This window comes from Lontra canadensis, unplaced genomic scaffold, assembly GCF_010015895.1.
Source record: "Lontra canadensis isolate GAN:19392208 unplaced genomic scaffold, GSC_riverotter_1.0 scaffold31, whole genome shotgun sequence".
NCBI classification, from domain to species: Eukaryota; Metazoa; Chordata; class Mammalia; order Carnivora; family Mustelidae; genus Lontra; species Lontra canadensis.
Window position 1 is genome coordinate 8,394,104 of NW_022631025.1, and position 71,612 is coordinate 8,465,715.

General features: G+C 46.5%; 1 protein-coding gene and 1 long non-coding RNA gene across 4 annotated transcripts; both read right to left on the reverse strand.

Annotated features, from left to right (window-relative positions):
* Window positions 1-12,261: 12,261 nt before the first annotated feature.
* Window positions 12,262-29,069, reverse strand: LOC116872984. The gene is made up of 3 exons (XR_004383723.1): window positions 29,059-29,069; window positions 19,952-19,954; window positions 12,262-12,470 (listed from the first exon to the last, which is right to left on the reverse strand). It is a non-coding gene; the product is annotated as an uncharacterized LOC116872984 (long non-coding RNA).
* On the reverse strand, window positions 12,477-22,588 carry DMRT2 (doublesex and mab-3 related transcription factor 2). 3 transcript variants are annotated; one of them, XM_032866550.1, is made up of 5 exons: window positions 22,511-22,588; window positions 18,719-19,403; window positions 17,372-17,943; window positions 15,703-15,805; window positions 12,477-13,606 (listed from the first exon to the last, which is right to left on the reverse strand). In XM_032866550.1, the coding sequence occupies exons 3-5, from the start codon at window positions 17,894-17,896 to the stop codon at window positions 12,549-12,551; spliced, it is 1,686 nt and encodes a 561-aa protein (XP_032722441.1). In that variant the 5' UTR covers window positions 17,897-17,943; window positions 18,719-19,403; window positions 22,511-22,588; the 3' UTR covers window positions 12,477-12,548. The 3 variants fall into 3 exon arrangements, with proteins under 3 accessions (XP_032722441.1, XP_032722442.1, XP_032722443.1); XM_032866551.1 differs by lacking the exon at window positions 22,511-22,588 and having other exon boundaries at window positions 17,372-17,936; window positions 18,719-19,580; XM_032866552.1 differs by lacking the exon at window positions 22,511-22,588 and having other exon boundaries at window positions 13,567-14,079; window positions 18,719-19,599.
* Window positions 29,070-71,612: the final 42,543 nt, after the last annotated feature.

Genomic DNA, 71,612 nt, shown 5'->3' on the forward strand with positions numbered 1-71,612 from the left:
CCTCCTGTCTCTTCAAAGCAGATACCATGCCCCCAGTCCTAAGGCCAGTTCATGCTTGTTGTAACACCTAAACGCCCTCTTAAAGAGAGGCCACCAGTCACTCTCGGCTTTGTAAAGCTGTTGGACAGTGTCTTCCATACAAGAGGCAGGATATCTGTGGCAGTAAATTAAGAACCAGCCTGACACTTATAATACAGAAGCGAAGTGCAATGATGTTTTCCCCAAATCAGGGCTGCCCCAGAGTGAGGATGGCTCAGATGACATTGTCCGCCAACCCCCAGGAATGAAGCCCGTCCCTGGGGAAAGGGGAGAGGATTCATGACAGGCTGAGAAGCCACAATGAAACTGGGTGGCATGTTCTTCGGTTTAAAAGAGTAAACCCATTGGCAGGTTGGTTCTTATGGAAATGAAGTCAGTTAGCCGTGTCGCCTCGAGAACACCTATGTCCCTGGGCTTGCACCACAGAGCTAGAATAGTCTGCCACACCTGTGGCTTTGAACCATCTCTCCTAGGGACTAACTTTCCAGCCACTCTTGCACAACACAACATAATGTGCCCTTCCATCAAGACTCAACAAAGTCATTTCTTTTTTTTTTTTTTTAAGATTTTATTTATTTATTTGACAGAGAGAGATCACAAGTAGACAGAGAGGCAGGCAGAGAGAGAGAGAGAGAGAGAGAGACAGGCTCCCCGCTGAGCAGAGAGCCCGACGCGGGACTCGATCCCAGGACCCTGAGATCATGACCTGAGCCGAAGGCAGCAGTCTAACCCACTGAGCCACCCAGGCGCCCCCAAAGTCATTTCTTTAATTGAAAGTACTTTATGTCTAATCAAAACCTATTCACTTTCCACAGCAACGACCCAGCCAAGAGCGAGAGAGAAAGTAGTGGGCAGTACATGAGGGTATGGGTTTTAGAGTCAAAGAAAAGCAAAATCCTTGGGCAAGTTCTTGAACCACTCAAGCCGCACTCTCCTCATTTGTGTTTGTAACTCTTAGGACTTTAAAATGACTTAGCACGTCATGAGTAAATAAATAAATGTTAGCTAACTCACTGGCCCTTGTGCCCACACACATGTCTGCACACATTTACATTCCTACACATCCTGCTAACACAGATCACTTGCTGGAATAAAAATCGAGAGATCTGCAAACTTGAACGATTCACACCCCATCTGTGGGCCACAGTGCCCTCGTCAGCACAGTGAAATGTTGTACCAGGTCACCTCCAAGAACCTGTCCAAGATGGGAAGCCCAACAGTCTCAGTTGAATTCAAGGTTCACCTCTCTATGAACAGGCATGGAACGTTCTCCACGACAAAGCACTGAGTGAAGAGGACAGGATGCAAAGCTGTGCATGTGACGTCTCCCATCCATGCCCTGTGGTCATTGACTATCTCAGCAAAGACAGATAAGGAACTGGCCGTGGTAGGTGCCTCTAGAGAGGGGATACAGAAGGCAGGAAGGACACTTAGCCTTGTTCTGTATAACCTTTGTGGTCTTGAGCCACAAAGCCATGTGCATTCTTTACCTATTTTTTTTTAATAATTTAAAACCTAGAAAAGAGGTTCAGTTACGAGTAGATACAAAACCTCCACTATTTATTATAGGGCATTTCTACCCACCTGTAGCTTGCTTTTTTTTTTTTTTTTTTAAAGATTTTATTTTTTATTTGACAGAGAGAGATATCACAGTAGACAGAGGCAGGCAGAGAGAGAGAGAGAGAGGGAAGCAGGCTCCCTGCTGAGCAGAGAGCCGGATGCGGGACTCGATCCAGGACCCTGAGATCATGACCTGAGCCGAAGGCAGCGGCCCAACCCACTGAGCCACCCAGGCGTTCCCTGTAGCTTGCTTTTTAAAATAACGTCAGGGGTGCCTGGGTGGCTCAGTGGGTTAAGCCTCTGGCTTCAGCTCAGGTCATGATCTCAGGGTCCTGGGATCGAGCCCCGCATCAGGTTCTCTGCTCGGCAGGGAGCCTGCTTCCCCCTCTCTCTCTGCCTGCCTCTCTGCCTGCTTGTGATTTCTGTCAAATAAATAAATAAAATCTTTGAAAAAAAAAAAAAAAAAAAAGAGAGAGAGAGACTGGCCAGAGCCACCACAACCCGGATGGCTCCAAGGGTCTTGCTGCCACGTGACACACATGTGGCCCAGGCAGGACTTAAACTCGGGCCTCGGGATGCCTACGTGGCTCAGGTGGTTGGGCGTCTGCCTTCAGCTCAGGTCATGATCCCACAGGTCTGGGATCTAGGCCAGGGTTTCCTGCTCGGTGGGGAGACTGCTTCTCCCTCTCCCTCCGCCAGTCCCTCCAAGCTTGTGCGCTCGCTCTCTCTCTCTCTCTCTCTCTATCAAATAAACAAATAAAATAAAAATAAATTTTAAAAAACCTCAGGCCTTTTGACTACCAAGTCCTTATGGCCCACTTCATCTACTCCCCTTGTCTTACAGATGGAAAAAGATCTGAGGTCCAGAGAAGCAAAAGGACGGAGAGGAAGCACTGGGTCAGAACTGAGATCTCCCACCTCTCCGTCCGGTATCCTTCCTCCTACACCAAGATGCTGCCGTGAACATGAGCCATATTTCGTATCTGGGAGATGGCATAAGACACTAGTTCCACGGCTCTGGCATTCTGCTCTACTCAGGCACTTCCCAGATGTATGGTACCTGGCCAAGAGCTTCACTTCTCTAAGCCTGTGTCCTTATGTGGAAAGTGAGGGAACAATTACACCCACTTCACAAGGTGAATTTTGTGTGGATTATGTGGACTAACACATGCAAAATGCAAACAAACACCAAGGAACCACAGTAAATGTTAGCATCTTTACTGCTGTTATTGTCTAACTTAGAGAGGGGAAAAGATCTTGCAAAAAAACATGAAGCATAGAGATGCTTCTCCTGAAGTAGGCGCTGAGCTCGTGGAGTGCAGGGAGCATGTCCTGCTCCTCTATGAATTAATGTGGGAGAAGGATTTATTGTATTCTAAGAGCCCGCTACACCCAGGATTCCAGTGAGGGGGTTCACAGGTGGTTTATACCACGGGACTCCTCACAGAGACCAGATGCGGGCTTCTTAACCTATAAGGCCTGGCTGAAAGAAGACAGCAGGAATTGGCCAAATTCATCAGATCCCATTCCTAGGTTTGAATGAAAGGCTTACAGTAGGAGGTGACAACAGATGGTAAAGAAAAAAGCCAAAAGAGGCGCATGGAGATCTTAGTAAAGAGAAGCCGCGACGGGGAGGCCCCTGGGTGGCATGCCAGGCATCCCAGTCGGTCGAGCGTCCGACTCTAGGTTTCAGCTCGGATCTCGATTTCATGGCTCATGGGACCCAGCCCTCAGCTGGGCTCCCCACTCAGAGGGAGTCTACTTGGATGTTCTCTGCCTCAGTCCCTCCCCCACTCGTGCTTGTGTACTCTCTTTCTGTCAAATGAATAAATAAATCTTAAACTCGGGGGGGGGGGGTGCTGGCGCCTGAGTGGTTCAGCCAGTTAAATGCTGACTCTTGATTTTGGCTTTGGTCACTATCTCAGAGTCATGAGATCGAGTCCCATACCCGGCTCCGTACTTGGCAGGTGTCTGCTTCCCTCCCTCTTCCTCTCCCTCTGTCCCTCCACAACCCCACCCCTACCCCCACTCCCGCTTGCAAGCACGCATGCTCTCTCTCTCTCTCTGAGATAAATAAATAAATCTTTAAAAGAGAAAGAAGCCATGATGGGAAGGAAAATAGAGAAAATGCAGTGAGAACCAGAGGAAAAGCAGATGCAGACAAGAGACACTTCATGGGAATAGAAGCGCCCTCCCTCATCAGGAGAAATCACACTCAGCTGTTCGTGACCCAGAGCCAAGGACAAGAGCTGATTCTCATAAACGGTTACCATCTCCCACACTAGATGCTCGGACAGAGTTAAAGCTCAGTCAGTTAAGCATCTGCCTTTGGCTCAGGTCATGATCCCGGGGTCCTGGGATCAAGCCCCGCATCGGGCTCCCTGCTCAGTGGGGAGCCTGCTTCCCCCTTTCCCTGCTGCTCCCCCTGCTTGGGCTCCCTCTCTTCCTCTGACCATGAATGAATAAAATCTTTAAAAAAATAAAAGTTTAAAAAAAAAAAGAGAGAGACACTCTGACCAAAATAAAAAATAGAGGGAGAATAAGATAGAGCTGAGTCACATCCAAACAACCCAGGCCTGAAATGACAGGAAATAACCAAGGACTCTCTCCAAGGAGGGGACAGAGGAAGTGGGAAGTAAAAGGGCTGCCAGCATTCACAAGGAACAGTGGACAGAGAATTAGCGAGTGTAATCTAAATTCATCTCAAGATCACCCGTTTTTGAAAGGCCTTATCTCAGTTGTCTCATATCTCAGAGCTCAATACCCCCAGCCCACTGTAGGTCCTAGTAAATGTTGAATTAAATAAAATAGTACTCAAGGGTAAGAATAGGATTTATAGACTGATCCACAGAACAGCAAGCAGAACTTCTACTTCACCATGCTTGAACAGACTCCGACTTTATCTAAATCAGTAATCTCAAGCCCCTTTTGGTCTTTTTAACCATATTGAACAAAATTTTCAGTCAAAATTGACCAGCTATTAAAGTAGCTGAAGCAGAGAAGACACTTTTGAAATTCATTATTTGTTATCATTTAGACAATAATCTTAATCCAATTAAATCCCAAAAATTAATATATAAAATTAATTTCATTCAAAACAAACCAATTACTTATATTTGTAATAAGACTTTCCATGTCATAAAACCTCAAAGACCCTCAATAAACTCATATTCCAATAAATGCTTTTTGGAATAAAAGAAAAGACTCAAAACAGATCACATGGGGAAAAAAATCAACCAAGGGAATTTACCCAGTCTAGACTTTTTTAAAAATTTCACTACTCAAATTGGGATTATACAAAATAAAGGTGCAATGTTCTTATTCACAATGATGTTAGGTGTAAGGTATTCATGAGTTACTTCTTTGTGCCATCTTTTAAATTAAAAGAAGAAATTGGTGGTGGGATATTCTAAAGAGTTTGCCTGGGACAAAAAAATACCACAGGTTATATGTCATAAAATGAGTAATTATTGGAATTGAAAAATACTCTCCTCATTCAGCTAACACTTCTTGACTCCATTGTGTGGTAGGATGTGAGACACAAAGATAAACGAAGCCGATTCCAGGCTGGCTAATTCAACGTCATGCTCAATTCAAGGTTTCTTCCTGTGCCCCACATGAAGGCCTCCACATGCATTCAACTCAAGGCAGACCAGTCTATTCATGGACAACTCAGACTGCAAGATGGTATCCCTTTTATTGAGCTGTATTTCACTTCTCGGGACATACTCTTAGCTCTGCTTACTTCTTCTGGAGACTCCCAGTGGACCTGAATTAAGGAATGCATTAATATGAAGACACAAATCAAGTGCTTTTTCCTTAAGACATCTCTTCTCCAGGTCATCATCCCCAGTGTCCTTACTGTCTGTAGTTAGACAAGATGTCAAGGTCTTTTGCCATCCTCATCCTTGGTTCCACTCCTTCTATGGAACCGAGTCCATCGATGTCCCTTTTAAAAATATAATGCCCAAGGGTGCCTGGGTGGCTCAGTCAGTTGAGTGTCTGACTTTGGCTCAGGTCATGATTTCGGGTTCCTGGGATGGAGCCCTGCATTGTGCTCCATGCTTAGTGGGGAGTCTCTATTTCCCACTCCCTCTGCCCTTCTCCCCCTGCTCATAATCTCTCAAAAAAAAAAAAAATTTTTTTTTTTTTTAAATACGTAATGCCCAGACCCGGACATAAATTCCCAGATGTGATGTGACCAAGGGCAGTGGAGGAGTGGAGAGGAATAATAGTTAGCATTCCCCTTGATCTGGAGACTCTATTAATGAATCCAACTTTGCATTAGTAATTCCTTATAGCCATGACTCATTCTTGGTTCCTTTTGAGCTCTGTGATCCCCTATGACTCCCAAATCATTTTCACATAAACTAATGTCAAGTCAAATCTCCCTCGACATATAGTTTCATAATTGGATGACGGTTGTTTTCAAAAGTCAGATATAAGATTTTCCATTTGATGTACAGTCCCAGTATAAGTCCAATTCTGCTATCAACATAGTGATCCGACTTCCCAACTTAAATGTTTTCTACATATTGATAATATACCTTTTATGTTTTCATTTACTAACCAGGATCCAAAACAAGAAGACCCATGGGTCATAAGACTAAAAGCTTTGCTCAAAATTGGCATTGATCTGTTACTCAATGCTTTTTGAAAGTAGCTATTCAGTTACAAATCCATCTGACATCACTGTTTTCCATCCACAATTCCTTACCATGAAAGATTTTGTTAAATGCCTTGCTAAAATGAGATACATTTGGTTTATGGCATTCCTTTGATACCTCTCTAGCAACCCTGTCAAAAAAAGGAAATGCTATTAGTTCAGCTTGACAACTTCCCAACATCTCAGGTACCTTCCTATGATAACTTTTTAAGATGATGCGCCATGAAAACAATGTGGTGACGGCTGATGGGAGGAGAAATCCTCTGGGTCATGCTACTTACCAATATCAAATGATGTTCTCGTTGGTGAAATGAAACTTTGGTGCTTGCCAGCGTGTTATACATACTGCTCTCGGTCTCATCTGGGGTAAATTAAGTCATTTCTCCTGTTTTCTTTTTTATTCTTAAAAAAATGCATGTAGTTTTTAGTCTAGTTGCACATATGAAGTAATCACACCATTTCCCATCCCCTAGCTGGCATCTTCAACAGTGACTTTGGAGGGAGAAAAAGTCACCTGATCGGCGAGTTTGGGACCGGGAGAGGAGAATGGGTAGCTCTGACTACTCCTCTGCCCTTACTTTTAAGAGCCACCTTGTGTGCAGGGAACAGAATCAGTCTATCACGCTCCGCATGCGGGAGAAGTGTGGGGACCACTGCTGACTATTTCCAGGCAGGTAAATCTACTTAATCCTGGAGCTTAATAGTAGAGATCCATCCCAGAGATCAATTCGGGAAGTCTCCTTGCAAGTCCTTCTTACTGTAATCATAATCGGCCATAAAGGTAGCTAAGGTATATTCTAATCTCCAAATGCCAACTCTTTTGTCTTATTTCTGGATCAAACTCCAGGCAAATAATAGAGGTGCTAGTTTTTAGGCTCTTCAAATATCCATAAGGAAATATTTGGATAGGGAGTCCCCAGCCAAGGATGCCTGTTAGAGGGGTCCCGTATCAGGGCAGAAACTGTTCCATTCTAGCAACCCCGCTCTACTGTCACTCATTGGAAGCAGCCAAGGAAAGTGTGGCCTTGGCCTGAACACTGCGGTAGACTGAAAGGCCTGACAGCTGGGGCTGTCAGTCAATTATGCCTAGTCGACTCAGTTTTTATCCCAATGGTTCTCATAACTCCATGGGCCATGTGTGTGTGTGTGTGTGTGTGTGTGTCTGTGTCTGTTATTTTATGAAGTTAGGACAGATATCCAAATATTTCTACATAGAGATACAGCCAGTCTTACAGGTAACATTTTTATACATATAAAGATATATATATATTATGTAGTATTATATATATATATTACATATATATATAATTATATGTAATTATAATTATATATGTATATATAATTTATATCTAATGTACATATAATATATATTATATAATATATGCATTACATATGATATATATTACATTTACATTAAAAAGTCTTAAAAACAGATTAGACCACATCAAATCATATTGTATACTGGGGAAAAAATTTTTCCAAATCTCTGTCCACATACACAGAGATGAAATTAAACTCCTTATATGGCCACTTGCCAATCTTACACAGAATTTTTTATGTATGAGGAACAAAAGAGTTAAACGTGAATGTGCTCTGTAACTTAGCAGGCACTAAATGCATGCTAATTAGTATTATGAATATTTATACCACACCAAATGCCAATCTATTTCCAGCTATCTCTATCTCTAAATGTGTTTATAGATATAATAAGCCAAAAACCAAAATAACTAAGGGTCATAAAGTATGAAAAAAGCTTGGTACAATCATTAAAATAAATACAAGTGGCCAAATTTTATTATTTCAGGATCCAACCATCAAAAGAATTATTGGCCTTACAAACTGGATCCTAGAAGTAAGCCTGAATTCACAGACCTAGAATAGGAATCTTTAAAAGTTTACCAAAAAGTAAATAAAATTAGGCCAGTAAGAATTCTAGTCCCAAAGGCAAACCCAGCCTTGATACTAAGCAATGCCATTATTCTACATGGAATTGTGGCTTCATTTTTCTTCTTTATCTTGACCCTCGGCCATTTCTTTGGTCTTTAGCACCCCCTGAGACTTGGGAGAAGGAATTCCAGGAAGTTTCTTAATACAAGTTAATACAAGTCCTTCATTTCACAATTGGAATTAAGGTTTTAAATGCAGACGATGTGATAACACATGCACTTACAGCACATCAGAAAGTGCACATCTGACATTGGAGGGTTTGGGTGGAGTTGTGTTACCTTGGGAAGGAGAGAGGTGGTCCACACACTGGGGGTGGGGACAGGGTTGGGGTGGGAGGGATGTGTACTTGGAAAAAATGGAGTTCCTGAAGATGGGAAGACGACGAAATCAGGAAGTGAGGACTGAGGGAAGAGATATTCCCACCCATGCTCACAGCAGCCCTATTCACAAGAGTCAAAGATGGAAGCAGCCCAAGCGTCCACGGATAGATGAATGGACAAACACAGTGTGGTGTATACACACAATGGCATATTAGTCAACCTTAAAAAAGGAAACTCTGACGTATGCTACAATATAAATGAACCGTGAAGTGAGATAAGCCCATCACAAAAGGAAAATATACAGAATGATCCCACTTAATAGGAGGTACCTAGTATGGTCAAATTCATAGAGACACAAAGTAGAATAATGGTTTTCAGAGCCAGGGTTGGGAGTGGGGGGAGGGTGGTGGGAGAGTTATTGTGTAACTCAGAGTTACAGTTCAGAGTTTCAGTTTTGCAAGATAAAGGGGTCTGGAGATGGATGGGGTGATGATTGCCCAACAGGGGGAATATATTTAGTATCTATGGACTGTACCCTTAAAAATGGTTACAATGAAAAAAAAATGGTTACAGTGGTAAATTTTAGGTGATGTGTGTTTTGCTGCAATCAAAAAAATACTTTGTAACTGAACTAAAAGATCTTCTAGTTTTAAAAAAAGGAGAAAGGGAAATAATTTGTCTCTGTCAGGACTATGCCTAGGTCCTACTTCTTTCTGCCATCAAAGGGTTAAGAAAGGACTTTTTGGTTTTTTTAAGAATAGTTTTAGCTTCATGGCAAAATTAAGAGAAAGGTACAGGGATTTCCCATATTCCCCCCAACACAGGCAGTGTCCCCCACTAACAGATCTCCCTCCAGGGCAGTGCAGGAGTCACAACTGATGAACTAGCACTGACGCTTCCTAATCACCAAAGTCCACATTCCCACGTGATTCCCCCTTAATGTTGTACAGTCTGCGGGTTTGGATGGCAGTGTTTTTTCAATGATTCTCTTATATTAAATTATTGAAGATAACTCCATTGCGTTAGAACTCAAAATCCACAGAAGAGTAGATTAAACGTGCATTGAAATAACCAAAATGTATATATTTGCTGCTCAAAGTGCGGGCTACAGACCAGCAACCCCAGTATCCCGTGGCGGGGGGTTTAGAGAAGCAGGATCTCAGGCCCTTCCCCAGACCTACAGAAAACAGAATCTGTATTTCTCAAGATCCCCAGGTGATTCGCTGGTCCATTCAAGTTTGGGAAGCAATGTTGGAAACTATGCATGACTACAAACAGAGCAGAGAATCGTAATGTTTGACTGGTTGAGATGGAAGGAAAATGTGTCATTAAAACTGCATTACTTTATTGTAAGTTAAATGGAGGAGAAGGTCCATGTTTTACTCTTCTTTACTTTCTTAAAAATAATGAAAGCCAAATCCATTTATTGTCTTGAACACAGAAAATTGAACCACAAGTTTGATCTGATGTTGATGACAGTGCTCTTGGAAGGTTCTATAGAATCAAACAGTAGCTTTGATCAAGGTGAAATGATGGTCGGACGTAACAGGCCAAGCACAAATCTTTCACTGAGTGGCTGACAGTAGGTTTGAAATCCCAAGAACTCATCATTAGAGCAGAACTAATGCACGATATAATAATAATATTATTGCTTTAAGTACTGACCCTTATAAATGTTCAAGAACAATAAAATTCTGACCGCTGGTGGGGTAACTGGGTGGCTCAGTGAGTTAAGCATCTGACTCTTGGTTTGGGCTCAGGTCACAATCTTAAGCTCCTGAGACAGGGCCTTGTGTGGAGGCCCTCCTGGAGCCCCATGTCATCTCTACATAGGGCTCCATGCTTGGTGGAGAGTCTGCTTCTCTCCCTCTGCCCCTCCCCAGCTCACATGCTGGCTCCCTTTCTCTCTCTCTAATAAAAATAAAGAATCTTTTTAAAAAAATTCTGGTCACTGGTAATGTGATAAAAACCACTTATACCCACAGCCAATGGGATTCACTTAATGAGACTAAAATGATACAGGACAGAAAAGATGTCCCAAAATGTACACTGAACACAAAGAGGGGGGGAAATTGACCAATGTTAGTATTCAAATTATTTAAAATAGAGTAAAAAAAGAGAGGAAACCCATGTTTGGATTAAGAAGGCCTTCTCCTTGGGATTTATTTTTCCTTGTTGGGATTTTTTTCCTGTGAGTTTATTCTGATGTGTTTTCCCCATTACCTTGGCAGTAGTAAGGTTGAATGTTAAGTTTACACTTCACTCCAGACACAAAAAACAAATTCCTGATAGGAAGACAAAAATCAACAATTCTATCGATAAAACAAAGATGACTGGAGGAGCGGGAGGGGTGGCTGAAGTCGGATTCTGTCCCAGACACCAGCATTCATGACTGGAAAACATATTTCCACTTAATGATGATAATCTCCGTCATTGTGAGCTCTGTCCTCTTTCATTTTCTTTCCCTCTGGCAAACTGCCATTTGCTCTGGCTTTTGCAATAGTAAGAATAAATAAATTTGACTCAATCAAACCAAATATTATTTTACAAGAACAAACTGGAAATCAATCTAAGCCTTGGCTTGTTGTTTTTGAAATTGATTCTAATTTTAAGCAAGAATTCAGAGAACCCCTGGAGGTTTACATGAGCTCATCAGTAGCAAAATCACTTTTAAGTAATTTTAAACGTTTTCCAGAACAAGAAAGAAACTCTTTAAACTGCCAAACCTCTTGGCACATTCCACATGCCCAACGAGTGTTCTTGCTCCCCAAGTGACAGGAGAACTGGAAATAACAACTCACTCCATTGCAAAACCAACGGTGGGTTGTCTGGCTCTGGATTTTCGGGGGGGAAATGACTGTGGCATCCTAAAACTTCATTTGGAGTCCGCAGATGAGGTCTTCAGAGATAAGTTTAATACTTTCATAAATGACTTACTCTCATTTTATCAATCATAGAGTACAATAGTTTTTAACATTTTATTGAGCAAAACTATAAGGTAATAATAAACTCAAAAATGGAGGGATGGGATTAAGACTCAAGAAGTCACCCTCGTGTTGTGAAGACTGTCTGCTGGCTTCTGTCACCTGAACATGATTTTGTTTAAAGCTACGCCGAAAGCCTTTGGCACTGGTGACAATGTGGGAGCATCATGCTGGACACGGAAGAGTCATGACCGTGTCCCCCTCTCAGTGCCTGCTGTCAATGGTCCTTAGAAAACAGTGAAATAACAGAGCTGAGAGGGATTCAATCATACAGTCTGATGACAAGTGAATCTGCTCTGGGAGCGCTAGCCACCTAGATGGCATAGAAAGCTCAATCTGGAAAGGAAGCTTGAGGACCCAGATATACATCCCGCCAGGAAAGGAAACTGGGATGCCAAGAGCTAAAAGACATCCATCATGAGAACTCAGATCACCATATAAACAAGATCTTAAACTTGATCTTCCTGCAAATTAATTCCACTTTGTCCCATCACGCAAAACTATGATTCCGGAAACAGGCAAAGCTGTTCTATGCTCTCCTTAAAGCTATTTTTTGCCTCAGTTTTGAGTAGCTATATTTACACAGCCTCTAAAATGCAAAACTAAGGCACTATAAGCTATCTCCTGTGGCCTCCAGGGACCACTGGGAGCATTTGGAACTGCGCAGAATCACAGAAAAACAAGGAACATGTTTCACGGACACTAGTTTTTCCTGTAGACAGAGACGACTAGGTACTTCTGCAAATACTGGGTCTTTGAGAAGACAGTGTCAACTTTATTGCTTTTTGAAATGCGGTGTAAAGCACGGAACTTTACAGTTTGCACGTAAGCAATTTCCATCTTTAGGTTTAAATATATTTATGGGAGAAAAAGTACATGCATATGAATAGATATCATTTTTTAAATCATCACCATTTACATTAGAAATTTCTTTAGACAAACATCTTAGCTTTTCTTAAAAAAAAAAAAGATAGCAACTGGTAAGAACCCTCTGAGATGGCAGAAAATCCAGCTTTCCCTGTAAGCAGCCTTTCACTGAGAGACATGAGTGATGGCAGATGAAGGCCTCTTAAGAATAGACTCAACAGAAAATGACAGCGGCTCATTCACAGACAGTTTTGTTCCTACTTGTTTGGCTACGAAAAGGTCTTTGGCGTATCTGTCTATTGTAAATGTGTACTTCTGCTTCTCCTTGACTAGGCACTCCCTGTGCTTCTTAGGGACCTCTTCAAAGGCCTCTTTGACAAATGGTGTTTGCAACTCAGGACCTGATTTGTCATTAAGAGTTTGCTGGAATAATGAGTGGAATGGATTATGTTTAAGTGGCGGAGGGTGCCTGGCGCTTTCTTTGCTGATCTTGGTTAAGACGTCCCCTTGAGCTGCCAGGGAGTCCGTGTCAACAATGGGAGAGAAATTCCGTCTGGGTGGGGAGAATGCAGACCTCTCGGGGACGGCCTGGTGACCCTGAAGGTCACTTCTTGAGGTCTGGACCTCCACAGGGTGAGGCAGCAGCAGCGAGCCTTCTAGCTTGGGGGGCGACAAGTCGTGTTCTGCCACAAGTCCGTCCTGGACCCGCACTCCCTTCAAGTCCCAGCCGGTGCCGGGCTTCAGGGCTTGAACCGAGGTGGTGGTGTTTAGCAGGCATTGCTGATAGAGAAGAGTGTCGCTGATGGGGCCACACTTGGGCCAAACTAAAAATCTCGAGGACAAGGGATACTGCCTGTAAGTCGTGGCCACACTGACGTTGGAAGAGATGAGTTCCATATTCCCAGACCCTGAATACTGCATGGTGAGATCAAGGCAGGTGGGCAGGAAATTGCAGAAGTCTTTGTTTGCCGTCTCCACTGGGGTGGGGCTGTAGGCGCTCTGGTAGGAGCTGTACTCGGGTCCGTGCCCCAGGCGGCTGGGCAGGAACAAGGCAGTAGCTTGGGACGCTTCCAGCATCTCCCTCTCTTTATATTCTCTCTCCAGCATAATGTTCTCCAACTCTTTATCGGCAAAGGCCCGCCTTTTCCGCATCCGGTCACTAACCGGGGGAGGGAGGGGTAAGCCCCCTCCCACATAAGTCTCGGCTGGAATGGGGCGGTAGCCTAAAATGAGCAAGCATTGCACAGGGAAAGAGATTAACACCTAAGGAAGACAAATCTGGGAGCTGAGAAGGCAACAGAAACACCGCAAGTCGGCAGAACCAGAAAAATTTACAGTTCCAAAACACTCATCTTTTACACAGAAAGCAAAAGTGTAGGCTCAGTTTAAAATAGGTCTCTCCGGGGAGCAGGGGAGAGATCCTGTAACTTTCTTTATTGTTCTGTCATTACGGGTGTGTTTGTTTACCTGTCCAGGCACACGTCACTGGCTGAAACTGTCATGCACTTCCCAGACTCCTACATGTTAAGAGACAAGTCTGCCCATCATCTTGCTCAGTCAGTGCTTTCTTACTATCCGTGTCATCTTTCTCCACGGTAAAAAAAGATCTCTATTCCTAAAGCTGACAGCACGGCTATTTTCTAAAGGTGGTTCATTACATATACATTGTTACAGGTGTAGAATAGTCCAAGGAGAGCTAGGGGAAAAGAGAAAGTTACAGCAGATTAGTGGGGAGAAAAAGAGAAGGGACTTAAGGAAACAGAGAAACATAGAAAATTAAAAAGAGCTGTTAACTGGTCAGACTCTACAGTGATTTCAACAGGCCCCTCCCAGAGGCTGGAGGTAGAAACAAGCAAACAAAAGTAAAGGCAGAGAGGAGAGCTGCAGCTACACTGAAAATTACTGAACTAAAACATTCTTCCCAAGTTCTGATCACGCTGGCCAGATCCCAGAATGGCTGAACAAGCGATCATTAGAATAAAAAGTCAGTGCACATTTTATGAATAAGGACGAAGTATTAAAAACAACCAAACAACAATGAAGATTGACATGACATAAGTAGAATTCCTGGTAGCATAAAATCCTTTGAGTACTTCACTAACCCCCAGGACTGGCTGCTCTCACATTTGCTTGAAGTCTCCATTGTGATGTCTCTGTTTACACAGTGACAAACCCATCGTCCTCATTTGCAAATAAAATAAAATTTGAATATTAATGTTTCCATCTCTATGGTAGGTTTTGCCAGGAAGTTATTTACTTGAATTTACTATTCCATTTAGCCCTCCCACTCCTTGAGCTGCTTTGGCACCATTTCAAGTTATCCCTGTGGTCCCTATGGCTAAAAATCTGTTTACCCAGTTTGCAACCAAATTTATTTTTAATGCATGAGAAACCATTCTAAGGTCAGAAGTATATAGTACAGAGTAAGACACGAACAAACTTTAAAACCTGCATAGAACCAACTCCGTTCAGAAGCCACATAAGAAAAAAAAAAATTCAAATATCTACTTAAAAAAAAAGCCTGCTTTTCAACCCAAATCTTATGAAGAGATTGATTAGAACAAATATAAACTCTCCTTTATTTAAATGGTGAAAGGTAGTCAATATATTATCAGATCAATAAATAAATTCTATTCCCAGAAAATCAGCAATAATCTAAGAAGAATTAATGTATCCCCAGGCTTTAGACATGGTAGAGAGAAAGAATTCACGCTGTTCAAATTCAACTTCAATCTCCACTTTCCTCGTTTGATTCAAAACCTCTTCCCAATTCTACAAACCTGACTGTCAGAAATGGCCAACTGAGGTGCACAATAACCACAGTTACATAGCTTCTCTGGGGAGGAATACAGTACGATGAAAAACAGTGGTGTTAGAGGGTGGGTCAGCCCGACTAGAGGTCTTTACCCGTGTGGCTAGCTGCTGACCTCCTCACTTGACTGACTCTAGCTCCAACGACAACCAAAGAAATTTCTTAAATTGATGTCCTTCCTCACCCCGTTATCAGGTGACAGTGGATCTTTGCACACCCCTCATGCTGGGGCAAATTTCAGACACACTCCATGTTCACCCCTTAACTATGAAGCAAACAACAACTACTAAGCAGACAGCAGAATTATCGGCGAAGAAAACCTCAGGAGGGATGTGAGATCCATTTTCCCACATCCTGATTTCCTCCCCAGAGCAAAACTTCCTAATAAAAAGCACCGTCCCCTCAGACTGCTCCTTCACAGGTTAATAAAAACGCCATATGTGTGAATAATGGGAATCCCTCAGAACTTGGTTTAAAAGGCTGAAGAATAATTCTGCATTGCTTTACCTTCTAAAATGCTTTTGGCCAGCAAACTGGGCGTCCTGACTTGCCTCTGATACACGGCTTTGCGCTCGAAATTACTCTGCTTCCCGGAAAGCCCCTTCTTGTCCTGTAAACACAAGAAGCATAATCAACACTGGCCTCAAAGAAATTGTGGGACCGGAGCGACTAGGAAGTGGCATCAGCAACCCTCCTGGTCTAAATGTACTTACTTTGCCATCCCATGTCAAAAATGACTCTCAACTAATTTACACCAGCTCCCCTTAATTCCAGGACAACGAGCTGGAAGCTCCGTCTGAGGCCACCAACTTCAACTGATGGGGAGGGGGGCAGATTTTCCCTGGGTCCACTTTGGCTAGAGTCACCCCAGATTCATCCCACAGGCAGAAATTATTCATCCCACAGGAAGGCAAAACCCACAGTGGAGACAGGAGCCAGGCCCTGAAGGAGAGCTGTGGGGTACAGCTGTTTTCCAGGCACCCAGAAATAGGGTCAAAGGTGTCCATGGCCTGCCACTGAGCAGTGAGGTGGAGCTGGTCCCTCCTCGCAGTAGGGCAGGTGCGATGGGGAGCAGGGGGCTGAAGGACAGATATGAGGGTACCGGTCTCGCAAACCAGAGTCCGGCTAAAAACACTGAAAGACTGGGACACAGGAAGGCAAACAAAACCCTCAGAGACCTCCTGGCAAGGGGGACAAGGAGAAACACGACTTCGCTCCCTCCCTCACCGCCAGGTCTGTGGTATTCTGGGCCCTTGTAACCCCGAGTTCAGCCCAGCAGGCCAGGAGGACCCGGGAGGCCCCCTGGAGACCGCGGTGAAACATGGCGCAGGCGGAGGCAGGCCCAGCCCAGGGCCAAGGCCACCTGGGGCATCCAGCGCACACTCTTGGGGGGGGGGCCTTGGAAACCTTTCCAGTAGGGTCACTGTCCTCTGTGTGTATGGTGATCCATTCCCCAGGCCCTTCTCGCCAAAATGTAAACGCAAAACTCTGGGAGAGGGGACCCCGCGCAGACTCCCTAACTCTGAGCTCTCCGTGCGCAGGAACATAAGGAAACCAGAAATCTGACGTTCAAGAAAAGCCTCCCCCTTAAAGAAAACCCTGGCACGGTGCAAGGCAGCAGGGATCTTTCCTGCGGGCACCTCATTCCCCTTGCCAGTGTGGTCTCATCTGTAAAATGGGCAGCTCGTGTGCCTCTCTTAAAGGGCCCGTGACAGCGGCAGCGCTGAGCGCACAACCGGCTGCGTGGCTCTCCTCCCGAGACCAGCGCTGAAACACGGGGACGGACGACAGAACCGGGGCACTGCGGCTACCACCGTCCTCCTCCCCCCAGCACCACCAAAATAAGCCTTAACATTTAAAAGATTTGGGAAATAAAAAAAAAAAAAAAAAAAAAAAAAAAAAAGGCTTTCCCACAAACTCCCGAACCACTTTCAAGGTCTCTCCGCCTGCTTTTAATACAAAACTTTCCCCGGCAAGCTCCCCCAGCGATGCCCGCGGCCGCCTCTCCACCCCGCCGGTCTCCGCGGGCCACGGGGAGCAGAGAAGCGTCCTCCCCGGCCTTCCCGGGAAGCGCCAGGCGCCGCGGCCCCGGGGACGTCCCGCCCCGCGCCCGACCCCCACGGCGGGCGGCCCGGCTCCCCCGCGAGGCGCGACCCCGGGCCCGGCGGGCACGCACCTCAGTGGCCTGCTGCCTCCGGAGCGCCACCTGGGCGGCCATGACGCGCTGGCGCTCCACCACCAGCAGGCAGTTGGCGCACTGGCAGTCGCGCCAGCGGCAGAAGCGCTTGTGGCCCTTGAGGCAGGACACCACGCCGTGGTTGCGGCAGCGCGCGCACTTGGGCGTGCGGCTGAGCTTGCGCGGCTCCGCGCCGCCGCCCGCGTTCGCGCCGCGCTCCGGGGCCCGGGCCGGCGCGGGCGAGGCCTGCGGCGCGGGGCTTGGCCCCGGCGGTGGTGCCCGCGGCTGCTCCGGCCCGCCCGGCCCCCCCGGGGACGCGCTCGCGTCCAGGCCGTCGCCCTCGTCCTCCGCGTCGTCGTCGTCCTCGTCGTCTTCGTCGTCTTCGCCGTCCCCGTCGGCCGACGGCGGGCTGGGCCCGGGCGGCGTGGGCGGCGGCGGCCCGCGGCCGTCCTCCTCCAGCTCCAGGCTCTCCACGTCGATCTCCCAGTCTCCGGCCGCCGGGCCCGCCGCCGGCCGGTCGGCCATGGCGCACTGCGCTCCGCTCCGGCCTACGCTCAGTCTCCTCCTGCGCTCTGCGGAGACACGGAAAGACCGCAAGAGGCACCGACCGCCGTCAGGCACGGACCCTCGGCCTCGGGCCCCACGCTCCTGGTCCGCCAACCTTGGCCCCTTGAGGACCCCTGTTCTCTACACGTCCCTCACTCCCACACCACAGCGCCTTTCCTGTATCTTCAGGGCCCCAGAAATCCCCAACCCAACAAGGTTTTTATCTATTGACTCTAAGTGCTCTATGAGCACCTGACCTTTAACCACAGACTCTCTGGCTTTTTACACCCCTTCTCGGGACAAGTCCCTAGGAAACGCGTTGATCACACACCCCAGAGTATTGTGTCCAACTAGGCCGGCCTAGTCCGCTCGTCAGGCTTCCCCACGTCCAACTACTATGGCCATGATGAACAGGACCACGTCCGTGGGAGAGCCCTCTTCCTTTAGATCACAGGGGCCCTTCAGACGCAGCGAAGTACCATCCTACACCTTTCAAATGCCTCTCAAAAACAGGGACCCCATTTTGAGCTTGGAAAGGTCCTTTCATGTCCCCCACCCCCAGCAAATAACTCAAAGCCGAAATTGTTCTTCTGTCAGATCCCCATAAGGACACGGGGCATGGAGCTGCGACGCTCTTCCAGTATCAACAGGCGTTGAGCCGCGCAGGGCTGAGCTGCAAGGTCTCCATATCGACATCAGGCACGGTTTGCACGTACAGGCAAGACATGCACGTAAAGTAGAAAAGATAAGAAAAGGTGATACTTGCCCTCCCTGACACCCCAGCAACATCACGGCACTCACCAAGACTCTGAGGCCCGGGCCAGCAGCCGAGGCAAAAGTTATCCAGCCTTGAGACCTGGCTCTTGGGCTGCTGGCTGTGCTTGCAAACAGAAATCGGGGTCGCCACACCCTGCCACGAAATCGGGGGCTGACAGCTGGAGGCCTGGAGCCCAGTGGATGGGGAGCAGGGGAGAAGGGTCTGGAGAAGATGAATCAAGTCCTCAGCGGCCTCGCTCCGCACATCCCGGACTCTGCAAAGTTCTAACCGGTCCTTGGCACCCCCGAGCGCTTCACCCCGCTAAAGCTGCTTTCGGCTTCCTCTCACCCAGTCTGGGCGGGAAGGCTGGGCCGCCCTGGCCTGGCTCAGATCTCGGGATCTAGGGACGGGCGGGCGCACGCAGCTGCGCGCGGCGCAGCGCCCCTTGCTGCAATACTCAGCCTCTGCTCCCCTTCCTAGTATTATGGGCTCCGGGCCCCGAGCTCCGCGCCCTCTAATTGGACGGTTGTCAGGCGGTGTGCACGCTGATTGGCCGAGGCGCGCCGGCCTGGCGCTCTCCGCCTCCTCGCGGCCGTGGCGCCCCTCCCAGCCGCGCTCCTCTCGAAAATGCTCCGGCGCGGCGTTCGGTGCAGCCGGGTCTTTGGCCCCAACGTTAACTCCGAAGTGTGACGGCGTCTGCTGGGGTGAAGTCGCCATTTATCCCGCGGACTATAGGAAACAAGCAGAAACACACTCTTACGGATCGCATTGTTCACAGAGAAGGCAACAGTCAAGCCAGCGGTCAGAAAGGCTGGTGTTGATCTGCACGTTATCGGCATCGCCAGTATCTCCGCGCCTCGGTAATTAACCCAAAGCTGGGCGCGGAAGTGAGGCCTCTCCAACCCGGTGCGCAGCGGCATCCTACTTTCTCCTGCAACACTAAACCACGATACCTTGCATCCCCCAGCGCCAGGTTGGCGGACAAGTGATCTGTAGATATTTCTGTGGCCAGCTCCGCTCATCCTTGAAGTGCAAAGTAGTTAACTCGTTAACTTCCACCAAACCCGTGAGGCCGGCAGGTGGCCGAGGCACCCACGTCACTTACATTTTTCTCCGCTGTCAATTATTGTTACAGTTGATGGGGGGGGCGGAAATACATGCTATTATGAGATTTAAGTGCAATATACCCACTCCAAGCATGTTTTCAAACGAAGTTGTTTTTTTAAAGGATGACTTTTTAGTGTCCATGAGTGCACTTATAAAGAAAAAAGAGAGACTTTCTACCGTCTGCTTCAAAAATCCCTTACGCAAATGATTAATAACAGTTAAATTTCCGACATGCTCGAAGAATGAGTCCCCTATTTCAACGTTACATTTTATTTCTTGAAATGAATTTAAAAGCCATTAGACCCACTTCTAGGAACACCTTTAAATAATCAGTGCCTCTCAGGATCTGTTTAGGAGAGACTGGGAAAGCGCCACTGCACTGGGCACATAGTAGGCCTGCGGTAAGTGTGTGTTAAAGGAAGGAAATTGCTGAACTGCTTCTAGCGTCTCTCTTCTCAGAGCCCGTGAAAAGAAGTTAACCAAGTTCTGAGCGGTGGAAAGAAGGAAGTTGATTACTGTCAAAGTTAACGCAAACGGCCGGCGGGACGCGCAGGTACTCTCAAGCTTTTGGTGGAGTTGCAGAGTTCTTTCCTAGTAACCAGACACTGGGATTTCCCTTTGTGCGGGTGCTTCTCCCCGAAGCCTTTCGCGATGTCCAGGGAAGGAACCAGAGAATCCGTCCTGACTATTGCAGTGCGTTGCTCAGTTGCTCTGGGGCGTCTCAGAAGGTAAATCAGGAGCTGTGCGCGCTCAGACACGGGACAAAGCGTCACGCAGACCTTTCGTGCCTCTCGCTTGGTCCCACTAATAATAACACCAGTGAGTTTTATTACCTTTTTCGTAGTTTCTTATATTCGTCTAAGTGCATTTGTTCACTTATGTTAGAGCGTTTGAATTCCTGACAACAGAAATGTGTTATTTTCCCCCATTTTGTCCAATGACGACTCTGAGTTTCAAAGAGGAGCCCAGTGGTCTCCGGGAGCCCTTCGCGACCCAACCACAAAGACTCACAATGGGTCCGCGTTTTTGTTTTTGTTTACTTTATTCCCCGTTCCCCGTCTGACATTTGTACCTGGCGTTAGGAGCAGCCCTCCTATAACAGGACACAGCACGTTTTTATCAACTATTCTGCGACTATTCCTGCTAGACACATTTCTGCTTTTGCAAACACGCATTTCAGTGCTTCTCCCCCGTGACGTGAAAGTGAAGGACAAACCTCCGCCGGAGCCGGCCGCATGTGCACGCAGTTGGCTCCCTGGGCTTTTATTTCATTTGTTGCTTTTAGGGGGGTAGTGTATGAGGTCATCATTAGCCCTTCACTAGTTCTTTTAAATGTTAAGAAACAAAATCAAGAAAGTAGGTTTGCTAATGTGGGGTAAAAGATCGAGGGGAAGGGGAACTGGGAAGGAACGAGAGGGCAAAGGGACACTGAATGGCAATTTCCTAAACACAAAATAAACCAGACAGACAGCCCTTGAACTAGTTGGGAGTTGTAAAAGCTGCTACATAAGGAGGAAACAAGAGGGATTTGTGTACAGTAAACCATGCGGGCGAACCTAGGACTGGAGCTGGGGACTGGGGGTGCAGGAGGTAGTAGGGCCCAAGGACAGTGGCACCGGCTCCTGGGACTCTGAGCAAACCAAGAGAGCAAGGTCCTGAGAACGTGGGTCAGCAGGACCGGCTTCACCAGCCCCGAGGTGGGGAAGGCGGCTCTTCTGCGCTTGCTGAAGGGCCCTGCCCGCAGGTTTCTGGTGGGTGGGCGCAGGGCCCTTACCTTCTCAGCACTCCCCCACGCCTGGCAGAAACCTACAAGACAGCCTCCATACCTCCACACCTCCCTGCCCAATTCCACGAGTCCCGCTCCATCCCACCCCTACCTGTCCACCACCTTCCCTGTACCCCATCCACCACGGGGAGGCCCGCAGCTGTAATCACGATCCAGTTAAATTACACTCTATTCCCTGGCCCTGAATGCCAACCCCCCCCAGGTATCCCAAGTCCAACAACCGCTTAGAAGTGAGGTATGTGGGAAGGGAGTGGGGAAATGGATGTTTTTATCTTGGGATGAGCTTCAGGAAGTCTGAGGGACTCCAATATTAAACAAGAAATTGTCTCCATTTTTCTGGGTAAATGGAAAGAGAATCTAGGGTTGCACAAAGTGGCTAGTAAATAAACCGTGCCGAAGCAGCAGGAGCAGAGAGCCCGGGATCTAGACGGGTGGGTCCACTGACCGCGTGATCTTGGTCAATTCTATCTCTGCGCCTCAGTTGCCTCATCTGCAAGATGGGAAGAGAGGCTTTCCTCGGCAGTCTTCACCTAGCGAGAACAGCTCAACGAATGTTCCTTGGTTGGTTCTGGGCCCGGCCGCGGAAAGGCAGTGGGGATGCTCGACGGAAAGGCGAGGGGCCAGGGAATCCAGATTCTTTCTCCGGGTTCCTCTCTAAAAAGGAGTCAGGCCAGGAGTCTAGGACCTGCTGGGTGAGGAAGCAAGTCCCTTGCCAGGTAAACCACCAAATTACCAAGTGCAAGTCCGAGTCCCTCTTGTAAATGACAAAGCAGTGGGGCCCCCGGTGATGCGGCGGGTCTGGCTTGGTGGGCGAGGCCCTCAGAAACTCCTTCTCTCTTAACTGCTCAGCTCCTCTCTCGGCTTCCTTCTCCCTTGCCCCCCAAATCTCTGTCACTCTAACCGCAGCAACCCCCCCTCCCGTTCCCGCACAGCTCGGACCTACCCGGTGCGAAGACCGCCTGCCGCAAGTCCATCAACAGAACTTTAACAAGAAAGCGGAAGGGAGGGAGGGTCATTTTCTTCTTTTTCTTTTTTTTTTTCCTTCAAATACCGCTCCAAAAAGAAAAAGAGGGAAGCGTGTTTCGGATCAGCCCCGGCTCACGCGTGGATCCGCTGCGGCGCCCCCCGCTGCCCGCACCCACGCCCCGCCCGCCGTGCGCAGTGCCTCGGGCCCGCGTGGCCACGCCGGCTTGGGTGCGACTGGAGGGCGCTTGGCTTCCCCTGCCAGGCGGGCCGCCTCTCGCCCGGTTCCTAGAGCCCTAGGCCGCCGGAGCGTAGCGGGACGTGGCCGGTTTCCGGGCGGTGGCTGGGCGCGGGCGATCCGGCTTGGAGGCCGAGCGCCGGGGTTTCGGAGCCGGCAGAGGGGGCTTCCAATGCGGGCTCTGCCGCTCCTCGGCTGGGCGGTAGCGAAGAACATCCTTCAGCTCCCTTTGCGCCTCCTTCTCCCCAACTGCGAAGTGGGGTTAACCTTAAAGGAAAGGACACTGTAGATCCCCTGGCTCTGCGACCCGGCCCTACTGACCCCGGAGTACCTGGAAGTTGTTACTTGTATCAGTTTATGGTTGTCATTTTAACTCCGCGACAGAAAGCGCGAGGCCCGGGGAGATTCCAAGCCCGATCTCCTCCGCGCCCCGCCCTGCCCCATTTTCCTGCTTCCCAGGCCTGGAGACCAAGCTGGACCCGGGAGGACCCCCGCCCTGCATCACCAGCCTGAGACGCCGCCAGCTAGATCAGCCTGCCGCGAGCGCCTGGGGTGGTAAAGAACGCTTGAAACTTCTGCGTCTCGCAGAAGTGATTGCTGTGGCCGGTTATGGCTCTGGTTTCTCTGGAGATGAACTCGAATCCACCTCCTCTCGCGGGAAGCTACTTTTAACATTGTATCCTCTCACAACTTTGACCGGCTGTGGACGCAGCGAAATAAATAATCCCAGATGGGATTGCAGAGATATGATTTCCCAATTTGCTTTGAGTAATCAAATATACGACCTGTCACAAGCAAGGGGGCGGGCGGGGGGCAGCTTTCGGGAGATAACTGTTCTCCCTTTCCTTGCTCCGCGTGTCCAAAAAAAAGCTGAACAAAAGTACAATGCGATCTGGGTTCTCCTCCCTCCTCCGCATGAAGCAGGGTTTAAATCACAGGCATTTGAAACCGAGAGGGACATGACTAGTCCAGAGAGGAAAACTGAGGCTAAGAGAAGCGCATGGGATTTGCTAGAGAGGCACACAGTGGCCGTCCAGGACCCACGGGCCCACAGTAACTTCTCAGGCTCCATGGTGCCTCCATACAATTAAAAAAAAACAGTGCCCTTTGCAGCGGGTGTGGCGCCTGATGCCCCAAACGTGAAGCAATCCTGCCTCTCTTGCATATCTGAAGGGTATCCCTCCCACCCACCACCCACCCCCGCAGTATTTATCCTCCTTGCTGGGAAATGGGGCTCAGTTCACTGGAGGGTCATGTAGCAGCTAGAAGATGAGGAAACCACAGAGGACCTTCACTCCTCAGTACCCATTCCAAATGGTGGTGAGGGGAGGCAGACTCCAGAATGGTGGCGGAGCCTGGGTTCTGCCCCAGGGGCAGTGCCATGCTATAGGGAAGGTTACCATGAGAGGAAGCTCGGCCTGTCTCCTGCTCTGGAGCTCCCACTACCCCCAGGGGGGCTCATGACTAACTGAAACAGCTCACCCTCAACCCTGAGACTTTACACCCCCGCTCCCATCCCATACTGGGGGTTAACATGGGGAGGGAGCAGACTTTATCCACGCTCAAATCACTCTCAATATTTTCCCCACAGTCCAACTATATCAAGGAGAGAGAAAGCAAGAGAGAGGAGGAAGCAAAAAAGCAGGGAGGGGTCAGGCACTATGGTGAAAATTTAATTTCATCCATGTGTAGCAGGCATTGGGCAAATTTTTTACCTTGCTGGGCCTCAGATTCCTCAACTAAAAAGTGAAGGAGTAAGATTCAGTGGTTTCCAGATTCTCTCTCAAACCTTAAAGGCTCTAACAAACTGTCACATCTGTTGATGGACTCATGGTTCATGGTAATAAGACGAAGGGCATGAGGAAAGTCCACGGAGGACAAGAGGAAGAGGAGGAGGAAAAAAATTAGAAACAGACTTCACTGTTAGTTCTGACATCTTGGTGGTATTTCTGCTGCACCATACTTCTAAGATTGATCCTGTCTAGTCAAAATGGAGGTCAAAAATGTTAAAGCGATGGGGGCACCTGGATGGCTCAGTGGGTTAAAGCCTCTGCCTTTGGCTCAGGTCATGATCTCAGGGTCCTGGAATCAAGCCCTGTATTGGGCTCTCTGCTCAGCGGGGAGCCTGCTTCTCCCTCTCTCTCTGCCTGCCTCTCTGCCTGCTTGTGATCTCTGTCAAATAAATAAATAAAATCTTTTAAAAATGTGAAAGCAAAACCGAAAAAAAAAACCCCAAAAAAACAAAACAAAACAAAAAAAAAAGCTGTCAACTAGTCAAAAAAGGGAACATGGAGTAGTTTCAAGAAAGAGTTAATTCCTAGAGCCCAGATCCAATGAGGATTCATTCCGGGGACAAAGAGGGTACTCACAATTCACAAAGGTTCCAAAGTAGGATTTTAAGCAAAAACTTACAGGCCATCTAAACAGGCCTTCCTGGCCCTGTTCCGTGTGATATGCTCACTCTCGGGTCTGAGTATTAGCCCCAGGAAGTCTCTCTGAGAAGCGTCTCTCCTGGCAGGAGGGAGCCTCCTAATTTCTACCAGAAACATCCTATGCTCAAGCTCTACCCCAGCCCGGCAGAAGACCGTGACAGAATGTCTTGCACAGCTCAGATGCACTATGGTGTCTGCTCTGGATTGGGGGTGGGGAGGGAGTGGAGAGGAAGAGAGGACCAAACTGCACTGGGCTCTGTCTTGCTTTCCTGTGGCTAGCAAGCGACTGTCCCTATACTCCAGTGACTGAAGCGTGAGTCCCGAGCCTCCAGCCTCTGGTGAGAACACCGACACCTCTACAAAGTACTTGACTTGGCCTGAGATAGTTCTGGGATTTTTTTCCGTCTGTGAAATAAGTGGGGGGTGGGGGTTGGTAATGTTAAGGATTTTCCTGTTTCTATCCTTGGTTTTGCCAATTAAAGTCACCCTTGACCTTGAGCCACTTTCCTCACCCTCCCTCCTTGAGGCTTCCATCTGTTAGTTTGCAAAATAAAAGACCTAAACTTAAAACAAATCACCCCTAAAGCTATGTCCCATATATTTTTTTTATACTTCTAGGTGGGGTGAGAAAATGGCAAAGGCCTGTGTGGGGGGAGGAAGGGGGGGACAGGGAGAGAAGAAAGCCCCGCCTGAGGGCACACCCCTTATAACAAAGTGCTACATAAACTTTTAAGAGGCCGGAGGAAAGAAATATTCTCTTTGAAAATGCTAACCCCACAGAGCAGGCGGGTGTTTAAGGAAGGGAGATGAGCGGGAGGGAGATGAGTGGTTCGAAGGGGGCAAGAAAGGTGGAGATGTCACTGGCATCATACTGATTTAACGCGGCAGGAACACAGGTGCATGACACTCCCGTCCCTTCGTTCCGGCCACCAGGCCCCCCCTTGGCCCTCCACCCCTGCCCCATCGTTTGCAGAAAAATTTATTGGTGAGGTGAGGCCAGGCTAACAAAAGTGCATCCCTCGGCGCTTCGGGCTCCGGAGGAATGCTTTGATCCTCTCCCAGTGTCTAGCGATCCCCAGGCAATTGCAGTGTCAAACGCCAGCGACCCCCGGGGTGGGGTCGCTGCCCGGAGACCCAGCTTGGGGAAACCAGCGGCAAGTTCGTCCTCCCTGCGGCAAGAGGCCGCGAGGGGGCGCTGTAGAGCGGGCACGTGGACCTGAGACCCGGCTGGGCCGCCGGGGTCCAGACCTCGGAACCGAGTGCCACCCAGGCACCCGCGGCGTTACATCCTCCCCCCGATCCCACCCCGACCCGTCCGCTCTTCGAGGAGGGTCTATGGTCCTAGGGACAGTGATCGGGTCCTAAGTTTGGACGGCCACTGGCAGAGGAAAGGAAGACGGTGGAGGTCATTTGCTTCTCTGGGGGTTCTGATTCCTCTCCTTCCAGCCTTCCTTCAAGCATCTACTGGGAAGAACAGATTCTCGGGAGGATTTTGCCAGGAAGGAAAGGAGAAGAAGGAATCGCACTTACTGAGGGTCCAGGTCAGATTCTGTGCTGGGCAGACCCTTCCGACTCGCCATTACTGACTCGTCCACAGCTCCTCATTTTACACTTACCGGGAGCCAGTCCGGAAGGGCTGTCCTGTCCAGAGTACAAGGTTAGGACAACAGAAGCCAGGTCTGAATTTGAAGCCCCCCATTTAGCACGCTCCCTACCAGGAGTTAGCCAGAGGGGCCCTCAAGAAAAGGGACCTAGATCCCAGGGGCTTCTGCAGGAAATCCGCTCCCCACGTGCCCACACGCCCAGGTTTTTCTTCCAGGAGAAGCCAACTTGATCTCCACAAACACGAATCTGGCAAGCTCTCTTCTCAGAAGTGCCCCAGCCCATAGTTCTCAGTCCTTCTCTCCTCCCATACTCCCCTCCTTCCACCTTGCAGATCTCTCCCTACAGTCAGCCCCCTGAGGAACAAAGAGCATTGTCAGCAAGGAACAGATTTTCAGAATCTGGCTTTGTGGCCAGTGAGAAAGACTGAAGTTTGGTGGTAGGAAATGACCCAAGACACCCACATAATGCAAGCGTGACAGGAAGCTGCATAACCAGCCTGGGCTCCAAAAGCATAGAAGACCACAAGTCATTTCTGGAAACCCTGAGAAGTTTTAGACAAGTCATTTAACCTGTCTAAGCCTCCGTGGCTCGTTTGTAAATGGGCACAATAAATATTTTTCTTTGCCTACTATCAGTGGTTTCTTAAGTTCAAAAAAAATTGGAATTCTTTGAAAATCACAAAGCATTTTCAGCATTAATGAGGTTCCCCTTGTCTGATTTTGCTCACTTTCAAATCAGGATGATCATATCCTGGGTAGCAAGTTAACCAGATCAAATAAGATGCTGTCTGCGACAGGCCAGAGAGGGAAGTGACAGGTGCTGTTTCATTCATGACTGTTGAAGCAATGCCCTTCTCTCAAACTAAGCTGCCATTACGTTCCTTCATCCACCAAACTTAAAAATCCAGTGCCTTCCCTCTCTTGTGGCCAACAGGGAACCAAGCTATGGAATGTTTACATAGATTTCTTTATCCCTGTGGAATCACTGAGAAGGAACTATTCCTTCCATTTTGAAAAGCAGGAGGGATGAGAAAGGTAATAAACCTAAATAAACAGATTGACTCGAACACTTTTCATTTCTCCTCCAAAGAAATGTGCTGTTGTGTGGGGAAGGACAGGTTCACCTTCCACTCTCTTATCTCAATCAGCTAAGGCTGGTTTCCAGCTGCAACTAGATGCTGAGCTGTTTTCTTTCCCTTTCTCTTACTTACACTTGTAGTAATGAAAATTTTAAATAATATATAAAAGCAGGCCGCATAGTAAAATGTCCATTAGTATAATCCAGTTGTATAATATCCATGCTATCCATATACCCATTTGGATATACAATATCTGTATATCCATTAGCCAGAGGTAGCAGTTGTCATGGGCCATTCTTTCTGCCCCTCCCTGCTCAGAGGATGCTTGAGAAAGTTGACTGCATGTTTGCCCATTAGAGCAGCAGCCCCATTGGCTGAATCGGTATACCAAGTGGATGGAATTTCTTGGGCCTCAGATTTGATATTTTCTAGAATTCACAACCTTGCGACAACTCATTCTAGCAAAATACTATCTGGGCACCGGGCTTGACGCCACTGGACTGGGGCCAGAGACAGAAGTGGCAGAAGTGAACCATGCCGCTAGATTCGAGAGTCTAGAAATTGAATTCCATGCAGCCTGATTTTCTAACCAACTTGGAGGGGCCCTTCTCAAACACGCAGCCATTAATTACTCCCTCGGAGCTTTAGGGCTGTTACCCTGTAAGGGCCTGGGAGCAGTTACTTCCCAGAGAGCTTACCTCCCCCTTGGTTTTCGAACTGTGCACCTGCTGGGCTCCTCCCCACTCGGGGAATTGTACTCTGCCCACTAATGAAAACACATCCTCAGCCCAAAGGCTTCTTTGCCTGCCCTGCCTTTACATAAACAGACACCCTGCCAGCGAGGGTCTCAAAGAACAGGGGTTTGTTGTTTTTTTCTTCTCCACGGTGTTTTGCTTCCCACTAGCACCGTCCATGCAGACATCTGCCTGCTTAACTTTCATCTACTGAAGAGTTACAAAGTCAGTAGACCCCTGCTTATCTCTTCCAAAAGAACCAGACCTGGCCTCAGTCCACAGAACAACGTATGAAAGCACATAATCAAGTTCCAGCTCGGCGCTCCGTGTAGTCTTCCCAGATGCTCCACATCATTTGGCAAATCTATAAGGTAATAAATATTGATGGCTCTCTTACATGTGGTGTTAAGATTTGCTCAGCCAAATATTTCTTTTCTGCACTCTTTAAAAAATATGTCACTGGAGTTGTCGTGCTGAAAGTTGTTTGTACTCTCGTGTCTTTATGTAAATGTCAACCAGATGCCGAGTTTCACTGTCATAGTTTCCTTTTGCTTTTATTTGTCTCTGTGGATTACTGGTGTTTGAAACATCTTTTACGTCTTCCTAACATGCCGGTTCCTGACCGAAGATAAACTTTTTATATATATAGATATATCAATGAACTTCCTTGCTTAATATGTTTTCATTGTCCTTTCTGACCACAGGACCACGGTTCCTGAATTTCAAGCATTTTTCAAGTCAAGACACAAGTTGAGTAACCGCCTAATTGAGTGTAGCTTGCAGTTACTGGAATGGTGACTTTTCACGCCACAGAAGGGACCTGTCAATTACAGCCTTTCCCCCACCCACGTTCCGTTACACACATGCCTTCATTCAAAGCCCTGCTTTCACTCCTTTCCAAAAACATTATCCTTCTGGGGAGAAATTTTTCCTGCATAAACTCAGCTCAACCAGTGACTTTTTCTAAAGACAAGCCTGAGAACACCAATTCTTAGTTATCTGAGGGAGGTGAAGTATACACTGGTTCTTAAACCTAAATGTGTGGATGCTGATAATTAAAAATTGAAAGAGGAGAAGAATCAATGTGGTTAGCCTGCCCTGAGAAAGACTCTTGAGTCCTTTGGAGCTTACCAAATTAACTCTATAAAAGCAAAAAGTGGTTTAAAAATTGTTTTAGATTATAGATTCTGCAACAAGACAGAAGAATTTCCATTTTTCTCATGTTCCATAATTGTAAGTGAGCATTTACTGTTAAGGGGGTATGTATGCATATTTGGTAGGCTCAGATAAATGTAATTTTGTTACCACAGCTACAAGAAAGGTTTGTTTTTTTTTAAAGATTTTATTTATTTACTTGACAGAGATCACAAGCAGGCAGAGAGGCAGGCAGAGAGAGAGGAGGAAGCAGGCCCCCCGCTGAGCAGAGAGCCCGATGCGGGGCTCGATCCCAGGACTCTGAGATCATGACCAGAGCCGAAGGCAGCGGCTTAACCCACTGAGCCACCCAGGCGCCCCACAAGAAAGGTTTTTATTGGTTTTCTTTTTTTTTTAATAACTCTTCTGTTTAAAAAAAAAAATAAAAAGCAAAGGGAAATAAAATAAACTCTGATCGTCCTGTGCAGTACACAGAAAATAAGTATCAGGAAATTTTAGATTATTCACTTCAAAATCCACATTGTGTATAAATGTTCTGGAAAGATATGAATTCTTAAGTGTGGAATTTTATCTAGAAATTTTGAGAAATCTATCATAATGACATCAGCCTCACATTTGTGTTTATATGTTTATAAAGCATTAAAGTTTTATTAACCAAGTTTTTGGTACTTGATATAAATTAGAAATAGCGTTTACAAGCTTTCTGAAAGTACAATTTGCTTTTGCTTCCATCGTAAAATTGATCTCTGAAAACTCCAAAGCTAATTAAACTGATGAACATATCTATGGTGCATGGTTTGCGGAAGGAGACTCACCCCAGAGGTGCTAACCATTTCATTTCTGTTTCTCGTTGTTTGCAACATGGTACATGCAAACAGACAAGAGAGGCTACTTCTTATTGTTCAGTAATCACAGTATTCTCACAAAGGAAGTCGGGAACGCAATTTATCACGTGCGCCAGAGTTATTCAGGAGTGACAGGCAAGAGATTTTTCGTGTGATGCTGCTCGCTTTATGCTACTGTGTTACATGATAGCCATCCTCAGGGACCCTGGTCCCAGTCCTACCTTGGTTTTGAGTCTCACCCAACCAAGAATTCCTCTCAATCCAAGTCAGCCCTACTAAGCTTCAGTGGAGTCATGGTGACACCTGGGGCAGCTGCTTACAGAAACACCAGAATAGAGGGGAAAGCCACTCAGCATCCTCTACCATTCACTGCCTCCATGAAAGCAGATCTTAATGGGCTCTCAAAGGCATTTCTGTGAATCCATTTTTTCCCCTCTACTTAAATTCCTACCACCCAATCTACTTAATTCTGAAAAACACTGAAAGAGCTTCCTTCCTTTGTATGCAAGGACTTCTTTTTTATTCATCTGTCAGCGAAATTAAAGAATGCTCAGGCCATATGGGACGGCTCTCCAAGATTCCATGTCAGAGCTTGATTATTCTAATGTGTTTGAGATACAGTTATATCCATCACTTACTAAAAGAACAGCCAGAGGACAGTTGAGGCCATGAGCTAAGTAATTCAGAGACTCAGACTCAGACTGCTCTGCCTCTATTCGAGGAGCGGGTCGCGGGAGCGGGTTCATGTCTCCAAACAGACATGAACGGAAAATTCTTACCAGTATAAGCAAAGCCCACTAACCTGATAGGGTCTCAGCCACCAGCCCAACATTTATTTAACACCATTGTTGTTCCTTGCCAGTGGAGCAGTGTCTAAGCTAAACCCATCTGTGAGTGCCGCATAAGACAGCTGAAACAGTTTTCGGGAGGGGCCCCCCTCCATCTGGGCACTGGGGACTAGGGACGGGCCGGCGAAGTGAACTCATCTTGCTAAACATGCAGCCTGATGTAATTAGTGTTTATATAAGACATTATAAAACATTAAATTTAATGCTCACAATATCTTTTTTTAATGTTTATCAAAGCCCGGAACCCAAGTCGCTCTCCCTCTGAAAACCAATTTTAAAACGGGGGTTGAGAAAGGTTTTAAAAAACTAGATTTCCCCCTTCTTACCTAGTGAAAAAGGCCACGAGCCATGAAAGGACCAAAAAGCTAAATGTTAATAAAAGGAAGATGAAAAGTGATAGTAGAGCCTAGATAATGACCAAGCTTTCTAGCCAGCCCACAAGGGTTTATTTTCAAAGCTGGCCTTCTTCCCTGGTGCACAGCTCTATCTCCCATGCCCTCGGCCTGGCCCGTCTCCAAAGCCTCCCCTGCTGGCAAGCCTCTCCCCGCTCAGCCCTCCCGCACACATCGGCAGGTGCATCATCTGATGACACTGCCACAGTCCGCTCTCCAAAGCCATCACTCCCTCCTCCGTAGTCCCCGGACAATGCCACCTGCCCTGATGCTTGTCCAGTTTGCAAAGCCATCCACAACCACAATCCCCACTGTGGCTGTGAGAGTAGCCAATGCGCTCTCACAGACCTGCTGGTGTTCACCGATGCCTTCGCTCTATCCTTCCACTGGAGCCGGCGCCTCAGTTCTCCACCCAACTACCCTATCTAAGGATTTGCTCAGATCCCTGTTTTACAAAAAACCATCCCTGCCCACCCTATCCAAGAAATCCTTTTCTCCTTTGACCTCTGATTCACCTTAATGTCTATGTCCTTTATAATCTACCATCATGCATCTTTAGTTATGTTTATATTGTTTTATTTAGTTTTTACTATTTTGGTCTGAGTCATTTTTCCAAATCTAAGCTGTCAGCTTTTTAGAAGTAGGGTCCATATCTTAAAACTCCAGTTTCCCAATAGCACCTAGAACAATACCTTAAAAAAAATGCCTGGTTAATGGATATTTGTTGATTAAATGACTAAGCTGTTAATTTGTGAGAGGCAAATAAAAGTCTCTCATTCATTAATTTAACAGATATTTACTGAGTACTTACCACATGCTGAGCCCAGTTCTAAACCCTGGGGACACAACAGTGAACAAAAATAAGGCTCCCAGCATCATGAGAGAAAGAAGGACAATAACGAATAAACCAGAGATCTGCCTGGGAGGCTCCGTCAGTTAAGCGTCTGACTTTGGTTGACATGATGATCTCAGGATCCTCAGACTGAGCCCCAAGTCATCCTGCTCCCTGCTCAGTGGGGAGTCTGCTTCTTCCTCTACCCCTCCCTCCTGCTCGTTTGCTGCCCATGTTTCTTTCTCTCTCTCAAATAAATTATTTTTAAAAAATAGAAAAAGAAAAAAATAATAATCCAGAAAGTACATAATACATCAGATGGTGATAAATTACATAGGGAAGAAAAAACCCTGAGTGAGAAAGTTAGGAATGGCTGCAGGAGTGCTGTCTTATATACAAAGCCTCACAGAGAAAGGGCATTTGAGCAGAGACCTAAAGGAAGTGTTGAAGATGTCTGTGGAATACCATTCCAGCTGGAGAAAATGACAAGTGCAAATGTCCTGAGGTAGGACTGTATTTGGCTTGTTTAAGGAACAAGAAGTGGCAAGTGCACCTATATCAGCGTGAGTAAGGGAGACAGTGGTGGTGCACAAGTGTTTGAGATGTGGGGAGGGTCAGATCATACAGAGTCCAGAGGACCTGGGTCCTCACTCTGAGAGAGATGGGGGACCTAAATAAACAGAAATGTAAAACCCGACCTCGGGTCTGTAGCATTCGGCGTGAGCGCGGGTGTCTAGGATCAGACCAGCACCCCAGCTATGGTGTGAAACAGAAACACCGCGACATTTACAGGGCGCCCACCTGGACCACATGCATGAACGGATTACCTAATTCCTATCTCAAAACAGTGCTGGGAGTCAAGTTTATGTCTACTTTTTTTAGACTTACAGAGTTTTAAGAAACTTGCCCAAGGTCACACATATGATAAATTAGTGGGGGGGGGGCATTCAAACCCGGCTAGATCTGACTCCAGAGACCAATCCCTTTACCACCACCTGTGGAAATGGCAGAAATCTCCAACATCCACTACCTTTGCATGCATGCTCTCGAGTACAGATGACTTATTTATAAGTCAATGTCAGGGGCGCCTGGGTGGCTCAGTGGGTTAAACCTCTGCCTTCAGCTCAGATCATGATCTCAGGGTCCTGGGATCGAGCCCCGAGTCGGGCTCTCGGCTCAGCGGGGAGCCTGCTTCCCCCTCTCTCTGCCTGCCTCTCTGCCTACTTGTGATCTCTCTCTCTCTCTCTCTGTTAAATAAATAAGATCTTAAAAAAAAAAAAAAAGATAGTCAATGTCAGCTGTATGAGCATCTCCTTTTACTCACTTGACATTTGAGAAGCTGGATGCAGACTGTTGGCAAGGGGCACTAAACAGGTAAGTGATAATTTATCTGTCATTAATGTGTTACTAGACATCCTCTGGTGGAATAAAGTTGCATGAAGGGCCTGAGAGTGAGAGCTCTGTATTGAGAAGCACTCCACGCCCTGCGACTGCAGCCTTTCCACTAGTCTGGGCAATATGCACAGAGCCAAATACTGACCACACCTATCCCCCAGGGTAGAGGTTCTCGACTTCCACAACAGATGGCAATCACCTGCGAAATCCTGGCTCTTCCTTCCCCCTCCAAAAAGAGTGCTCACTCCTGCAGGTGCTGAACCAACAGATCTGAAGGGAACACCAGCCACTCTGATGTCCACTGAAGATTAAGAGTCATTGACCTATCCCTGTTGATGCAAAAGCTGGGGATTCATCCTTTCTGATGGCTCAGTAATATTCCACTATGTATAGGACCACATCTTCCTCATCCGTGGGACTAGAGGAGATTATGATAACTGAAATAAGTCAAGCAGAGAAAGACAGTTATCATATGGTTTCACTTATTTGTGGAACATAAGGAATAGCATGGAGGACATTAAGAGAAGGAAGGAAAAAAAGAAGGGGAGAGACGAACCATGAGAGACTATGGACTCCAGGAAACTGAGGGTTTGGGAGGGGAGGGGCGTGGGCAGATGGGTGAGTCCAGTGATGGGTATTAAGGAGGGCATGTACTGCATAGAGCACTGGGTGTTTATACGCAGACAATGAATCATGGAATGCTGCATCAAAAACTAATGATGTACTGTTTGGTGACTAGCATAACATAATAAAATTTTTTAAAAAATGAGTTTCCACCAGCAAAAAAAAAAAAAAAAAAAAAAAAAAGTCACTGACCTAGAGGCACAAGTGTTCTATTAGAGCCGTGATATCCAGAGAATTTGTCCAGCTCTGACTTTGTAATTGAAAGGCTTACAGGGCAAATATTGATCTAACAAATTCTTTTTTTTTCTCTTTCATTTTAGAATCATAAACATTGTGTCATTCAGATGAATTTCTAGACATAGTGTTTAGACCCGAATATGTAAAAGGAGGAGCTATGGACAGGTGGTCTAGTAAGCAAAAAGGGAGTAGGAAGTGTTGTCACTGCAAAGAGAGGTACCCACTGGCCACCTGGATCCTGGAATCATCAGGAAGCAGTGGTGAAACTGTATGATGATTGTCTTTCTCCAACTGACTTATTTCACTTAGCAGAATCCCCTCCAGTTCCATCCATGTCGATGGAAATGGTGGGTATTCATCTTTTCTGATGGCTGCATAATATTCCATTGTATGTCTATAACAATCTTTATCCATTCTTCTGTCGATGGACATCCGGGCTCTTTCTACAGTCTGGCTATTGTGGACATTGCTGCTATAAACACTGGGGTACAAGTGCCCCTTCCTTTCACTCTATCTGTATCTTTGGAGTAAATACCTAGTAGTGCTCTTGACTCTGGGAAACAAACTGAGGGCTGCTGGAGGGGAGGTCGGCAGGGTGGGATAACTGGGTGATGGGCATTAAGGAGGGCACGTGATGTGATGAGCCCTGAGTGTTATACACAACTGATGAATTATTGAACACTATATCTGAAAGTAACGATTTACTCTATGTTGGCTAATTGATTTTAATTAAAAAAAAAAAAAAGGAAGCAGCAGCAGTCAGAGGCAGGATGGCAACTGGGTCTCCATCCCTGCGCCAGCTCACATTGCCAGTCTGTGGCTGCCACGATCATGGCACTGTGACAGGGATTCGGAGGGTGGGCAGGACAGAGCAGAGTGATGGATTAGCAACATCTGTCATGAATGTGCCGTGCAACAGCACAGTTTATACGACAGCCAAGCGGGAGATCACGGCAGAGAAAGGCATCCGACCCAACCCCAAAAAGGAAACGAACTTGCAAGAAACAGTAGCCCTGATATTTAGCAGGTAAAAACCTATCTATGCTCCACTTAATCACAGGGGTGTGCCCACTGAGATCTCAAGAGAAAGCCCAGTCTTTAATATTACTTGTTCATTTAGCTAATAATGTTCATGCTTAAGAAGAAGGGTAAACTGAATTATCATGTGGTTTATAAAACAGGTCATGGTTAATGAAGCTATATTTTACTGCAGTCCCATGGCTGGATCAAAGCCATCAACAATGAGCAATTATCAAATTGCCAACGTGCTGACGCCACTACTCTTAATGGCTTGTTTATTTAACTGTTGGCTACTGTCTCTCTTATAAGCTTTTAGCTTCTTCCTCCAATGTTTTCTGAGCCTGACAGTGTGACACTTTTTGTTTCTTTTTGTCTTTTTTTCCAAAGTTTATTATTGGTTTAGTATTTTCTTGAGTGGCCAACTTGTTGGACAGTCAAATCCCTCAGCTGAGGATATGTGAAAAACATGCTACTGTTTACCAGCAACCTGATCTTTAAAAATATTTAGGCAGGGAGGACACAAGCCATTTTCAGGTCACCTTTCTCTGTCTACACAATACAAGTCTCAAGACTATTTTGATTATTTTCCCTATTTGTACAAAACAATTTGGGGTGCCTGGGTGGCTCAGTGGGTTAAGCCTCTACCTTCAGCTCAGGTCATGATCTCAGGGTCCTGGGATTGAGCCCCACATCGGGAGGGAAGCAGGGAGCCTGCTTCCCCCTCTCTCTGCCTGCCTCTGTGCCTACTTGTGATCTCTCTCTGTGTGTCAAATAAAATCTTTAAAAAAAGTTTGTTGTATGTAATATTTAACACATTATAATATTCTAGATGGTGCATAGTTATTATTTTTTTTCATATAACTATTAAGTATATATGGATTTTTTAAAAAAATTGAACATCTTACATTCCGCATAACTACCATTTTCCCTACATTACGTGTTCGGCGTACTTCAACATGAAAAGATTTGTTGATTGTGGAGGGATATTAAAGCACAGCTCCCATGAGATGTGTGCTCAGGCAAACATCTCCTCATTGTGCTATGGAGTGACGGAGACATTAAGAACTGGGAGACACCTTAGGAATCATTTACTCCAGCGGTTTTCAAACATATTTTAGCTTAAGACCATTTCTACCCCGGAGAGCATCCGAGAAGGCCCCAGGGTGAAACGCTCAAGTCCAGAGGGGCCCTGACTGAAACAGGAGTGGGGACCCTGTGTTTCTCGACTTCCCCAGTCCGGCCTGGTGGTCTCTAAATCATGGAAACTGAGGAAAGGGGGGCTTAGTCGGATGCTATCTTACGCAGGACTTGTTTGCTGAGCATTTCAACACCAGACAGCGGACGCTTTATCGGGTTTTCCCTGGATCGCCCCTTTATGAGGGGTCCCGAAAGCAGGAATTTGCCACGTTTTACAAACCAGCCACTGCTAGAACATGAGGCTCCACCATGAATGGGCTCTGAACATACCCTTCCTTTTCTGTTTCTGAAGTAATTTATAAGTTTACATCCATAAATCTTCTTAATGAGAATAATATTATCAGGGAATAACAATCAATTTGACAGACAAGTAATGGGTCCTATTGCCATATTTTTACCAATTGTTTACCATTTTTTTTTATTTTTTATCCATTTATTTGAGAGAGAGAGAGAGGGCCACTGGGGAGAGAGGGAGAAGCAGGCTCCCCGCTGAGCAGAGAGCCCGATGTGGGGCTCGATCCCAACACCTTGGAACCACAACCCGAGCCAAAGGCAGATGCTTAACCCACTGAGCCACCGCAGTGCCCTGTTTCTGTGTCTCATCTCGATTGTAAGACATTCAGATAGGGTTAAGCAAGGGCTATAAAGTATAAGCAAGGGGTAATTTTTTTTTTAAGATTTTATTTATTTGACAGAGATCACAAGTGGGCAGAGAGGCAAGCAGAGAGAGAGAGGAGGAAGCAGGCTCCCTACAGAGCAGAGAACCCGATGTGGGACTCGATCCCAGGACCCTGACCTCATGACCTGAGCCGAAGGCAGAGGCTCAACCCACTGAGCCACCCAGGCGCCCCAGCAAGGGGTAATTTTTTAAACTTTTTAATCGACCTGGAATTTATATCCAGTGAAAGATACAGCGATTAAGTGTACGATTCAATGATTAACGTGTATACCCACGTAACCAACACCCCAACGGAGATGCAAGTGCATGTCTGTCTGCCTGCCCTTGGGGTGACAGAGATGCCGGATGCTGTGTGCAAGTAAGCCCTTCTCCGACGGAAGTCTTGCTGAGAGCCTCGGGAGCCGACGACCAGGCGGGGGCCGGAAGTCCCAGTTGGAAGGGTAGCCCAGGCTGCTGGAGAAGTAGTCCTGGTCCAGCGCAGGCGGAGAGCCCCACATCACCCCTCCCGGAACTCGGGCCCTGTCTCTGAATCCCAAGCACCAAGCGGCCAGTGGGCACCATGCTTATAATACTGCACAAGGGCATTTTTTCACCCGATGGGGCAGGTCTGGCCAGGGAGAAGAGGCCGGAGCTCCGTTTCCCAATGTGGGCTCTCGCTGGGTCAACAGCGAGACTGTTAGAGAGGGTAACCCGAGCCGGGTAATGTGCATAGGATCTGCGGCTTTATTGTGTCCCTGCTATGTTAATTAGTACTGGAAGCATGATGGATGGGCAACACGTGTGCGCTCGGAGTCCGAAACCAGCGCTGAGAGTTCGGCACCCCATTAGTTACACGTCACAGAAACCCAGGGGATGTTTACTCTAGAAAGAGGATCACTTACAAGAGGGAAACATGCTAATTCATTCCTGATTCCGTCTGGGGAGAGGGACACCCCACCGGCCTGGGAGTGGTGTAACCTGTCATCCAAGACAGAGATGCAATGAGAGCCTGGCGGGAAAACACAGAAGGCCCCGGCCTCTGGCCTGGGAACCCTGAAATCTCAAATCCTCAGTTGTTCCTACGTGAACCCTCTGAGACAGAAGTTCTGAGAAGGCTCCACGTCGACATTTCAATCCATTACCCCGTTCCAGAGGCAGGGAATCTGGGGCCCAATCGCTCCCACACCCTTGCCAGGCCACAGGGAGGGTACTTTTCTTCCCTCGCACCAGGTTTTAGGCCAGCTGCTGCCTCTCGGGCCTGGGCCAGCTCTGTGCACTTCGACCTCAGCCTGACAGGTACCACAAGAGCTCAGAAAGGATGTCGAAAAACCTGGCACTCCTCGAGGAACATGATTATTACAGGCCTGTTTTTGTAAACTCCAAGGACCTTGGGAAGACAAATTCCAAGTTCCCTTCCCATGGTAGGGTTCCAGAGTTCCAGTATTGTCAAAGCAATTGTGTCCCTGTGAGAAAATACAGTAGTGGCCAACAAAAGTTTTTTTGGAAGTGGCTAAAATATGAACGACTCACTGGTGCTTGCTTTCGATTAGCCAGGATACCTGGAACATAATATCGCCTGAGAACAGGGAATACGTGTCGATACGCTTGGGCAGTGGGGTGCTGGGGAACGTTTAACAACTGCCTGGGGATGGGCGGAGGCCACCATGAGGTGCAGGGCCTGGTAGTTTCTGGGGTGTAAACATTCCCACCACGGCCAATTTCAAGCTACGAAACCGCCATCCCTGAATGCAGAGGCGGGAAGAGGTGTTCACACATGTTCCTCACATGCCAGTAGGAACAGGCCCCAGTACGTGGTTGTAAGTTATGTAAATACTTCTGAATAAAAATCATCCTTGCTCCTCATGACCTGTAACACTGGCCCTCTTCTTCCCTCTGTTACCGTCCACACATCTTGGCACAGCAGGTGAGGGCTTGCGACCCAAGTCAGCATATCTGGTTCAAAGCCCACCTCTGCTGCTGTGAAACCTACTGTGTCTTCCTTTGTCTCTTCCCTCATCTGTAAAATTGAGACTTTTTATGGACTTATTCATTTAGAGAGCGGGGGAGGGACAGAGGGAGAGAATCTTCCAAGCAGTGTTCCGTCTGAGCGCAAAACTCCATGTGGGGCTTGATCCCATGATTCATGAGTTCATGACTTGAGCCAAAACCAAGAGTCCTACGCTCAACCAACTGAGCAACCCAGGTGCCCCCAAATTAAGACTTTTTAGAAAGAGGTTCTCCTCTACAGGGATGCTGTATGGATGAGATAACTCACTTAGCACACTCTAACTCAGCGATATTCAAACTTCAGTACACTACAGGATCACACAGTCCAAGCACTAAAACACGGATGGTTGGGCCACTCCCCCAAACTTCCCAATTCGCTGTCTCAGAGCCTGAGGATGTACATTCCTGGTGGGGTCTGAGTTTGCATTTGTAACAGATTCCCAGGTGATGATGACATGGTTGGACCAGAGCCCACACCTGGAGACCCATCTATAGGTTCCAGCATGGTGTCTAAAATCCATTTCATACTGACTGTCATTACTGTCAATTTGAAGAGGTCAGAGCCTTTACCTATAAATAAGGCAAAAAGATCCCAGGTCCTTCCCAAATGAGCAAACTACCCCAAACGGCTCCTTAGGATCTAAGAAAAAACTCAGCTCCCCTCAAATAAGGAATAACAGCGAGAGCATTCACTTTTCTTGCTCTTTCCATAAGTAGGTCAACAAATCCTCCCCACCTGCGTCTCCACAATGGACCAGCACCAGGAAGGAAGGATCAGATAGGGCTAAAAGGTACATATATTAAAGAACCAGGAATCAAAATTTGGATTACTCCCTGAGGACACCGGCCAAAAGGAGAAATCCCTAAAGGGCAGCTGCGCTTCTATCCGGCATTGCAGCCGGCATGCCTGTCTTTAAGTAGCTGATCCCACATATGCCTGGCCAGCACTTGTACTAATTGGTGAGGACAGGGGCTGATGGCTCAGAGCGCTTAGCAAACTTAGACAGACATGAACAATTCTTGAGCGAAGCACAGAATTTATATTCTGTGTCACTCATTCTTTTTTTTTTTCCCCCAGGTTTTTGCGTTTATTTTTTTTAAAGATTTTATTTATTTATTTGACAGAGAGTCACAAGTAGACAGAGAGGCAGGCGGGGGGGGGGGGGGGCAGGGAGGCAGGCTCCCTGCAGAGTAGGTAGTCCGATGCGGGGCTCTATCCCAGGACCCTGAGACCATGGCCTGAGCTGAAGGCAGAGGCTTAACCCACTGAGCCACCCAGGTGTCCCCCCAGGTTTTTGCTTTTAGTAATGAATTTGATTCTTTTACATTTTGGTGAAAACCTCAATAAAAACAAAAAGCAAAACAAACCAAAAATATATCTTGTTTTCCTACCTCTTTTGCTTAATAAGTTTCCAGTTCACCTTTAATTTTTCTCTAATTTTTACCTGCTTCACTTTTTTATAATTTTTATTATGTTATGTTAGTCACCATACAGTACATCTGTGTCCCTCATTCTTCATCAGTCTTGCATTGTGAGTCTCAAACTTCAACAACTCAAAATTATGTGACATCTTATACTCATCTCTCATTACAATTACTAATTAATTGCTCTAAGCCCAATACGTTCTCCGTATAACTGAGAGGGGAGGTACAAATGGCTAACCCTTCACGGTTTTTTAGGTCAGTGATACTAGTAGCTCAAATACTTGTTTGTTGCTAATAGATGTCACACAAGCCACGCCTGAGGTCAGGCCATAGGGCAATAGTAGCTCAATATTTACAATAACATCAGGGAAAGTCGGACTCAGCAACTGAGGAAGAGAATGTTTATGCCTGCCTAGTTCCCACGTGAACTCTCTGGACAGCGGTTCCCGGCGGCTGGGGAGTTGGCACGCATGCTCTGTTTGATGACGTAACAGCTAACAACTTCCCTGCTCTTCACAGGGAGACCACAAGAAACGCAGAGTAGAAAACCCAGATGGGAATCCCTGGGGAGGCACGTGCTTCAGGATTTTCGTGGACTGGCCTTTTGGAGCCTCTGTATTCCGATTTTTGGATATACCCAGAAGATGCCTGACCCAACATTTCCATCTGATTTTAATGTGGCTCATTTGCATGCCTCTCATCTAGCAGCTGAACACCAGTGTGGGCCAAGTCTCCCACTGCACACACAACCCCTAACACAACCCTAAAAGCCAGCTTTGCCCGAGCCAAGAAACACAGACTCTACCTTTCCTCTTTTTCCCAGGTTTTGCTTAGAAGGTAGTTGGTCCCTTCAAAGGAATTCCACTGCGATAATCCCCTTCCTCCCTCCCCCCAGCAGCTCGAGCCAGCTGCTGTTCTCCTCTCTTGCCATTTGAGTCTCCACAAAGGGAGTATGGAAGGAAGAAGAACTGAGCCTACTGCCTATTTCTTCCTAAATCCCATTGAACAAAAGCACAGTACCAAAGGTATCGGAACTGTATCATGCCCTTCATGCTAGGAACTAATTATATGACCCAAAAATTCCTAAAGTAAATATGGAGTGAGGTGTGAACTAGCCAGAAATATAAAACTAGAGAAATTTTCCCAGGTCATGTACTGAGTGCCTGTCTTTCCCCTGTTACTAGTATTTATGCTCTTACAGCTTATAAGCAAAGAAGTCAAAGGAAAAGATCAACAGATTTGACTACCTGAGCATTAAAATAATGGAAGGAAGGAAGGGAGGGAGGGAAGGAGGAAGGAGAAAGTAAAGGAAAGGGAAAAATAACAGACTAGGGAAAACATTTGCAGCAAACAGGATAAAGGATTAATATCTTAAGTAGATAAAAGTGTTATTTACTTGATAACAGAAAAGAGAAATGAACAGAAGTCACAAAATAATAAATACAATAAGTAATGAATACAGAAAAATAGCCTCATTGGAAATCAAAGAAATACAAAATTTTAAATATCAAGATACCATTACTCACCTAATAAAGTAGCAAAAAAGAATGTAATGTTAACACCCAAAGCCAGCGGTGTGAAACGGGCCCCGAAACATTGCTGGGGGCACCCAAAATTGGTACAACCCTTGAGTAAAGAAGCTTAGAAACCTATCAAATGCCATAACATTGTTCATACCCTTTGACCCAGAAATCCTACTTCTGAAAGGAAATAACACAAAGGAAAGAAAAAGCTACATATACAAATATATTGAAGGTAACATTATTTATAATTTTTTTAAAGGGAAGCAACCCAAAAGCCCAGCAATACAGACCAGCTAGGTAAACTACGGTACATCCATCCATTCATTTATTCAACAAACATCTTTTTAATTCTTTAAAAAGATTTATTTATTTCATTTTAGAGAGAAACCCTCTGCATGAATGGTGGGAGAGGCAGAGTGAGAGAAAAAGGGAGAATCTCAAGCAGATTCTACGCTGGGCATGGAGCCCGACAGGGGTTGGATCCCAGAACCCTGAGATCCTGACCTGAGCTAAAATCAAGAATCAGATGCTCAAACAACTGAGCCCCCCGGGGGCCCCATTTATTCAGCAAACGTTTATTAATCATACCCCCACATACTAGTCACTCCTTCCCCACTCTCACAGTCTAAGAGTAATCAGTAACAGATAAGGAAGGTAAAAAAATAATGTTGAGATAATTTCCCTTTAAATCAAGAAAAGTCAGCCTTCAACAGACCACTGGTATGTATATTACACCCAGATGATCTGGGAATAAAACGCCCGTATCCTGTAAGAATGGTCATCCTCAGAAAGATAAGGGATAGTAAGTGTTGGCAAGGATGTGGAGAAAAAGGAACCCTCGTGCATTGTTGGTGGGGATGTGAATGGGTGCAGCCGCTGTCAGAAACAGCATAGAGGTTCCTCAAGACATTCAAAATAGAACTAACCTATGATCCAACAATCCCACTTCCAGGTATTTATCCCAAGGAAGTAAAAGCAGAACCTGGAAAAGATATCTGCACTCCCATGTTTATTGCGGCATTATTCACAACAGCCAGGAGGTGGAAAGAACCCAAGGTTCCACCAGTGAATGAACCAATCAAGAGACTGGGGTACATGCTGAGGCACCTGGGTGGCTCAGTGGGTTAAGCTGCTGCCTTCGGCTCAGGTCATGATCTCAGGGTTCTGGGATCGAGCCCCACATCGGGCTCTCTGCTCAGCGGGGAGCCTGCTTCCCCCTCTCTCTCTGTCTGCCTCTCCGCCTGCTTGTGATCTCTCTCTGACAAATAAATAAATAAATTCTTAAAAAAAAGAGAGAGAGAGATTGGGGTACGTGCATTCAATGGAATATGACTCAGCCATGAGAAAGAGGGAAATCTTGCCATTTGCTACAACATGGAGGAACCTGGAGGGCATGATGCTAAGTGAGAGAAGTCAGACAAAGATGAATCCTTCATGAGATCCCTTACATGTGGAATCTAAAAAAGCCAAACTCTCAGAGAGACTAGACTAGAATGGTGGTTGCCATGGGCTGGGGAACAGGGGGAATGGAGAGATGGTCAAAGGGAACAAAGTTTCAGTTATAAATTGAGTAAGTTCTGATGGTGCAAAGCAGAGCAAGGTGATTCTATGTAACAATAGTGTATTACATACCAGAAAGTTGCTCAGAGAGTAGATCTTCAATGTTCTCACCACAGAAGAGAAATGGTAATTATGTGAGGTAACAGAGGAGTGAGCTAACCCTAGGGCAGGGATCATTTTGTAATATACACGTGTATCAAATCAATAGGTTGTACACCTTAAATGTACAAGTTGTATGTCAACTATATCTCAATAAATCTGGAAAAAAATAAATTTTAAATCAAATGCTCGGTATTCATATTAAGAAAGTTGGTGGCCCTTGTCTGGGGGCTCACCTGACTATTTAAAGGCATTTGACAAGAGCCTTGGGGCAATCAAGGGAGACAGAGGTGCCAGGGACCCCGCGCCCAGAACTGACAGCCCACCGCTTTAAAGACCTGAACTTAAGTGTTATACTGGAGCCCCTGGGCCTCAGCAACCACTTGCCTTCAAAGAGCCCTATAAACGTTTATGTGATGCCTGGGTCCCAGGGGCAGTAGAGATGATGGACAGAAGCAGGTGATGAAGCAGCGTTGCTCCCCAATGGGGCTCCTTTTCTCAAACGCAATCTCTCAGCCCTTCTGCTGTGCTCACCACCATCCCTCCAGGTCTCTGGAGGCACGGCAGGAGGGGAGCAAGCTTGTACTCGAGGGAGCTGATTTGCTTCAGATCCTGGGCTGCTGGGCTTGGCCATGCCAAAGAAAGCTCCCCGGGCTGCCCCACTTGCCACTTGCCTCTGAGGGCAGACCCATGTCCCCGACAATACCATTAGACACCTGCCTCCCGGAATCATGTAAAATGCCTCCCTCTAAAGAAACCACTTCTCTGGGACACCTGGGTGGCTCAGTTGGTGAAGCGTCTGCCTTCAGCTCAGGTCATGATCCCAGGGTCCTGAGATCGAGCCCTGCATTGGGCTCCCTGCTCAGCAGGGCATCTGCTTCTCTCTCTCCCTCTGCTGCTCCCCCTCACTCATGCTCTTGTTCTTCTTTCTCAAATGAATAAATAAAAAAATAAAATGCTTTAAAAAAATAAAATAGAGGAACCACTTTCCCACCACTCCTTAACACTTAAGATGTTTTCCAATAAGGGACAACACTTCATTTCACAATTAGAGACAAGGCTTAGAAGTGCCACCATAATAATAAGAAATTAAGTATCAAATATAGTAACTGCCGTGACCCAGCTATTCTGTGTTTTGCATACGCGATTCACTTACTGCTCATAACAAGCCTGTGAGGGAAGTACTACTACTTTCGATCTCGCTTTCTAAATGAGGGAATGTAAGCTTAGAGTAACTTGCCACACACGAGCCAGATGCCTTCTGACCCAGCGATCCCACGGCTGGGAGTAAATTAGCCCACAGGAATGAAAATCTCTATGTACAGATACATTTGCGGTGACATTAGGGGCATGGGGAAAGTCGGAAGCGATTTGAAGAGCGTAACAAGTGGAGGACAGCTAAGTAAACACATTCATGTATTAAGGGATTTGAACTCAGGCAGGCTGATTATATTAACCAGGACAACACCGTGCCTCCTTAGAAAGAGACCGACTACAAAATTTACATCATGGGTAAATGACTGATAGACAAAGGCCGTCCCAAAAGCAGGGGGAGAAACTAATGCCTGAGAGATGGGATGTGGGGTTGGTGACCAGGATCCAGGCTCAGGCAATACATTTTACTCATGTCTCAGTTCTACGTATACTAGGTCTGGGAGCCCAAAGTCCAAGTTCCCCTGCCTCTTCCTTAAAATAAAAAATGAGCAGGCACTAATCTAGGTACTCACCTATCTTAAGAAAGAAAGAGAGAAGTGTTCATCTATTTTGTTTCTTAAATTCCACATACGAGTGAAATCCTATGGTATTTGTCTTTCTCTGACTTACTTCACTGAGCACTGTAATACCCTCTCCCTAGTTCCATCTAGGTCACTGCAAATGGCAAGATTTCATTCCAAGGAAAAATAAAGTAGGATGAAAACTGAGAGGGAGGGGAAACCATAAGAGACACTGAACTCTGTGGAACAAACAGGGTTGCTGCAGGGGAGGTCGGTGGGGGATGCGGTAACTGGGGGATGGGCATTTAGAAGGGCACGTGACAGAATGAGCACTGGGTGTTGTAATGCAACCGATGAATCACTAAATTCTCCCTTTGAAAGTAATAAAATAAAAAAACAATAAAATAATAAAAATTCAAAGTAAAATTAAAAATAAAATTAAAAAAGGAAATAAGTGTGCTTTGGTTCCCCACCCCCCCCAAAAAAACAAGCCTTAGAACCAGCAAGCTAATCGAAACCAAAGCAAAACTTCTCTGCACCGCTTCGGGGCTGGTAAAGGAACGTGGGAACAGCTTTGGGTCTGAGCAGTGATCAAAAGCCTCTAGCCCAGCTACCCGAGAGCGCGACAGATTCCCACAACGGCAGCCTACGGAGAAGGGTTCCTGAAGTGGGTTTCCTCATACTTAAAAGCCCTTCAGTCACGTCAAGGGCCAGGCCAGGGCACAGAGCACAGCTTGGACGGGCATGCCATCTGCAGGAGCCACACACACACAGAGGCTACCTCCCTCGCCACGCCCATGAGCGTGTGGCAGACATGACGCATGCTCTTTCCTTCCCCGGTTTATCTCCTTCCTGCCTCCTCCATGACTCCCACCGCTGAGAAGCCCACCCCCCTACCCCAGGGTTCTGCTGAGAGGTGCCTAGTGATGCAGATAAGGACTTTCTGAGCCTCAGTTTCCATTATGGACTTGGGTATTCATTTCCCTCTGAAAGGACAAGCCCTAACTCCTCTCATTTACTATCCCAGGATATGGACAAAGTCATTTCACAGAGAAATCGAGGGCTATCTTAAGTAGTGTGGACTCTTGGCATTCCTAGTTTCAACATTCATGGTTCCAACTTGAGCTGACTTGAAGATCAGGACACGTGGACATAAGCGATTTTTCTGGGGGACAAACTTGAGTCTGTTCTCAGTGACGTGTGCGGAAGCGAGCTCCTTCATTATAGTGAGCATCACTAAGCACCCAGTGTATACATCTCAGCTCATCTATGTGACTCTCTTCTCCAAACCTAGAATGTATTTTATGGAAGAAGGAAAGAGATTGATACATGCGGGCTCTCACAAAGGCCCTGGAATGTGACCGCAGAAGGTCTTGGGTCAGCCTCCTCTCTCACTGTCACAAAGAGATCAGAAAATAGATCCTTGGCGTGGTTGAGGAAAAGGACTTGGTTCCATGAGCTGTGTTCACAGTACAATCTGCGTGGGTCAGTCAGTAAATCAGCACAGAGAGGATGCAGAGAGAGCACCCCCTCCCCTCCTGCCCCGGGAATCCGGAATTCTGTTCTAAGCAAAGGAGTCAGGAAAGAACTGGGCCCTATCCTTCCCTCTGGGAACGTGTAGGGTTAGCAGAAAGAAGGCAGCCAGAAAGACAAAAGAGAGGGTAAGCTAACAACAAAGACTCAGTCCTTCTCTGTGAGGGGGAAGGTTCCTGAAGTACCTCAAACACGGGTTGGGTGGTAGACATGAGTCAACGTCCCAGCTCTGCCATTATCGGTTATATGGTCACTTTAAGATTCCATTCTCATCCATTCCATCCTCTGAGATGAGTATAATAAAAGTGCCTTCCCCTTTGGGTTCTTATGAAGATTCAATGGGATCTGTGTGAACCGTCCATCACGGTGCCCAGTGACTTGTCTGTGCTCCAGGAACACTCACAGTGTGTTTATTACTTTACTATCTGTTAGACGGTGATGGAAAGGAGACACTTCCTGACTGCCTCCACCTCCACTTTCCCCTTCGGCTGCTTCTCCTCGAGAGGTTTATTTTCCTGGTCTGATAAATGCCTTCTGGGTTTTACTCCATGGGGCTCGAGTGGCCTCCACTGCCCATCCTCTAAGCCTACAAGAGTAGACAGGACCTACCTTGCACGTCTTGGATAACTTCGCTCTTTGCCAGAAGAGAAACAAAGAGGTCAGGGACAGCCCATCTGGTCAGACTGCTTGCTAATAAAAGCCAGGATGCTGTGGAGAAAGAGACAACTTTTCAGAAATGTGACAGACCTCCTTCTGTGATGGACAAAACATCTGTTTGTTCCATCTTGCAGATTTGGGGATGCCGGGTCTAAGAGCTGTTTCTGCTGACAGCATTAGATGGAATACTGTTTCTAGCTCACACGGGGTGTCTTTTCAACTCCAAACGTAAACACTGAGCTCCAAGAGTGGAAGAAATACCAGGTTGCTGGCCCGAGCAATGACTTGGTGTTTCTCTAAGGATTCCCTGGTTCAGGGCTACTTGTGGGTGAGTTAGCTCCTGATCGACAACCAGTACTGCATGGGAGGAGGAAAGGCTTTTACAATGAGATTAGAAGAAAATAACCATAATACATCTAGTTGACAAGGGAGTTGTAACTAAATTATATAAAGAACTCTTGCAAATAAAAGGCAAAGGATGCAACCTAAAGAAACATGGGTAAAAGATTTCAACAGACACTTCACCAAAGAAGACATACACACTCTTAATAAGCACACGAGAAGATGCTTCCCGTGGTGAGTCACCAGTCACATAATGAAACAGCACTATCTATTAGCATAAATAGAAAAATGTTTAAATTCTACAATGCAGAGTGTCAGTGACATGAAACACCCAGAACTCTCATCCTTCACTGGTGAGAATGAAACCAGTACCACTACTTTGAAAAATGTTCCGGAAGTTGCTTATTCGGTAAAACATGCACTGGGCATATGACCCAAAAATCCCATTCCTGGGTATTCACTCAAGAAAAAGGAAAACATATGTCTCCATAAAGACGTGTCCAAGAATGTTTGCAGCACGCGTATTGAGAAGAGTCCAAACTGGAAATACAACAACTGTCCCCCAGCAGCTGAATGGATACACAAATTGTGACATGGCTATGTCCCAGCCATACCCAATATGACTCAGCCATAAAACGAAAGGAACTAACGCCTACACCAGCGTAGCTGAACCTGAAAAACACCACATTGAGCAAACCGAGTCAGACAAAGAAGACTATAGCACACTGTAAGTTTCCATTTACACGACACTCTAGAAAAGACAAACCTCATGTGGGGAGAGAAAGCAGGACAGCAGTTACCTGGGGCTGGGGTTGGGGACACTGCCTGGAAAGGGACAGAAGAATGTCAGGGCTCCCCAATCTAGGTCTCTCTTTAGCCGCAGGAACAAGTCTTCCTTAGTGAAATACCTCTGACCAGCTAAGACTCGGAAAGCAGCTGCTAATGAGAATTTAGTCTAAGAATAGATGTCCCCTGTGATCCACAGAGGAATGGTCACAGAGAAAATGTATATAATACTTATTTTGTGCCAGGGCCCCTCTTAGACACTGCAGAGATATGATCCTCCCAGGAACGTGGGAGAAACATACCGGCAGGAACCTGACGGCTGAGGGAGAAAGCAGATGCCTGGTGCCTCTGCTGGTAAGTGGACGAACCCACATTTGGACACAGGCAGTGCGTCTGCGGGAATCTGCTTCCTCAGCCACTTTGCTAGTACTGCCTCTTGGAGCAGGTACTATTTTGACCCCAGAAACTTTAAAAAGGATCTTCTAGAAGCATTACTAAGAATAGCCCCAGAGGGCACAGGGGCACATCCCAATGGGGATAAATAGGTTTTCCTGTTTTCTTAGAGGGAATGGGCATCTCGGCACACCGGCAATTTTCTTCTGGGGGCAGCAGACTGGATTCAAAGGACATCTGAAAGCCCCCCAAACCCTTGGCGCCGCGGGCAGTTCTTAGACGGTGTATTTGTGTGCTGGGTAAGGTAGACATGCCCTGAGGCCAACACACTGAGTCCCGGGTTGGTTCATCCAAGGGGGACATAAAAACACACTCAAGGGAAAACAGTGAGAAGGGAAGGGGCCACCAGGTCCCCATGGTGGAGAAAATACAGGGAGGTGGCCACCTGACAGCTCCTCTCCTTCGGGAGCAGAGGGGACTGAAAGGGAAGAGAAAATACATCGTCAACACCCTCCTCTGCAGGAGCACACAAAGCTTCACTCTGGCTAACCCCTCGGGGCAGGGACAAAGCGAGGTCAGCCTCGGCGCCAGGCGTCACCAGTTCCACATCCAAAAAATCACCTGACAGCAGAAATCTTGCCACTCAAGCCATGCGTGTGGACGAATCAGCCCCTTCCCAGAGCAAACTGATAACAGGAGGACCTCCTTGTGGTCTCTGTTCCCTAAATCCTGACTCCGGACTACTAGTCCCCCTTAACAGCCTTCTCCTCACCAACCTGCGCCAGCATCCCTGCTCAGGACACATTTTTACAGTCTCGGGGTGCTTCGCAGGTTCCATCCTGCACGCATCGAGCATCTTTTATTTCCCACTAGAACGAAAATTCTAGGAAGCCAGGGACCCTGCCTAGACCTCCAAGCATCCACCATGGCATCTACTACACAGGAGCAATGGGCCATATCTTATCTGTTGGACAGAAAGAAGGCAGGAGGGAGGAGGAAAAGAAGGATGGGGAAATGAGTAAGTGAGCGAAGCTGTATTTTCCTAAAACACAAATGCTCATAACCAGAAGTGATACTCAGAAGCACACTTCCCCAGGCCGCTAAGGCCTCGGGGCTTCAGGATGTGAAAACATCCCTGATGGCTTTATGTGTTCTAGAAGCCCTACTGCTTCAGAACCAAGTGATGACTTCTGTTTCTGCGTTGCTCGTTTGCAATCCCAACCCTGCCTAATAGGTAACTCTTTGGATTGTCATCAGTGAATAATATCTTCCAGGTGCTGAATGTTGCATAAATACATTTGTCTTACTAGAAAGCTCAAGAGGTTTTTTTTTTTTGGTTGTGTGTGTGTGTGTTGTGTGTGTGTGTGTTTTCTTAATGGGAAACTATAAAACTCCGAATGGGTCTGCTTCTACTGGGTCCATCCTCCTCGACTGTCCTTATCCTGGGTTGAGTAACAAGGTCCAGATGAACTGTAACGTTAGTTAATTTCTCTCCGGGCCCTGATTTCCTATGAGAAAGGAAGGTGAATGACATTTCAAAAGAGCTCTGGGAGATTTATGTTTTTGTATCTGTGGAGGTCTTTCAAGAGCCCAGGCATTTTCTCATAACTTGTGGAAGCTCCTTTTGTCTGTCTTTGAACCTATTTATTAGCTGGACAATATTTTAGGTGAATTGAAAAAAGAAATAGTCTTCGGCTAGATATAGAGAGGGGTTAGGAAGAGTCATAAATCAGGTATGGATTGCCAGCAGTAAGAAACGGTCTCACTTGAAGTGTGTACACATGCGTACGTACGTGTGTGATGTGTGTACAGAGAGAGAAGCATTTTTCCTTGTAGTACACTGAGATAACTCTAGTTTTCCGAGGTTGTGTTACAGGGAACACGGATATTCTATTTTTACCAAGCGCAACAAAACAAACTTTTGAACCTAAAGTTAAATGAATTCCTACATGAATCATCATCACAACACACCCTGCCAGGCCCCAGGGATGCACACAGCATGATGCTGGCTCTGCGGAACATATAAAGAAAAAGACAACTCTGGCCCTGCTTTAGAGAGTTTACTGTCCTCGTGGAGTCCCACAAGACATGCATATAAAATCAGACTGTACCACGCCCCTACTGAAAATCCTAGAATGATTTCCTGCTGTCCTTAGGGTGGAAAGTCAAAACATGTAGCACCTCCCCACTCTCTTTCAGTCTCATCTCCTTGCTCTCTGCAGGTTCTCCCAGGCACAGTGGCTTCCTCAACTCCTCACAGGCACCACGTACATTCTGACCCCAGGCCCTTAGCACCTACCGTTCCCTCTTCCTAAAACTTTCCTCCTCCCCGTGGGCCTTCTTTATTTCTCGTCTGTTCCATACTCTGTATATTAATCAGAATGCTCTAGAATAACAATGGATAGGATACATATATATAAAAAGAGGTCAGTTACAGGATTTGGCTCGTGCAGCCACAAGACTCAGAAGTCCCACAATCTGCCATCTGCAAGCTAGAGACCTGGGAGAGCCAGTGGTATTATTCAGTTCGAGCTCAAAAGTCTCCAGAACGTGGGTTGATGTTGTAAGCCTGAGAACTACAAGCGCCCCAGTCTGAGGGCAGAAGGGCAGGAGAAGATACATTTCTCAGATGAATCAGAGAGAGCATGCATTCACCCTTCTTCTGCCTTTCTGTTCTAGTCAGGCTCTCAAGGGGTTGGGTCGTGACCACCCACATTGGGGAGGGCCCTCCGCTTTCCTCAACTCAGCAATTCAAATGTTAACCCCTTCCAGAAACACCCTCCCAGACATACCTGGAAATAATATTTTACCAGCTTGGTCTTGGCTTCCCTTAGCCCAGTTACACTGACACATAAAATGAACCATCAGGGCGTACTGGCTCACTAGGCCACACGCCTGAAACTAGTGTAACACTGTGTCAACTACACCCAAATAAAACAACTGATTTTAAAAAGTAGCCAACACACTCAGAAAGCCTTCCTGGAATTAACCAGCCTTTTGCTCATGCACCCCTTTAATTTCTTCTTCATAGTTATGTTTGTAGTTTAGCTGTATTTATACTTATATTTGTTTCCAAATTGATACTTATTTCCAGATTTCCCCCACTGGACCATAAGCCCCACGGCACCTGAGCTCTTTGGCCCTTGCTATCTCCAGCACCAAGCCTGGCACACAGTAGGTGCACAAGAAATATGTGTTGACTGAATTAAGAACCAAAGGAAGGGGCGCCTGGGTGGCTCAGTCGGTTAAGCCTTTGCCTTTGGCTCAGGTCATGATCCCAGGGTCCAGCAATCAAGCCCCACATTGGGCTCTCCACTCAGCAGGGAGCCTGCTTCCCCCCTCTCTCTGCCTGCCTCGCTGCCTACTCATGATCTCTGTCAAATAAATAAATAAAATCTTAAAAAAAAAAAAAAAGAACCAAAGAAAAATGAAACCTTACCAGAACTTGACCACAAGGTACAGGGCTAGATACACAATAACTCAGCAAATGGCCCAGTTCAGCCACATTTCCTCAACTTGATACACAAGATTTGTCTCAGTTTGTTGTTTTTCCCCTTGTCTACCTCAGAGACACAGCAGCGAGGGAGAGAGAAACTCCCCCCCCCCCCCCCCCCCCCCCCCCCCCCCCCCCCCCCCCCCCCCCCCCCCCCCCCCCACCACCCCACCACCCCTCGGCTCTGCTGCCCACCCCTGAGGCGTGGAGCCTTCAGAATAGTGAAGCCCCTGGCCAGAAGGGAAGTCTTCCCTCTGGTGGCTGAACGCCCCCTCCTAGTGCTGATTCTGCCTTCTGCTTTTTTCAAACAACGCAGGAAGATAGTAGGAAGGAGGATGCGGCCCTTCCTACATGAGGGGTCTGTGTGAACCTTTCAGAGGAAGAACTATTGACAGCTGGTATGTGACGGTTGAACACGGGGCCAGGAAAGAAACCGCAGGAACCCATACGTCATCTGCATCAGGCTACCATCCAGATGTCTCTATATGTTTCAGGAACAGTGTTCAGGGTCAAGGAGTCTGTCCCACACGTGAGGAGGGTAGCATCCATTTTGTCTCTGTGCGTAAAGGCAGAGACTATAAGCCCCCACTTTGCGGAAGCGGAAGCGGAAGCGGCATGCTTTCAAAGGCAGGTGGGGATTTCTGAAGAGGATCAGAAAGCAGAGCTCATGGCGGATGGGCTTTGGAAACCTTCAGGCACTTGGTTGTATTTATGGTGTTCCTTCCAGGAAAAGAAAAGGTCGTTTTGCTTTATTGCCCTTAGTGGGAAGCATTAGAACCCCATCTAGAACCTACAGTGAGGAAATGGGCGGGGGTGCCAGCTCTGCAGAAAGAACAGAGTGGTAGGTGTTGGAGCACAGCAGTCTCTGACTGCCAGACCGTGGGTTTTCTTCCACCAAAGGAAACTGGGGGCCTGTGGGATGCGTCTCTTTTATAAGCGAGTAGTCTGACCAAGACCCTCCCACGAAATTACATGTATTCCTTCCTCTGTACTAAGTCATGAAGACGGCAAAGCTAAAATTCTCGACTGAGGCCATCTCTAATTTACTCTAGGTCCTGCGGAACAAATGCATAAGAACTAACTGCGTCATGAGGGAAATGTCCCGGGAATCACCAGGCTGTGGGAAAGCATGAGGCCATGTAGGAGTAAGGGTCCTGGAGTCATTGTGGGGAACGTGAGGAAGGGATTATGCAAAAGACGTGGGGCAGAGAGCCGGTGAGACAATGGATATCTGCATGCAAAAGAATGAAGGCCCCTGTCTTCACACCATGCACAAAAATTAATTCAAAACAGAGCACAGATCTAAATGTACAGCTAAATGTAAGAGCTTAAACTGTGAAGCTCTTGGGAGAAAACACAGGAGGAAAGTTATGTGACCTGCCATCAGGCAAAGCCTTCTTGGCTACAACACTGAAAGCACAAGCAACAGAGGGAAAAAGAAATAAACTGGACTTTCCCAAAATTTAAAACTTTTGCCTGCACACAATACCATCAAGAAAGTAAAAACATAGTTCACAGAAGGGGAGAAGATATTGGCAAACTGTGTCTGATAAAAGACTGGTATCCAAAATATATAAAGAACTCATACAGTTCGGGCGCCTGGGTGGCTCAGTTGGTTGTGTCGCCTTCGGCTCAGGTCATGATCCTGGGGTCCTGGGATGGAGCCCCGCATTGGGCTACCCACTCAGGGGCAGTCTGTTTCTCCCTCTGATCCTCCCTTGTCTCGTGCTTTCTCTTTCTCTCTCTCTCTCTCAAAAAAATAAATAAAATCTTTTTTAAAAAGGACTTACACAGTTCAATAATAAAAAGGCAAACAGCACAATTTGAAAATAGGCAGAGGATCTGAATAGACTTTTCCCCATAGAAGATATACAAGTAGTCAAATACACACATGAAAAGATGTTCAGTATTCACAGCCATTTAAATAAGTGGAAATCAAAGTTATAAGGATGTACCACCCCACATCCACTAAAATGGCTATAATTTTTAAAATAATAACAGAAAGCAAGTGGAGATTTCTGCAGCCAAGATCCCAGAAGGAAGAGCAGCATGGACGGGGACCTGACACTCAGCTCTACTTTTCCCCTCCAGCATTTTCCAGTACATAACTAGGGTCCAAGAAGCTAGAAGCTAAACAGTTTTTATTGGGGTTTAGGAGGAAAGGGCCTGTGAAACACCCAGGCTCTTTTAGGGCCCCTAAAAGCCTCCACTCTGAGATTTAGGACAACGGAAATAAGCCAGCTCTTACAAATACAGAAATGGAGCTTCTAATGACCTCCAATTTAGATTGGATAAAGTAGTCTGTCCCTAGTCCATCAGAGTAAGATGACGTGGTTTTAAAAGTTAAAAAAGGGGCTCCTGGGTTAAGCCTCTGCCTTCAGCCGAGGTCATGATCCCAGGGTCCTGGGATGAAGCCCCGCATCATTGGGCTCTCTGCCCAGCAGGGAGCTTGCTCCCCCCAGCCCCCTCTGCCTGCCTCTCTGCCTACTTGTGATCTCTATCAAATAAATAAATAAAATATTTTTTAAAAAGTTTAAAAAAATGAATTAACAGATAAACTATTAGAATCAATAACTGAATTTAACAAGTTACCTGGATAAAAGCCCAAAGTACACAATATTTATAACTGTACGCTTTATAACAGCATAAACAATCAAATGTCTGGGAATGAATCCATCAAAATGTAGGCAAGACCTCCATTCAGATAACTACAAAATATTATTCAGTATAATTAGAGAAAACTTAAATAAACAGAGATATCTCTGGAGTTGGAAAGATAGTAGTTCTCCCCAACTTATTTATAGATTCAATTTATTCCCAGTCAAAACCCCGACAGGCTTTTTCCCCCCTGAAGAAATTGACAATCTAAATCTAAAATTTATAAAATGACCAATAAAAGTCACTAAAATCTTAAAGAACAAAACTAAAGGACTTATATGTTAAGATATCAAGAATGATTATAAATCTACAGTAATTAATATAGTTATTGGCAAAGGGATAGATCATCCAATGGACCTAAAAATCGTCCAGAAACAAACTTTTTAGGTAGTCATTTGATTGATGATGGAACTGCAAGGCAGGGGAGGAAGGATGGCCTTTTCAGTCAATGGTGTTGGGTCAACTGGAAATCTCTATGGGGAAAAAAAAAGAATCTTGACCCTTACCTCACCTTATACATAAAAATCAGTTCCAGATGGATTGCAAATCCAAATATGAAATGTAAAACAACCAAGCTCCTAGAAGAAAACACAGGATTACCTTTATAACCTTGGACTTCATTAAAATTAAGAACTTCTGTTTCAAGTACATACAATAATAGGCTTAGACTCATAACATATAAAACCTTCTCCAAATCAATTTAAAAATACAGATAACCTTATTTTTAATTTTAAGAACGCGAGTGGACACTACATAAAAGAGAATACCCAAATGGTTAATACACATGTGAAAAAAAAAATGCTCCCCATCCTTAGTTGTCAGGGAAATGCACATAATATTACAATGAGATAATCACTAAACACTCACCAAAATGGCTAAAATTAAAAAGACTGACAGTACCAACTGTTGGCAAGAATATGGAACATCTGCAACTTCCACGCACCGCTGGTAGAAGCAGAAATTGCTACAATTGCTATAACTGTTGGAAAGCATCTGCTTTTAAGCTGAACATATGTATACTCTGCCTGAGCAACTCCACGTCTACCAATATACACAATGGATACATGTACATCTGTTCACCAAAAGATGTGTAAGACTGTTCACGGAAGCACTATGAGTAGTAGCCAAAACCCAGAAATCGCTCAAGTGCCCACGATGGGCAGAATGGATCATTGTGGTGTATTCGCACAACTGTATACAATGCAACATGAAAATGAGCTACATCCACATTGCAACAATGTGCATGAGTGTCACAGATGGAAGCTGAGTGAAAGCAGCCAGTCACAAAACAGAGCCACATTGTAGGAGTCTATTTTTAAGATCTACTTACTTATTTATTTGGGGGAGGAGGGGCGGAGGGGAGGGGTGGAGGGGGAGAGAAATCCCAAGACGGCTCCCGGATGAGAACAAAACCCAATGCAGGGCTCAATCCCACTACCCTGAGATCATGACCTGAGCCAAAACCAAGAGTGTGTGGCCGGGCTGACGGAGCCACCCTGGCGCCCCTGTATAACTCCATTTGTATAAAGTTCAAAAAAAAAAAAAAAAAAAAAGGCAACATGAATCTAGTGTTAGGAATCAGACTTGGGGTTACCTTTGTTGGGGGTGAAGATGAGGGGCCGAAGGAACAGGAGGTGGCTTTGAGGTACTGGTAATATTTTGAATCTTGAGCCAGGTGCTGACTGCACGCATGTGAGGTCATCTTGTGAAAATTCGCGTGGCTATGCAATGATTTGCAATGATTTGTGCTCTTTTCCATATCTACCGGATACTCAAAATGTATTTTTAAACTGTTGCGGGGCAGGGGTTTCTGGTTGACTCAGTCAGTAGAGCATGTGATTCTTGGTATCTGGTTCAGGAGTTCAAGCCTCAGGCCAGGCATCCAACTCACTTAAAATAAAATGTTGTGTGGGGCGCCTGGGTGGCTCAGGTCATGATCCCGGGGTCCTGGGATTGAGCCCGCATCGGGCTCTCTGCTCAGCGGGGAGCCTGCTCCCCCCCCCACGCCTGCCATTCCCCCAGCTTGTACTCCCTTTAATGATTAAAATCTCTTTAAAAAATTGTTATCCAAAAAAATAAATAAATAATAAGTTGCCATCGCTAGTATGATCTTTACTAGTTTTGTGTGTATTTGCTTTGTATGAGAATACGAGGATTTGAGGATACCCAGTCATGTGGGTAATAATTATAATAAAAATAACTTAAGAAAATATTAGGCGAGTACTCATGGATTAGAATCCCTTTTTAACTTATTGGTTGACTTTTAGATACTGTTAAACGATGCCAGATTTAAAAAAAAAAAAAAAAATCGGGAAATCAAACGTCTTAAACTTCCTCCCACTTTCCTCCCCAGCCTGCTCGCGGCTGTTTCGTTCTCACTCGTTTCATTTCACTTCGTCACCGAACCACATCCCGTTCAAGCACCACAGCGTCAGTGGTTTTCTGCTCAGTCCTGGTTTGTGCCGGTCACTGCCCAGTCTCTCTATTTTCTCGCAGCTTCTTCGTTTCGGCGTCGTCCAACGACGAGACCACCCGTCGGTGTCCGAAATAAAAAGACAAGCCCGGAGGTCCCGCTCTCTCAGCGTCTCCGCAGCAGAGGGAACTCCTGACGTCACCCGCAGTTGAAGGGACAGAAGCACTTGCATGACGTCATCAGATGAGGCGGTTGTTGATTGGTTGGCGGTCAGAGGCGTGTTTAGTGCAGTGAGTCCCTTCCTGATTGGCTGGCTTTCAGAGAGGAGTCTGGCCCTGATTGGTTGGCTTGTAAAAGCCTGACCTCAGAATTCCAGCGCTGTTGATTGGTTGGAGGGGTTTTAAGCCAGGGAGGCAAATGTACCTTGCTTTCTGCAAGTTCGCCTTCCACCACTTTGCTTCCAGGGAAGACCTTCATTAACATGATCACAGCTTTCTTCCTATTAGTGAAAATCTCCAGATTTCTTATATTGAGGAAAAGAGGTCCTAATGGAGGCAAGTAGAGCTACTTTCTGAAAGCAGGACAAACCTGTATGTCTCCGGGCTCTTTAAAGTGCGATGGAACCATTTTCTTGCTATTTTGTCATCCCATTTTTTTAGTATTTTTCCCTTGGGTACTTATGGGTATTTTTTTCCTTCTAGACTGGATTGTCTCTCTTATTCCTTTTCTGTTCTGTAGTATTTTGTACATTTGCCATGTCATTTCATCTCTACATGCTTACCTTGGGCAATTCACCCACACATTCCACATCAAACAAACTTTCATCCCGTGAAACAAACATGTATTTTGTTCGGTCCACCCAGCATTTTCTGCAAAAATGCAAATTTGTCACCAACATTTAAAAACCATGAGGTTCCACATGAAATTGCACTTATAATTCTCTGGAAAACCACCAGGAAACATGACAACATTCTCTGATAGCAACAATCCCCAGAGATGTTTTACATTGGCAATTCTTAAACTTCAATGAGTATCGGGACCATCTGGGGTTGGGGGCATTAAAATCATTTTTCCTAGGCTCCACCTCCACAGTTGCTTTAAGAAATATGTGTTTCTAATAAACTCCCAAGTGATGCTGCTGATGATCTGAGGACCACAGTTCAAGAACCATTGCTTGAAATGATGCTTTTGCTTTCTAGTTACTACTCCACTCCCTATTGTCACATATCTAACCCGTGTTCACTTACTTACGGCACCTGCCTGGTCCTGGTAGAAAGTTACGGTGATAAAACCTGTGATCTATTTGATCTGAATTTTCCTTGACCACCTGAGACCTGGTTGTCCATGGTCCAAACTTCTATTAGAAGGCTGCATAGTGCAGTGTGACCCACTTTTCCCAGCCTACAGGCATAGAGGCTTTGCTGGAACAGTGCACATTCTTACAGAAGGTCCTGAGCTCCCTGGTCAACACGAGGTTTTATACATGTTCTATACAGGGAGATGAATCGCCTTTCCAGGATTCTTTGAGTGGACATCCGCCCAATTCCAATGCATCACTGGAAAACCACTAGCCAGATCTGCTGGTTTTCTTTCTTGCCTCTGCTCAGGTCTCAAGAACACACAACACTCAGAACTTTCTTTACACTGCCTATTTACTCTCTAGGAGGTTTTGTTTTTCATTTTTTGTTTTTTTATTTACAGTGGTAGATAATAGTGAAAATTCTCAAGATTTTGTCACCAGCTTTCTTTCTTTGAAACATCTTCTGGTGGGAAAGTTGGAGTTGGTACTTACTTCTCAGTTCCACAGGAGACGCTTCTGTCTACCACATTTTTAAATTTCTAGCGAGAATTTGTATCTCTTTGTTTCATTTGTTGTTGTTGTTATTGTTGTTTTTTGATTTTTGGTTTTTTGCTGGTTTTGACACTTTGTGTCTTTTTGTGAGGTCTTCAGGAAGGAAGGGTCTGTGGTCCAGCTTCCCTAAACCATCATTATGGGGAAGTCCAGCTCTGGGTAATTGTGTGGTTCTGTTCTAAATGGTCAAACCTCTTTCTAAGTGTGTGTCCCGCTCCCAGAGATCCCATTGGAATGGGCTGGGCTGAGGTGTGAGTTTCAGGATCTTTTAAAGCTCCCCAGGTTATTCTAATACGCAGTGAAAGTTGAGAAGCACCGCTATAGCCGACCCCTGCAGGGTCTTGTTAGACCTCAGATTCTGGCTCAGAAAGGCCGGGATCACTCTAGAGTCTGCATAATTAACTAGCCTCCAGTGCTGCTGGGGCTATGGCTCTGGATCCCCGGACCACACCTTGTAGCAAGGTTCTGGGATTCCCTTGGCTAACACTCTTGCCTGGGTCCTCCGGATCCCTCATGTCCACCGACGGCTCGATCAGGGCCAACACACGACACAGTAAGAGGCACAGAAATACAAGTAGAGCCAGAAGGAGAACCATGAACAATGTTGCCATCATCTCCAAAGCTGATGAAGCCCAGACACCCGGCTCTGTACTTTCTTTATGAAGTGTGGAAAACAAGAGGATGTCATAAAAAAATAATAAATTTTAAAAACCCAGAGGCTCTTGGGAGCCCTCATGGTAAATCAGAGAATTTATGCAAAACCTGGGACTAGAGCCAAACTGTGTGTTAGCACCATACCACCACAAGATGGCGCTGTTGGCTCGAGGAACATAAAGCGTCGGTAACCTCGCGGTGTGGATTTGGTTTCAGCCCTACTTTAGGGAACAATACTTAGACAGGTGGAAGGAACATGATACGAGAGAAAACTCAGGGCTGCTAGAAGCTGCTTTTCATCAGGCCAGAAACCGTTGACATTTGGAACAATCTAGCAATGTCTAAGAGGCATCCAGCTGTTGGGGGCTGACCAGGTCACTCTTATTGACATGAGACAAGGATCCCTGGAGGAATTGTGTGCCCAGTGGATTAGTGAAAATGTAATCGCTTTCTACAAACACTAGTAGAATCCTTTTATGAAGTGAAAAAGAAAAAAAAAAAAAAACCTCTCCTATTTTTTTAAACTTTTTCCCAAAATTATTGGGTATTGGGAGCTTATGTGAATGCAAATGTATTTAGTATTTTAAGTGCATTTTTCTCTTAAGATTAATTTCATCCCTCTGGCCTTATTATTATTCCCATTCTACATTCTAATAATAATTCTTATTATTATTCCCATTCTGGCCTATTATTCCCATTCCCATTCTGAAGGAATTAAAGCACTTGCCCAAATTATGAAGCCAGGACTTGAACCCAATTTGATCTGTCCCAAATCCTGCGAACTTGACCAGTGCCCTGCACTACCTCTCAATCAATATCCATTCACAAATGCGCATGTTCCAACGCTGGTCTTTCTTAGTCTGGTATTCCGTGACTTGTAGCCAAAACATCTTACATGATACGGTGTCATAAGGGAAGAATGGGTATTCCAGGTGCCCAAAACAGGAGCACCTAACCCATTCTTAAGCAGCAAAAGTTTCTGGGAACACCTTTGTCTCTTTCCCTCCTTCCTAGTACTTATTTATTTCTTTAGTCCTCTTTTTCTAAAGTACTTCCTTCCCAGGGCTGTTTATCCCCATCAACTTTCAAACAAATTTATTCTTCCTCAGTAAGCTGTGGAATGGAAAGCAAGCCAGTTGTATTAATTCTCGCTAAAGTGTATATGATTGATAGTCACTGCATTATATTATCCAAATAAAACCCACTTGGCTTTAGACCTAAAAGAATAATTCAGTGATAATAGTTCTGCCTACATGCTTGTTCATATCTCAGTACTTTCCTTATTTGAGGAGACAGACCCTGAAGAGGAGACAAGAGGCAGGGAGAAAAAGTAAGACTAGTGGTTAAAATGAATCAACTAGTAATTGTGAAGTTTTACACATATTCAGTGCTGAATGTAAAACGCTAAGCTAAGCTAAGAAGAAAACCCTCTCCCGGGACCATTCCATGGCCTGAACACCATTTGGTCCTCTTGTACTATTTTTTGTTTTTCTCAACTGGAAAAGGTTGGACTAACTAAGGACCAAAGAAACCTGAGGAGATCCTTAGCCATTTTACAAATAGCATCAACTATTCCAGAATGACCAAATCACCCTGGTTTTCTTCATATTAAAAAAAAATCTAGGTAATAAATGTGGGAAAGAATGATAGAAATGATAAAACGTGGGCCGCCTGGGTGGCTCAGTAGGTTGAGCATCTGACTCTTTGATTTTTGGCTTGGGTCATGGTCTCCAGGTCATGGGATCAAGCCCCGCCCTGGGCTCTGCCCTGGGCATGGTGCCTGCATAAGATTCTCTCTTTCTCTCTCCCTCTGCCCCTCCTTCCTCAAATAAATAATTTTTTTTTTTTAATGATAGAGCTAGAACATCTCCATTTTGCCCCCATTAATGAAATAACTGACTCGGGCACCACAGTGGGCAGATGAAATCATTGCGCGAAAGGCTGAAGGGGAAATTTGCAATGGAGGAGTCTGGCTGATGTCACTTGACCCCACTGTTGTCTAGCGTGAAAACAGGCCCGCTCTGTGCCTTCTGAACCAATGCAAGAGGAGGCAAGCAGCACATCCTGTGAACTCTCACCCAAAAAAACCAAAGAAATCAAATGAGTTTCTAGAGCTAGCTTCCACACCACAGAAAAAACAAGGGGATACAGGAACAAATTAAATGGTACCACAAGGAAGCAAGTATGCAAATTCAGAATGAATGGAGCCAGCGTGACGACCTCAGTTCCTCACAAGGGCAGAGAGTGTCTGCTCTGAAATCAAGCAATTCAGAACCAAAAGAACCAAATGCAGCGTGTGCACCATGAGTGAAACCAACCGATGGCAGAGAGAGAGCCTTGAGATCGTTGGGGGATTTTTACAAAGATGAGGTATCTGATGAGACCAAGGAATTACTGTTAATCTTGTCAACTGTGGTAATGGCATTCTCGTCATGTATGAATATATCCATTCCTGGGATGTATTTACTGACACATGTAAGAGGGAATTGACATTACTTGCCTTAAGCTCTGAAGCAAAAGGAAGAAATGAATGTAGTGGCGTGATCACCATGACAGCTGAATCACGGCCGTGTGTATTTTAGGGTTCAGTATTCTGTGTGTATATTTTTTGTTTCATAGCGAAGGTTTTTAATAACCAAAAAATAAAAAGGCACTCCTACCTCTGTGACAGTCTGTGGGACAAAAGAAAATTCAGTAGGTCAATGAGATCGTTTTCAGCTTTGATGGGAAACACCCACAACCGGTATGGGACCTCCATCAGTGTTAAGTCAAGTCCCAATGTCCCCCTCACAAACCCCACTGCATTCTGTTTATCCATCTCAGAAGGACAGAGGGCGCCACCTGCCTGGTTAGGACTGGATTCCGTGCCTCCAACCACCTCCAGTGGGACGCCCTATAAACACCTTACAGTTCGCGTAGGAACTTCACCTATGAGTCCAGGTGGCTGGTTGCAGCAGGCTCCGCCAGCTCTGAGCTGGGGTCAGGCACCTGTTCAAACCCAAGTGTTGTCCCCGTACGCCAGGAAAGACAGGCTCACTAGACACAGAGGGCTCTGCGACACGAAAGATGCTCACCCTCTTTCATAATAACAGAACGCAAATTAAAACACAGTGAGATTTCCAGGTTGTGGAAAATCAGAGCAACCGAAAACATACTTGCTAAAGATGTAGGGACATGGATACTTTACTAGTGGGAGTGTAACCTGGAACAGAACCCATCAGAGGATAATTTGACAGCATCTAGTACAATTACAAACACATATGCCCTTTTGCCCAGGAATTCCATTTCCTACGAATTTATCCTGCTCACACTTGCTCCCACCTTAAGCAACATGTGTCTGTTATTCATTGCCACATTGCTTGTACTAGTAGATGATTTGAAAACTTAAATACCTACCAGAAGGGGAGTGTTAAATAAATTATGCAACAGCCACACACAACAGAATAATATGTAACTTTTTTAAAATGAAATCATGTCTATAATTATATCAAACTACCCCCCAAGACATATTAAGTGAGGAGGGAAAGGCAAGACAGAGAAAGCAACACTGTATATAGTATGCAATCATTTGTGTAGAGAATGAAAAAAGATTACCTCTGCTTGTGTATACAGAGAAGCTTCTAGAAGAATGCCCAACACATGAATGGCGTTGGTTGCCTTCAGGTTGCTGGCAGGAGGGAGAATTTTCTCTTGACCCTTGAACTCTGTTATGTGTAAATATATGACCTGTTCAAAAAGTAGAGATACAGTTAATTTCCTAACAACATAAAGCAAAAAGGAATCAGTTGACTTTCAAACCAGACTTCAGGGAAACAGTAGGGACTTGGATTCAGGGTGAGGCTGGGGCAGCCAGTGGGAAAATGTGCTGGAATATGGGCCACCAGGCAGCAAACATCACAAAACATGGCTCAAGCTCTCTGTAGTGGCAAAATAGAATCCCTTTTAAGTCAATTAAACCCAAGTCCCTGTTGGGGCGCCGCCTAGCTGGCTCAGTGGAGCGTGCGGCTTAGTCTCGGGGCCATGAGTTCAAGCCCCACATTGGGCGTACAGATTACTTTAAAAAAAATTAAAAATGAGGCCCAATCCCGGAGGCTGGTCCAACGATCCCAGTTCCATCCTCCACGGAGGCTGAAGTCTTCAGATGAGGTGGTCTCCGAAACCCGGAGGAAGGGGCTCTGGAGGCAGGCACGGCCCATCAACACCCCAAAGCCCCCCAGAGTCAGTGCCAGCACCGGCAGAGCCCCCAGGGGCCAGGCTCCATGCTGCGGCTCTCAGGGAAGGAAGTCTCATCCCTACCAGCCAGCTGTGTCACCGGAGGGAGGCACACGGGGACTCCGGGCATGGTGCTGGGCGGACCCTCACGTAAGGAACGAATTGTGAAACCACGAGCTGTGGGGTCAGTAGGTCAGTTCAAACACAGACAGTGCCTGTTTTTTTTTTAATCTATAAAACACAGACCTATTAAAAAAAATAGTAACTGGGAAAAAATACAGTAGCCATCTGGTGAAGCTGTTGTGAGTCCATGCACGTAAAAGAGTTAAAGTTATCTATCCTGATGGGGAAGGAAAAGATGCGACTTGGAAATATTTAAAAGCCAGAATATCGGGGCACCTGGGGGGCTCAGTCTGTTAGGCAACTGCCTTCAGCTCAGGTCATGGTCCCAGGGTCCTGGGATCGAGCCCCACATTGGGCTCCCTGCTCAGCGAGGAGCCTGCTTCTCCCTCTCCCTCGGCTGCTCCCGCCAGAGTATCTTGAGCAACCACTCTGCCTGGAGCAACCAGTCATCATCCTGCATGGGCCCGCAGACCTGTGACCCGCACCCGGGGACCACTCTGAAGGGGGACAGGGTGTGGGATCTTGGAGCTGAGGGGGTGCCATGGCTCATCGTGTGTCCCCTTTAGTGCTCACTGTGTGTGTCTCTCTGCTCCTTCCCGGATACACAGGGAAATCCAGCCAGTGAAATTCGAGCAGAGGCAGGTTAGGAAAAGCCCTTCTTCCTGCTTGCTCCTCTCCCACCACAAAAGCCACGTGTTGAGATGGCAGAGCCACGGAGAGAAAGAACCTGAGCACGTGCGTCACTACCGTAGAGCCCACCGCACGCTTTGCATGGGTTTCTCCTTCTCTGGGTCCAGCCTTGGAAATTCCGGAGTCTGCTGCTGCAGCGTCCCCGAGACCAACCTGACTGAGCGGGCCCCCAGCCCCTCGCGGCTCTGAAGCTTACAGAGTGTGTTTGCTTTTAGAGGGAATTTGATCAATGAGGTGTGGCGACATCGGCTCACTGGTGAGCTCTCAGGCTGACCAGAATTTGCAGGCTGTTGGTGGTACGTGTCATTTGCTCAGGGAAACGAGATCTTTCAAAACATTGGGTCTGCAATGGCATGGGGTTGACAAAACAAAACTTTGGATACAAAAAAACAACAACAACACAGTGTTGGGAAACATGGATTTACCTCCATGTCATTTTATCCTATTTATTTAACTAACCTCTACACCCAAAGTGGGGCTCGAACTCATGACCCCGTGATCAAAACTTGCATGCTCCACCTCCTGAGTCAGCCAGGCGTCCCACTTCCCTCTCGTTTTAGAGATGAAAACAGAGACCCAGAGGAAGGGGTCAGGGATTTGTGCCACATCACAGCTCAGCCCTTCTGAAGAGCAGGTTACCAGGTCAAAGGTGGGGGGTCAGAGAGACAGAGCCCCCCAAACCCCCAGAGGCACTGAGTCAGGGCCACAGTCACTCAGGGCTGCATGACCAAAGAAAACTCCTCCCCACCTAGGGCAGGATTTATGATCCCAGTGTTCTCAATGCGTTAGTCCCAAATTCAGCTACAGGAACCAGGCACAAGTTAGTGAGCCCATCAGGGACCCCAACCAGTTTGCTTCCATGTGAAATTGCCAGATCTCCCACTTTTGCCAGGAAAGCCCTGAACCCCGGTGTATGGGGGAGATCTGCCAGTTTTTCAATGTTGGCAGTCGGCTGAAATGAAAGTAAAAACTCTATACTGGTCAGACAAAATACATCGGAGGGCTGGCGAGGCCTTCAGTCCATCGGGTCAAGGCTCTAGCGGTCTTGTTTCCTTGACTGTAGAGACAGGACCACAGCCATGGCCACGGGCAGGCCACAGGAGCCCTGTTCTCCAAGTAGGGCCACCAGATTTAGCAAATGGACACAGAGGACACTCAGTTCCATTGGACTTCAGACAAACAATGGATAGTTTTTTAGTATAAGTATGGACAGGCAATACTTAAATTGCAGAATAGAAATATGCCCCAGGCAATACTCACAATATAATATTGTCTGGGACATACTTAGAATCTATACTGTGCATACATATATATGCCAACATAGATACTGATACAAGTATCACCTGGGACATACTTACACTAAAAAAAATTATTCACTGTTTATGTGAAATTCCATTTTAACTGGTATATTGTACCTGGCACCTGACCAAGGAAGCTCATCAGTGAGCTTTCCTTTCTCTGGTCTCAGTTGTCCAAGAAATCTGAAAAATAAAGTAGACTTAATCCCAGCCACACCGACACACTCCCATAAGCAAGTGGGGCCCTTGACTGCTGGATCTGGCTGTCTGGTCAGGCATCCCTCAGCAAGCTGAATTCTGTCCAGGTGACAGGTCTTCAGATCACAGGGGGCACGTCGCTTTTTCCCTTTGATCCCCTGGGAGACAAGCCCACTGCTCATGGGTACATTGTGTCTGCCATGAGGACTGAAGCAGGATGCTTGGAATTCCAATACACAGGTTTGCTCACCTCTACTGCCCTCTGGACCTTCATGATCTAAGTCCTAGCAGGGGGGCCGGTGGTGCTGTGGAGCTCCGCTGGGGCTGCTCTAGTCTCCCCCTCTCACCCCCACAACCCTGAGAGGGAGCTCAGAAACCACCATCCTCCTTCCTTACCGTGAACTTCATTGTCTGACACTGTCCACGGTCAGGAAGGAAAAATTCTTCCTCTACCCTCTTATGTTCAGTGACCGGGGATCTGCAGATTAAACTAACGAAAGGCAGATTAAGAGGAGAAAAGGCACATAATTTTAATTACTATTTATATGCATGTCAAAAAATACTTACACGCATGTCAGTTCACAGAAAACAAGTGAAACTCGAAGAAGTGGGCTTATATGCCTTTTTATAAGAGGAAAGAAAGAGGATTTGTTTGTCAAAGGTGATAAATTGCAGGGAAGTGACTAGGACGTACATAGGGGAAACTAATGGAAGACAAGGGCTATGTTTATGCAAGCTCATCGGGGTGTTGATTGCCTATTTGCAGTGATAAGAGGTGCTCTTCTACCCCTGGTACAGGGCAGGCAACTTCTTTGAAGGGAAATGTATGCCCTGCTTTTAGGCAGATACGGGGAGGGCAAAGACCTCCTCCTGCATCTGTTGATTCTCAGTTGCCTTCAGCTCAGTATAATCCTTGCACCAAAGTGGCCCATTCGGGGTGACACACTCTGATCCCCTTCACCATCTCGCTCCTGGGAGGAGCTGGGTGGATGCCACTGCTGGTCAAGAAGACAAGCAGAGGTTCCAGAAGCTACCACCACCAGCCCCACCCTCTGGCACAGACCACGGACCTTCCACAGTTCAGCAGGGTCTTCACCGCACACCTAAATGGGCAGGGGCCCTGTTCTGTCCCAGAGGGTCTCCATCTTCATCGCCTCCTTCCTCCTCTTCCTCCTGCCTACGAGAAGCAGAGGGGAACCGCTGATTGCATCCGTTTTACTCCCACTGACCTCCAGGGGGCAGCAGAGCTGGGAAGAACATTCATCAACGCAGGCAGCGGGTCACGGTCCGTTCAGGAGCTGTACTCGACCCAGGGACAGGGAAGGTCCTGGTTGTCCACAGCCCCAGACTGCAGCCACAGCCGCATTTCCCATCCCTGCAGAAAACCAGGGAGCTTAGCGAAGAAAGGAACAGGAGCTCGGAAAACCCCTACAAAGTCCGGCGGGGCGGGGGTGTGGGGTGGAGGCTGCTGACTGTAGAGCAGGCAACACTTGATAATCCGGGTTGTGAGTTCAAGCCCCACATTGGGTGCAGAGCCTACTTAAAACAATTTCTTAAAAATAAAACCCCCTGGGGCGCCTGGGTGGCTCAGCGGGTTAAGCCTCTGCCTTCCTCTCAGGTCATGATCTCAGGGTCCTGGGATGGAGCCCCACATAGGGCTCTCTGCTCAGCAGGGAGCCCGCTTCCTCCTCTCTCTGTGCCTGCCTCTCTGCCTACTTGTGATCTCTGTCAAATAAATAAATAAAATCTTTAAATAAATAAATAAATAAATAATAAAACCCCTGTGGGAAACCTGGGTGGCTCAGTCAGTTAAGCATCTGCCTTCCCCGCAGGTCATGATCTTAGGGTCCTGGAATCAAGCCCCACATCCGCCTTATGCTCAGCGGGGAGCCTGCTTCTCCTGCTCCTTCTGCCCCTCTCCCACTGCTCCTGCATGTGCTCCCTCTCTCAGATAAAAATAAAATCTTTAAAAATAAAGAAATAAACAATGAAATAAATAAAACCCTGTGAACTCTAAGCCCATAGGATGAACCCAAAAGGGTGAGCCCCACATCCACCACTTCCTGGTAATCTTCCCTGAATAACTTACTTCCTTGCTTCCCATCCATCAAAGGGGGACAGGACTACTACTGACTTGATATGATTATTGAGGGATGAAATGAGCTAATAGATGGTAATCATCATGTAGAAAAATGGCTAAAACAGAGTGAGTACTTTATGAATGATCGCTACTGAGTCCCTCTTAACTCCCAACTATTTCTGAAAAATACTGGATTCTGGGTAGCATTTTTTGTTTTTGTTTTTGTTTTGTTTTTTGAGAGATAGAGAGAGTGCAGGGGGCAGGCAGAGGGAGGGGGAACGAGAGTATGGGGAGCAAGCAGAGGGAAAGAGAGAGAGATCGTGGGGAGGCAGAGGGAGACAGAGAGAATCTCAAGCAGGCTCCGCACCCAGCATGGAGCCCGATGTGGAGCTCAATCTCATGACCCAAGATCATGACCTGAGCTAAAATCAAGAGTCAGGTGCTTAACCAACTGAGCCACCCAGACACTCTCTGTTTTTAGTAAATTAATTGGCATTTGGATTGGCTCTAGACATATTTTAAACTAATTAGTAGCATCTAACAGGTACTTTGAATTGTTAATTTGAATAAATCATGTTGGATTGACAATATTTTCTCTATGGGTATAAACACAGATTTTTGGAACACGTTTCTGACATATGTACAGGGGACTCTGGCAAATCAAACAGTCCATTTAATAGGGAGCTAGATACACATCATGCCCAATTGCCAATTTTTAAAACCCTACACACAATATCTTTAAGACTAAACCACAAGACGCATGTTTCTCGAAGAAGCAGGGTCTGCAGTGAACCTTGGATGTGACCGTATTGGCGAGAAGCAGCCAGGCTGGTTCAGAGAGCGCCCCTGAAGACGGAAGCTGCACCTCACCCAGCTTGCTACCGACAATTTTCATTCGTCAGCTTTGTTTTCCCTACACTGCTGCCCACTCAGGCAGCCCCATATGACATCTGTCTGCTCAGCTGCTGGTGGCCTGAGCTAATTTCAGAACCAGGACAACCCTTGAGATGTCCTGGGCTCTGAATGGAGGCAGAGATACATGCCAGCAGTCGGATAACTCAATAAAGGCTCATTCTCCTCCCTCTCCGACATTTCCCCTCCTTCCTTCCTTTCTTCTTTCCTTTCTTTCTTTCTTTTTTTTTTTTTTTGAAGATTTTTTTTTTTAAGATATTTACTTATTTTAGGAGAGGGGAGAGAAAGCACTATGGGGAAGGGGCAGGGGGAGAGAGTGAGAGAGTGAGAGAGAGACTCTCAAGCAACTCCCAGCTGATCATGGAGTCTGATGTGGGGCTCCATCCCATGATCCGGGAGATCATGACCTGAGCTGAAATCAGGAGTCTGATGCTTAACCAACTGAGCCACCCAGGCACCCCTCACATCTCCCCTTCTAATCTCAAATGTAGCGAGCAGAATTTTCTCACACTTTAAATGACCTCCTCGTTCCTGAACAGGGACAGGCTGAGGGAGATGCCGTGGCAAAGACATCAATAGCGTCCACAGCTAATGTGAATGCTTAGGCTGTTCACTTGCAACTCATGTACTCTTTTCCGTTCTCCCCACTTTTCCCCCAGGGTGCCTGCTACACGTGACTCTACCTTCATGCTAAGTAGAAAATGGAACCTCCCTGATCTGCTCTGGCCAATCAGAAAAGAGCATGCAGTCCAGAGCTGAGTCCCCCCTTGCCCTCTTAGCCAAACTCTCTGGTGCAACACACAAAAGGCACAACCACGTGTGCTCCTGGGAGGCAGAAGCCAGTGAGGAAGGCCAGGGCCGGCTCAGGGAGTCAGGAGTGGCTGGTGAGCCAGAGCCCACGCGGATTGCCATGGTGGTCCTGGGTCCCAAGTCCCACCCACCAACCCTCCCCCCAGAGAAGACCCCACATCTGGTTCCACCCAAGGTAGCTGGGAGAGACTGAGGTTCCTTCTCCTCTCCAAAGAACCTTCCATAGACCTTTGGAATATTTTATTTACATTGCAGTGTAGGGGCACCTGGGTGGCAGCATCCAGGTCTTGATCTCAAGGTTGTGAGTTTAAGCCCTGCACTGGGCTCCACACTGGGTGTGGAGCTCACTCTAAAATAGA

Bases quoted from the DNA above. Each gene is read 5' to 3' on its own strand.
- DMRT2 (XM_032866550.1), bottom strand. From the start codon at position 17,896: ATGGCCGACCGGCCGGCGGCGGGCCCGGCGGCCGGAGACTGGGAGATC. The intron at 15,806-17,371 runs GTGCGTGCCCGC...TTGTGTTTACAG, and splicing joins GGAGGCAGCAGGCCACTGAG to GACAAGAAGGGGCTTTCCGG. The intron at 13,607-15,702 runs GTAAAGCAATGC...TGCTCATTTTAG, and splicing joins GGCCAAAAGCATTTTAGAAG to GCTACCGCCCCATTCCAGCC.